Source organism: Cavia porcellus, unplaced genomic scaffold, assembly GCF_034190915.1.
Source record: "Cavia porcellus strain 051 isolate PalLab524CR breed Dunkin Hartley unplaced genomic scaffold, mCavPor4.1 scaffold_46, whole genome shotgun sequence".
NCBI classification, from domain to species: Eukaryota; Metazoa; Chordata; class Mammalia; order Rodentia; family Caviidae; genus Cavia; species Cavia porcellus.
In genome coordinates, this window is record NW_026947529.1 from 4,676,671 (window position 1) to 4,748,759 (window position 72,089).

The window sequence follows — 72,089 nt, forward strand, 5'->3', positions numbered from 1 at the left end:
AGGCTTGGTGTCTTGTCTAGGTTTACTTAGGAAGTCAGAAGGAGGATTTGGTTCTAAACCCAGAGCTTTCCCCTCAGAGCTGTGACCCTGCCAGCACTGCTGGTTTTTCTTAGCCTTGGGGAAGCCTTGCCTGCTACCATGGATCTGTCACTTGCGTGAAGCTGTTCTCTTCATTTTGAAGGACAATGGAGAGTCATTCCATGTTCTTCCACGGTATCCACAGCAGGAGTCTCTGGGGGGATACCACAGGATATGGGTTCACAGAGACATCATAAAAGGAGATGCTGAGTGCCTCTAACCCCCAATTTACTAGGCTGTGACCATGATGCAATGACCAGAGCAAATGTAGCCAGTGTTCTCTGGTGATTCCATGTTATCCAGGACACAAGTCCCTCTAAAGAACAGATCAGGTACTACCCACATTACCGTGAATGTGCCTAACTTCCTGGCCTCTGTATATGTGAACACATAATAGGGGAAGAGGTGTCCCCAGATGGCACACATAATGGAATGATGCATCACTGTATGAATTGAAGATGAAGGAATGGCAGGCAGAACACACTCCCTCTGACCACTCACTTCACAGATATTTACAGTGCACCAACCCTGTAGAGTAAGCACAAATAGATTAACACTGCAGACACCATTCTCTTTCTCACAGAGACAACACCACGAGGGTGGGAAAGGAAGATGGATTTCATGCTTTCCTAAAGAGTGGAGGACAGGTGGTCACAGCACTTTTAGAGACTGCTATCAGCAGGGGAAGGCTTCCTGGGCCAGCACTGTCCCATTCAAGGCAGTGAGAAGACTGGGCTGGGCTCTCTGCTACTAGAGCAGGAGGCTGGTGTCAAATTCCACAAGATGTCTCAGCTGAATTGGACCAACCTGAGCTCACAAAAACTAAGCACTGCCTTCAGAAGGTTTTGACTTTGGCCTGTGGACCTCTGGGTAGTGCATGGAACATTTGAAAAGGAGAAAGACTGCCAGCCTTGGGACCTCATGCAACCCTCAGGCATGCAGAAATGAGTTGATTGAAGATGAATGAGAAACTTTGCTGGGGTGGATTTGATCGAACATGAATGAGAAACTTTGCTGAGAAGTTCTGGGGCCTGCAAGGAGCAAGGACAGTTGGTGATTGTTCTCCTTCTGCTGATGCAGGGCTGGTACCTGACTAACCCCAAGTCCCAATTGCAGAGCTTTGGTCATCTGCACCTCCAGTGACTTCACCAGCTCTGGGATCAAAGTAAAAACTAAGGTCAGGCACCCTGTCATAAGGAATTCCATAACTGGCACTTTTACTGCACCATGACAGGTGTCTTGAACTCTACTTAGGGCCAAGTCCTGCAAAGAACCTGCTTTTACCTTCCCATCCCCTTGAAACCCCTCCCCTTGTATTTCTTTCAGTTTTGATTTTTATTTCTATGTCTATAATTATTCTCAACATCAAATTGTAAGGTAATTTTAATTAAAAGTTAAGATATCATGCATTTCAACATATTCAATTCAGTAGCACGTCATCCCATCACTAATTTGTACAATTTCCACATCCATTGAGTTCCAGCACTCTGCTCACTTTGGGACCCTTCCATATCCTTGTTCTCTCTTGCTACTCCCCACCCACTCTGACTTTTTCACCCTCTAATTTAGTACTGTGGGTCTTTAATATTCATGCATCAGATTATGTTGGCCAAATATTCCTAGAAGAGACTGGCTGCTTTGCTCTTGATAGAAGACAAAATCCCAGGTAGACCAAAGTGTACAGGTAAAATGTATTGAGTATTTACTCATCTTTCCGTGTTGGAAAAGCTTTCCCATGATTTCAGTGATACAAGGGAAAGAGAAAGACCTGATTCCTTACATTTGAAAAACAGAAACAAGAATAATGTAGAATCCACAATAAGAAATCTTTACTTACAAGCAGCAGACAGATAATTAATTTGTATTAGAGGTGACAAAGAGGTGTCATGAGTCCATCTGTGAGAGATGAATACTTCTTGTAATTCAAAAGAGAATCACAACATGTAAACAAATGTAGCAAACGCCGAGTGTCCCAAAGCTGATTCCTGCAGGCACACATCCCTGACATGTGCTGGGTCCCCATCTGATGGCGGGTTTTAAGGCAAGTGCTGAACATCACTGGGGAGAACATGGTGTGCAGAGAAGAGCCCTGTCCAGTAGCTCCCATCACAGCTCTACACAGGTGTCCCCGGACCTTGCAGTGCTCAGAACAGAGATTTATCCCACACAGAGATCCGCATAACTTTTCAAGCTTTCTGTTTAAGACTGTGGTTCATAGCACTGTTTGAAGCAGGAGGACACTGGGAGCCTTGCTACACTCCACATAGAGAGTTCAAGGCATCAGAGTGGGTCATGAGAACCAGGGAAAGCTGCAGGGATGCTGAGCTCAGTCTCTCTGGGACCACAAGGAAAGAGGAAAAGGAATCTGATCACGAAGTAATACACTGATGAGAGAAGGATGTGTGCATGGAGGATCATGGTTTTGAAAAGGAAACGCCTCTTACATCAATGTGTGTCCACAGACAGACATGTAAGTATGTATGCCCAAGAATGGGGTCTCAGCAGTGTACTTTCTTATGCAAAGCCTGATTCAAAATAAAAAAGAAATTTAAAAACAGAATTTACTGTAGTTCAGTGCAAGGCCCTGCATTCAATTCCCAGAATTGAGTTAAGGAAAAAAAATGGGAGCAAGCTGAAGGGCTGCAGAACACCATCACCTGGTCGTTCTGGAGAGCAGTGTGCCCCAAGCAGCTTTGAGTCTCCACATCTTTCTTGGGCACTTTGATTTTAAAGAATGATCAGTTCCATGAAGGATGGGGAAAGGAGGATTTTCATCCAAGAATACAAAGTCTCATTAACAATGGAGAAGAAATTTTCAATGATTACTAAACTGCATGGTGACCACAGTTAATAAGGATAGCTTTCAAATCTGGTAAACAATGGGATTTGCAGTTGCAGTCACTGTGAAAGTATTTGTAGGTTAGTAATGTGGTAGACACATGGTAGACACATTAACTTGATTGATTTTTTATACAAAGGAGCCATAGATCAAAAGCACATGTTACCTCACAAACATTCATAATTATTGTGAATTACTAAAGGAGGATATCCTATACCTGTATTCCCAGCAGTCTGGGAGGGGAAGGAAGGGGGACCACAAGTTTAAACCCAACTTGGAGAGCTGAGTAAATTATTTACATACTATCTCAAAATTAAAAAAAAAAAAGAAACCAACAAATTTTTAAAGTGCATGGGCATATAGCTCATACAGGAATCCCTGGGATCATTGAACACAGTGTATTAACCACTATTCTGTTACAAAAAAAAATTAATCCATTGATAAAAGTGTTTACATTCTTTATTAATATCTACCTGTGCTACATTAAAATTAAAAAGAGTAAAAATTGGTTGCTTGTTTTATTTTCCTTTGAGACAAGGTATTGCTATGTACTGCAGGCTGACCTTGACTCAACAAATATTTCAGGCTAGCCTTCAACTCCCTGTGATCCTTGTGTCTAACCCTCCTGTGTGCTGGGATTACAGGCATGCACCACCATGCCTTGCCAGAAAGTGTGTTTTTTTTAATTGTAAAGAGGATAAAACCAAATGAAATAAAACAGAATCAATACAAAAGGATGAACATGGTACATCAGTTAAAAATAAAATCCAACAGTAGGTTGTGTGGCCTCTCATCTGGTACAGAAAATGACTCAACACCTTGCTGAACTCCAAATTTCTCCAGATAATTGGGCAAATACCTAAATTTTGCAAGGTGTCTATTGTTAACATGCCTTGTCTACGGAGCAATTCATATCAAGTACCAGGGAAAGAACACAGAACTTTGATTTACTATTTTCAATGTCTGGAATTTATCCCAAGAAAAAAAGATATATGCTCAATGCAGTTTTTCTAAGAGGAACTAGACTTGTGTAGATGGTCAGTAACAGGATAACTAAGTAAAACTCTACCTATGCATATAATATAAATATTCAACACTACGCAAATACATAAATTATATGAGCAGAACTGGGGAGTATGGTTAGAGACAGCCGAATACGGACAAGATGGGTATTCTGCATCAAGTTCAACAATGTGTGTGAATTATTTTTTTTGTGGATTGAAATTTTTAAACTGCTGATCAACTTCCTCATCCCTCAAAGCCCCATGCCACATCCAGACTCCTCACAAAGCTTAAACACCCAAGAGGCACCAATATGAAAACAAGCAGAAAGCCCTTATCAATGGAATGGACTGGAGACAAAGCACATGCATGTAGAATAACAACTGTCTTAGTTTAACATCTAGGTCCTCTCTCAGTCTCTGCAGGGAGGAGCTCCAAGTGGAATAAAATCGTCCTATTGGGGTAAATGTCCGCGGCTCAGCTCAAGCTCACTGAGAGCACAGGCCATGTGAGACCCCCAGCTGCCCTGCCCACAGGTCCCACACCAGGGCTGGGCTTCCAACAGCACCTGGGGGAGGGGAGCAAGGATCTCGGGCCACGTGCCAGGCCTGGCCAAGGGGACCCCGACAGAGAGGAGGGAGGAAAGGAGGGCCCTGAAGACCTGAGGCTAGGTCACCCCAGGGCCGCACCAGCCGCCTCCCTGGACCCCTGACCAGAACACTTGTGCTGCTAAAGTCGAGGCCACCGGGCCGCACTGCCACTCAACACTGCCTGCCACCCACCTACCTGGCCCAGACCCCAGTCCCAGCCCAGCCACAGCCTAGATGGAGGAAGGAAGGAAGAGTGCTCAGGTCTCCAGAAGGGGTCGCTAGCTGCAAAATGGCCACTCCGTGCATCCCCTGTGAAGCGAGGCCGGGGGCGGGGTGGGACTGTGTGGGATGCAGAGGCCAGTGGCTAGGGACCATCCCTGGGCGCGGGCCTTCCAGGTTGGTCCAGGTGGAGTGTAATCTTCGCTGGCGGCCAGGGGGTGGGGCCAAGCGATGTGAGTGGCTGGTCCAGAAGCTGGGACCCAGGAGGTGCAGAGCCCTCCAGGAGGCAAGAATGAGACGGTGGGCGTGGCAGTGGGGGTTAGGGTTTCTATGATGCTGGGTGTGGCTGCAGGTTGAGCTTCTGGGAGACTGAGCCCCAGGCTTGCTGTGAGAAGAAGCAGAGGAGTGGACTGAGTCTGAGGCTTGGAATTTATAGATGTCTGGACTCAAATCTTCCCGGGCCTGACACCTTAGGTACACTGCCTGTGTTCTGGGAGCCTCAATTTCCACTGTTCTTATTCTTGTATTATTTTGCTTTGAAATATTATGTGGTTTTTTTCTATTAAAAAAAACAAACTGTGATGAAACAATACTCATCTCTTGGCACTGCTGTGAAGATCCAATGAAAACCCTGCAGAGCTCTTCCCATGGTTCTTACCATAAAGCAAGTGCTCAGATGCCATTGTTATTTGCACTGTTGCCCTTCTTTTATTACAGAGAAATGAGTGCTTTTGGTATCAATAGTATGATGTCTTCATAACTTAAAAATATGTTTACATGCTAATATAACACACTAACAAACATATGTAACACAGGTGTAAAGCCAGGGCTTCTCTGAGGTGCTTGACATATGTTAATTCTTACAAGAGTAGGGGTTATGAATTATTTTCATTTTCATAGCTGTGTGAGCCGAGACACCAACATTTAATACCTTTTCCAATGACAAACGTGTGGACAGAATTTTAACCCAGTGGGCCTCATACCAACACCTCCATTAACTAACCCATACTTGGCACAGCACTGCTACAGTTCTGCTTTGGATTTTTCACATGAGTGAGGCATGAAGTTGTTCATGGGAGGTTGCACAGGTAGCTAGAAGCAATTTGTGTCAGGGTTCACTAGAGAGTCAGCTTTAATTTGTGTGTGTGTGTGTGTGTGTGTGTGTGTACCTGTGTATGTGTCACACATAAAGGATTTACATAGTAAGATTAGAATGGCAATTTGCAGAGTCATGGGGAGAACACAAAAGGGCCATGTACACCTTGGAGATGCAGAACAATTGGCTGAAGGTTACATGGACTGTTCATGGGCACTGTGTGAACACTTGTTGGCCTGCTTTGGGAACTCAAGAAAGATTTTCTGGGGTGAGGTCCCAAGGTCAGAGAATGTACATGTTCAAGACAATAGCAAAAGTGGTAGTCAGTGTGGAACAGAGCAGAGAACCACTGTTTTTGTTGTATAATTCTTACAGTTTGTTATCTCATATTTACATTCTTGTATACTGCTTAAGCAGTCCATGGTGGTCAGGAAGCAGAATAGAGGGACAGCACCAGGGAGGAAGAAGCCAGGTACCAGATGGAGTACTTAGCGTTATTCCTCCATGACCCCTACAGATGAGCCCAGAAGTACACTTTACTAATCCCTTGGACAGCTCTCAAGCCAATCAAGTTGACAATGAAGTCAATCATAACATAGCAGAAGTTTGGCAATGTTAAAATTATAGGTGATTTACATATGTGCATATATATATATATATATATATATATATATATGTATTTTGGGTTTTTTCCACCTTTAAAATTCTATCCAAAGTAAAAAAATGCTGAATTTTATGTAACAGAAATAAACTTTCCTTAGGTACATTTTATAAAATGAACTGAAAAAGACTGAAAAATAAATGAACAAGAGTTTTAAAAAGAACAGTGTTTAAAAATACTCACAGGAAGAGCCAAAAATCTTTACTCTGCTTTGAAAAAGTACTTGAAAGACAGTTAAACAATTTCTAAGTTAAACATGCAAGACCTGAAATATTCAACTTCACACTGAGTATCTTCCCCTTGTAAATCAGTGCTACAGCTATACAAACACAAGAATGACTACAGCAACTTTATTTTTGAGATCAAAACTGGAAACACCACACAGGGCCTCAGCTGATGGACACATGAGGATCTGTGGTTCATCCACACCGTGGGATGTGATGGCTCAGCCACTGACAAGGAGCAGCACTTGGGAAACCTAACATGGTTATGAGGATTGAATAAACCCTAGCAGCTCTCTCCAAAACAAAAACAAAAACCTTCTTCATCCTGTGTGGTTACAGACCTGTCACCTCTAGAAAATACAAAGTGTTTCCCAGAGACAAAAAGCAGATACATTGCTTAGAATGGAAGGAAGCAATTATAAGGAGCCATAAGGAAAATGTGAAGGTGACGTATACATCACCGCTTTGGTGACGATTTTCAAGGGGCTCATGTATGACAAGACTCCTAGAGGATTTTTGTTTGTTTTTAGTTTTAGTTTTGTTTATTTTTGACACCATGAACAAAATTCAGGACCCTGTGCTTGCCAGGGAGCACTTTGCCACTGAGCTATATCCCTGGCCCATGTCAAGATTCATCCAATTTTGTATTTAAACCTGTAAGTTCATTGTATGTCAATTATAATGAAATAAAATTGCTTTTAAATCACTTCTCATCTCAGCTATCCACAAAAGTTTACTTACTTATAGATTTACTAACAAGCAATTTTATTTATAGATTTATTTCTAAGCAGTTTTGTTTATTTATAGATTATTTTATACAAAGTTTTGTTTATTTATAGATTTATTTATTTTTTGCTGTGCTGAAGATTGAATCCAGTGCCTTGGTCCTTTTATCATAATTTATTCCCAGACAGAGCCTTGCTAAGTTGCTAAGTTGTTTACATTGGGCTGGAATTTTATTACATTTATTAGCATTTTTGTATACTTAAGTAGAACAAAGTTAACTAAATTGAGTAGTCTCAAGTAAATCAATAAATACTGCTTAATAATCAATAGCTGGGTGTTATGGTACATGCGTGTAATCCTGGCACTTAGGAAGCTGAGGCAGGAGGATTGTTGCAAGCTCTAGGTCAACCTAATTTACATAGTGAATTGAAGGCCAGCCTGAACTACACAGTGAGAGTCTTAAAAAGGAATTAATAAAATAAAATAAGATAAACCCTGGACTAAGGCAAGGAATTATCTTCTAGTCCAAAGCATGGGCATCTTCAGAGGATTTACTTTCGATGGTGTTATGGTTTGTATCTGGGTGTCTCCACCAAAGCCTCATGAAGTCACAGAGGCAGCTAAACCTAGCATCTGTGATTGGTTCAATGTTTAGTGCTGTGATTGGTGATGAAAGTGTTTCACCTTCCCGGGGTTTGAATTATCAGAGTAAAAGAGGTCTCACCAGTCCATGTGAGAGAAGTGAGAAAGTCTTGTAATTCAAAAGGAAATCACCACTTGTGGCCAACAGGTGCAGAAAACATTCAGCCTCCAAAAGTAGATTCACCCAGGCACAAATCACTGAGAAGTGCTGTGTCGCCATCCAATGACACATTTTTAAGGCAGGAGCTGAGCAGCACTGAAGAGAACATTGGGGACAGAGCAGAGTCCTGTCCCATAGCTCCCATCACAGCTATATACAGAGCCATCCTTAGACCTCACATGACTAAGAAGAGAGGTATCTCCAACACAGAATGCTACACAAATTTTCAAGGTTTCTTTTCAAGAGTTTGATTCATAGTACTGTTTGAAGCAGGAAGGAACTGGGACCCTCCCTAGCCTTCACGTAGGGCATGCACAGGAGAGCTGTTTGGAGAAGGCCATGCATGATTGTTGGAGGGAACTCTGGGCAGGGCCATTGAGGTGCAGGTCTAGGCATGAAAAACTCATAGCACAGCAAGGTTTTTCATGTGTTAACCAGTGCACTGGGAGTCTACACTGCAAACCAGTTCTTCCCAACACCAGGGACAACACCGAGCAAGGGCATTTGGATGCCAGAGTGGCCAGTCAGGTGAGGGGCAGCTCTGACTGACACCCTGAGTAGAGTATCCCTCTGGAGCTGAACCCCCAGCAGGTCCACCTCACTTCCTTTTCAGGTCTGTCAGCAAGGACATCACACAGGAACACTGCAACACAATTGAAGTTTGCTCAAACTAAATCATTTAGCTTCCTTTTGAAGAAATGTTTGAAAATGAACAAGTCTGAGAAAAACAAGGCTGAGAACAGAATTCTGTATGTTGTGTAAGTAAACTGACCCTTTATAAATATGGAAATAATGCCTATGGGTGATTCTGCAATGGCAGAGGTGTGAAATCTAATGCACGAAGGTTTCAAAATTGCAAAAGAATAACTCCAAATAAATGCTACATGGACATGACTTCCCTTTGGCACTGCACTACAGCAATCTAAATTTACTGAGCCACCTCAGTAAACCCAAGGCAAAACCCACCTGATGATTTCATCACCCAAATGTGAGGGTTCAATGCTGTGCTCCCTGCTTGATGCTGCTGCTGGTTGACAATTTCAAGGTGTTTCTATCTGCACAAGCCATCTCCACCCCTCTCAGCTCATGATTGCCTGGGTGTGGATCAGACTATGTCTTTACATAAAATCCCATCATGATTTCAGGATGGGTAGCAGTCTCTTGTTTACTGGAAATTATTTTTGAAGTTTGGGTGTAAGAATCCTTAGTCCATGTGCTTAGCAACTTGAGGAGAAATGAGATTGTTTGAAGTAAATGTAGGAAACTCATTTGTCAGTGGCAGATTCAGTTGGTATTGAAGCCCATATGTTATGGGTAAAAAGGCATGAGTCAGGGATTACTGTACAAAATTCTGGAAGGCACAGCAGTGTCCCCAACTTCAGTTTCTGCTTTGCTTCCCTCATTCTACCAAGATGGAGAGTGGATTCTCAGAATCCACTTGAGCACATAGGGTTTGAACTACAGTAGAAATCGGTAAAACTTCTGTTAACTGGGAGTGAAAAGACAAGGAAATGTTTTTGACAAAATGCAGTTCTAAATATCTGCTTAAATAAACAAAGAAGCCAGAAAAAAATAACAACAAAAAGAAATGTAATGACAATATTGTGTTTTGTTCCAATGCCACTGCCTCAGTCTCAAAGATAGGCGCAAAACTTGCAGAGTAGAAGGGTCACTGAAGACAGTGGTCTTCGTGGTCTTCATCCCCAGAGGTGCAGAGTGGGTGCACTGCCCACTAAGCCAGATGAATTCAGGATAGCACCTGAATCCTGGTGGAGGCTGAGATCAGGACCCAGGAACTGAGACCTCTGGGGCTGAGGAATCAGAGTTTTTGCTGCATCCTGGCTGCTCTGCCTTTCCTTGCCTGCAGGGCTGCAGCATGGATGAGGTGGGGGAAAAGGGTGTAAGGCAGGCAGTGCTAGGCTCCTGTGCAAGCTGCACAGTACTTGTGCTGCCTGAAAGCAGGAGATACAGGACTTGCTTGCTGGAAAAATAGACATGAAGCAAATCTGTTGTTGTCCTATGGCAGTAGCAGGCACAGGTCAGCATGGTGGCTTTTATGGTAGGAAGGGCAGGGACACCCACCACAGCAGGATTCTCATGGCTTTATGTGTTGGAATTTTTAGAAGTTAGTCATGAGTGATGTGTTGGCTTGCTGAATACCAAGCCTCCTTATTTTATATTTACAGTGAAATTTAAAGTGTCTGTACTGTACATAACTTTCAGTATATAAAATGAAATTAAATCATCCATTTCCACTTACCTATTCAAGAAATTAGCCACTATTAAATATTAACTGATTTGAGTAAAAGGAATATTGAATAGAACACTAAAAATAATGCAATGGAATGGAAAAATGGAAAAAACACCAAAACGGCTTCCCCCCAGGTTCAGTGTTCTGCTCTCCAGGAGCTCATCTCTTCTGTCCTCTCCTGCTATTCAGGCCTGGGTCTCTTCATTCCTGGGTGGAGAGAGGGCCAGGCTATGAGCTCTTCTATCATCTCAGGTAGCATCCAGGACATGGCCTAGGACATGGCCTTCTTTCAGCATTTTCTGTGACTATAATTGTATAATTGACTCAGCAGCTGTGATGTGGTACATTCATGGATTCTAACTATCCATACTCATAACTGAATAAGAAGTGTTCACGGGTGTCTATCAATCTCATTTTTTATAATGAGGCCGTAGAAGTGGAATTTATAGGTTAAATGTATATAAATTGAATTTCCTGATCATAAAATTCACACTAAAACTCACCATAGAGTTGGAGCCTGAAAGGGGAAGCCTAAGGCTCCTCAGATCTCTGTGGAAATTCAAAGTAGGAGGAAGATGGACCATGCAGATGTGGAGGACACCACGGCATCTACTAGTGTACCATGGGTAAGAAAGTCTCAGGTCCAGGACTCTTGATCCATCAGTCAGTTTCTCAGCAAAAAGCATACACTGCATGCTGGATAAGAGAGGGCTGTTGTGGCCCTGCTGTCCAAGCTCCTCCCTGCAGTCCTGAGGCCCCATAGCTCACTAAGGAGAGCTCTTTACAAGACTATCAGCATGTTTCAGAGCCTACCTTGACGGAATGTCTTCCACCCAGGTGAGATCTCAACTGCCACATGTGAATTCACCACAGCTTTGGGGCAAGACATTTGTTTTTAGGCAGCAGGTCAGAAGGTGAGGAAACTTTAGGCAGGTAATGGTACAAAGCCTGAAATAAGAGACCTAGACCTAGCCTGCCCCAGTGTACTCCAGGAGTAACTGCACCCTGCAACAGTGTGCTTTTAAAAACTATATAACTTAACATATTACTCACAAAAATATATGCTGTAGGGGTAGTTTGAAGATACAAAAGTTAATTGCTACATACCTAAGTAAAATGTGACATGATTCTTAATCAGTGCATGATCTCCTATGTTGTCCCTGACCCACACCCTTAGAAGAAAACACACCATTTGACATAGCATTAACAAACACGGGCAATGAGTCAACAATCATAACTGCTTAATAATAACAACAAATTCCAGGATATGATAAATGCCCTGATGATTTGTATGAAGTGTATATTAGAGCATAAATACTGGATCTGGCCATGTTGGGACTTAGGCAGCTGAACAAGAAAACAATTCTCCTGCCTCCCTGGCCAGCACCCCTGGTGCAAGCCAGGAGGAGAACCAGTCAACATCTCCCATGAGCCTACAGGTGCATGATTGTGAGCCATACATCTCACTTGACCACCCTTGGTTAGCAAGGAGAGGCAGAATTCTGAGCATCTCTTGGGAAGATGACTGTGTGCAATATAGAAACTATGGGGGATTTTTTTCTATCTTGTGTTTGAAAACAAATGTCTTTAATTTTTTGCTGTGTTCTGATTAATTGTTTGCTCTATTCAGTATTATCTTTTGACCGGTGTTAAAATGTTCTGTGTTTGTTTGGATTTCACTATAACTAATTGAATGGAGACCAATTGTGAAGATAATGAGATATACTATGGTATCTATTACTGTTATCATGGGCCCTGCTGTGAAGTTCTGTACCAATTTCACTGCATTGTCTTGATTTTCTTTGTTGTGTTTGCTCTGTTGTATTTTACTATCTTCAAAATAAAATTTTGAAAAAGAATAAATGCTAATCATTTTTCACATCTTTCAAGGGAAGGGAACCACCACCAATTCCTTTTAGATGACAAAGTCACCCTGATAATGAAGCCAGACCATAATGCATTAAAAATTGGTAATGCTCTAATGGCTGATATTCTTAATGAACATACACAAAAATATTCAACTAAATGCTCATAAGCTAAATTCACCAGCACATGAAAATTTTAAATACCACAATGAACACTGGGTTCACCCTCAGTGGTGCTAGAATGGTTCCACTTGCACAAATCATTCAGTGTCACTTGCCACATTCACAGCATGAGGCACAGCTAACCCCTCAAGAGATTTGGAAAAATCACTTCGAGAAATGCAAAAGTTCACCATACGTTCATGATAAGAACCATTCACACACCATGTGCAGGAGGAATGAATCTCAGCACAGCAAAGCACAGACATGACAAGCCCACCACTGACATCATGCTCAGAGACTGACAAGCTGCAAAATTTGCTTCTCAGGTCAGGAACAAGACCAAGTTTTGGACTCTTTTCAACACACAACTTCAAGTCTTACTCCTAGAATTTAGTCAACAATAAGAACCCAAAATTTACCAAGTCAGAAAGGAAGAATAAGAGATGTTTCTGTTTCCTGAGGACACAACATTTCATATAAGAAACTTAAAACTCCACTGAAAAGCTTTTAGAACAAATGGACAAATAACGTCAGTTTCAATGTACAATATCCATATGTCATAATCAATTCATATCTATGTGCTTCAAACAAACTGCAGCCTCAAATACAAAGAGCACAATTCATTTCATAATTCATCCAAAAGAATTAATACTCATGTAAAATTTAAACCAAACTCACCTGTTCTTGGAAAATTGTAGAAATTGAAGCAATGAGTGAAGTTGCACTAAGAGAAGTAAAGACAGATTGTGATGGTGGATGGGAAGAATTCATGTTGTTATAATGTACATGCTACCCAGAACAACCAGGTGTTTAAAATGCCATTCCTGTCAAAATATAAGTTCCATTTTGGCACTGATACAAAAAACAAAATGAAAATGCACAGTGAAGGAGAAAGAGTCATCTTATAGCCTTTGAAAAAACATTAAAGTTAGAGGCAACAAAAAACATAGTTTTCTGGTATATAATAAAGTGACAACAGTCAAAAGGCTCCTATACTGCAAGAACGGGACCACAGATTAAAAAGGCCAGCCCAGTAGAGAAAAACTCATACAGTCACCAGGAATTTTGTTTTGTTCTTCCTTTTTCCTTCCCTTCCCTCCCCTCCCCCTCCCCCTCTGCTTCCCTTCATTTCCCTTTCCTTTAGTTTTCTTTCTTTTTCTTTTTCAGTTTTTGGTCAAGTTTTTCCTATGGCCTAAGCTGAACTCAGAGTGTGTTGCAGACTTGTCTGGAACTCCCAGGAATCCTGCTGACTCAGCCTCCTGAGTGCAGGCATTGCAGGCATTTTCAACATTCCATGCTCAGCCAATGAGTTTTTAACAACACTATGATGAAACCAGGTCTGGTGGTGTGCTTGTAATGCCAGCAGTCTGGAAGGCTGAGGCAGAAACATCACAAATTTAAGGACAGCTTCAGCAATGCAGCCATTTATCCAGAACCTGGATGAAAATAAAAAGAATTGTAAACGTGGAAGGCCATGGAGCTAAGGGCAAATCTCAGTATTCAATCCATAGAAACTGAATGCAAAACAAAAAAACGTGGGAAGTCCAACAGTAGAAAAAACAGTATTTTACACTGCCCTGCCTTTCTGGAGGGCAGTGTTCCCCAAGTGGCATTAGGTTTCACACTTTTCATGTAGTTTGACTTCAAAAAATCATCAAAATCCATGAGGGATAAAAAAAATAAACAGAAATTGCTTCAAGGACATCAAATCTCAGTCCCAGTGCTGAAGGCATTTGTAGTGATATTCTGAAGCACATGATGACCACAGTTACAAAACAGAGAATCTACAAATAGTGTTAATGGGATTTTCAATCTTACTTACTTTGAAAAAACTGCCATTTAGGAGGTTGATATATAGCTTAACTACACCCACTCTTTCTGCAAAGTGTCTAAAGATCAAAGCCAAATATTTCATTCTATGAATGCACAAAATTACTGCTGATTACCAACTCAAGATAATGTACATTTGCAATCCTAGCACTTTGGGAGAGGGAGCAAGATTGAATAAGGAAAGGTTTAAGCCTCACCTGGGAATCTCACAATCCTAGTGAGATCATGCCTTAAAATTTGTAAAAAGATTAACAAATTTTACAAATGTATGAAAATATAGATCATTAAGAAATCATTGTGCACAATACAGTAGCCAATGTTATTCTCTCATTGTTCTTCTGTATTTTATTCTTTTACAGACTTAACAATACCATCTTTTATGTGGTCCTTATTAATGTGTACTTGAGTTACATTAAAATAAGACAAGAAAGTCTTTCCAAAAAACAGTAAGCCTTTGCTCAAATCCTACTTCCATATATAAAGTTAGTGCTAAAATAAAAAGAACCATCAAATTCTCTTTATACTATGCTCTCCTAATCCTAAGAGTGTATATTCAGTAACATATCTACATTCATCTCAGTTAAAAGGTCAAAAAAATTGAAACAGTTCCACTTCTTGGCAGTAGATCAATGTCTACCTCATGGTAAACCTAATGCTCAGTGTGATGACTAAAGTACATATGTAAGAAAAATTCACCAAGCTTTAAGTTGTTGATTTATAGACAGTTTGTGTCTTTTTAAACCTTTTAAATGTATCTTTTATTTTGATTTATGTATTTATTTTTAAGACAGGATTTTGCTATGAAGTTTAGGCTTTCATTAAACTCACATTGTAGCCCAGGCTGACCTCAACTCACAGCAATCTTGCTGCCTCAGCCTTGTAACTTCTCGCATTAGAGATGGTTACTACCAAACCTGGCTCTCACTTACATTTTACATATTTTCCCAAATTAAATTACCCAGGATTATGCGGTATGTCATAGTTTATCAGGTGAATTATACAAAATGAAATCAGAAACCACTGAAAATGTAGTGAAGGAGACTCAAAATCCTCACCAACACAAAACATAGTGTAACATAACAAAACATAACATATTATAGCATAAAAACACAACAAAACAAAGGAAAACAAAATAAGAAAACAAGGTTGGAGATTTAGTTCAGTAGTATAAGTGCCCACTTGGCAAACCTGAGGTCATAAGTTCAATCCTCAGTACCAAAAAGAAAACAACCACCTAACTGTGATTTTAAAAACTGCTTGCAAGTGTACCTTAATAGTTTGTAAGCTAATCATACACAAGACATATCATCTGGCAATTTCACATCCAAGTACTTTTTCTTTGAAATAAAAGTCTATGTCCACTCAAGACCGTTTATAAGAATGGCTGTGGCAGCTGGCTTTCCAGGGCCAACCTGGAAACAGAACAAATGGAATCAGTAGATGGGTGACAGATGCATGAACAAGTTGCAGTTGGCGGGTTCAGCCCCATGAGAGTGTGTTGGCTCCACTACCAATAAGCTGCAGTATGTGGAGACAAATTCCCTAGGACGGATGCCCATGGGTCCTCATCAGCACAGGGTTATGATGTCCACGGCCTTGCAAAGCCTCCCCTTGCCCTCGCCACCTGCTTTCCCTCCTCAAAGTAGGTCAGAGTATGGAGCACTACAGGGTGTGGTTGAAGTAAACGTGAGTGAAACTTGCTATGAATCCTCCTTTCCTGGACACATGGGTGTTATAACATGAAACATTTCATATCCTTCAAGTAAAATTATTATGGGAATTATGGGAACATCTCCATGCTCCTTAGTGATAATGAAATGAAACTAACGTAAGTCCAGAAAAGACCGTCAAAAAAAAATTTGAGAAATCTCTAAACGAAGAAACTGTGCACCTCATCCTCACGAGAAAGGTTCTTTTGGAGGGAAAAGTCTAATAACACACACATTTTGCTAGTTTTTTAACTTGCTGTTTCTAAGGAGGACACAGATTAGCTCACAATAAAAACAACGGAGGCATCAGAGGAGGAGCTTCAACTGTGGACCCCAGCATATGACCTCACTTCCTTGGTGGTATGTCCAAACAGAACTCTGAATACTCTGGTCACCATGCACTGTGGTCTGGTGATAGTTGGCCTTCATAGATGGCTGGCTTGAAAGAGTGAACAAGGAACATGCTATGCTGCTTTCCCAGGGCTAGTGGCCCCAGCATCAGGACCCCGTGTCAGGGAACCACGTGGGAACATATGGAGAGGATGGTTCACTTGGTCCAGATGCTTCAGGAAGCTCAACTGGAAACAACCAGCTGTCAGCAGCTCAGGCCAAGACTCATTGGCACACAGAGGTGCCCAGAGGCGCCCAGAGACAAGAGGAAGCGCAGAACACATAACCCTAGAGTCAACCACCAGCCACTCAGAGACAATGAGTCCATGAATAGTTCAGATACAGGGAAGTTAAATTCTCACCTGAGCATCCCCATGAGACTTGGCCCCCTGTGTATTCAAGTCCTGGCCATGTGAAAGCACCTCAGTCTCGGTTTACAACACTGAACTGTGGGGTGCTGAATGGATCCAGAGTGCAGGGTCACTGAGGATGTAATGGGGACTCCATGGCAAGGCATTAGCTGTGGCCTTGGCCCCATGAAGACCTGCTAAGGAGGCTGTCCTGATTCCCAGTGATGACCTTCCACCCACCTCACTGACACACACACATGGGGAAAACTTTTCTGTTCTTTGGAAAGGAGATTAGAGAGGCATTCTAGGGGTTTCAAGGTATGCTCAGGGCAGGAATTCTTAGGAATGACAAAGTGTCCATGGCCCACAGGTATCACTGGAAAGTGGGTGGGTGTCATCAAGCCAAAATACACATGAAGACACCCTGTGTGAAGACACTTTTCTAAGTATTGTCCATGATCTTGTAAGCAGAACAGGTGCAACCACTGTGCTTTTGAGTTTTGATGTTCTTTGAAGGCCACAGCGTCAGAATTGGCAGCAGAACAGGTATTGTTCACATCAAGGAAGTCTTTCTGTGTCCAAGGCCAACCTTAGAAGTGGTTACAGACCAAGTAAGGAGGAGTTCTACAGAGACCAAGAAAACTGGGCAGATCTTTGCCTGACCTAGACACTGCAGAAAGTCGGGATAGACATTGATGACTCCTTACTTCTCAGATATTCATGGAGCACCAGCCCTGAGCCTTTGAGTGCAAAGACATGGCAGATATCAGTCTTTGCCTTTTTTGAGCTGACCTGCAGTGGGAAGGGCAGGGAGAAACTGTCATGTTTCCCTTAAGAAGGGAGTGGTGTCATACCCATAAGCAAGGACTGCCTCCAACGGAGCATTCTGTCAGCCTCTCAGGGATATCAAGGCCCGCACTGCCATACTGTAGTTGGGAGAGGGTGGGAGTAGACACTGAACTTGCTGGGCTAGAGGCCCATGTGCCTCTCCCTAAGGTAACCTGTATAGGTAGTGTTAGAAGAGAGGCCAGACCTCTTGCTTTGTTACCTCCCTGTTTGCTCCAGGTCCGCATCTCCTGTCCTTGAATACTCACTGGAGCTGAACTCCAAGGTGGCGTCCCAGGCCAAGCTTCTCATGGACCATCTTGAGCCTCCTAAGTCCCTGGTGCTTAAGTCACAGGGTAAGGAGCCCTGGAATGTGGGTTGTGGCTCTGAGAGGAGGAATGTGCTAGGGAACTCAGCAATGTGCCCAGATTATGGGAGACACAGGAACATGATCCCCTCAGGAGTCAGTGTGGGGATGCAGTCTGGGAGGCTTTCATTGGGCTGTATTCATGCACACAGCTGCCTCTGACAGGCAGTGGGAAGGTTTGGCCCTGAGAAGTCCCTGGAAAGTCAGTGATGTTTCCTTCCCCTGCAACTGCAGAGGCAATTCCAGTGCATGCTGAATTTGCACCCGCAGTGCTCGTGCCAGCTCCACCTACAGCTCCCTCACCAACTGTGGCCTCACAGAAAGAGCAGGCACATGTTTTTCTTTTTTCACCAGCTGCAGAGCTGGATCTCCTGGTGGCTCAACAGCAGGAGTCATCTCTTTACCTCTACCTTCAGGCAGCTCTTGACCCACACCTGCCATTCCCCTCTCTTCCGGATTTACATATCATTCTATTTATTATTATTCTATTCTGGGATGTGAGTGATAGAATTATTGTAAATGAAATTTAAGGGTTTATTCTTGTTTCAGTTGATGAGTTTGGTACGATTTAGTGCATTCTCCATATTGTGAAACCTTCACCAGTGTCCTCTTCCAGAACATTTTCATCAACTCACTACGCAAATATATATTCTTTTATTTTGCTTCCTACTATATCCTGGTCACCACTCATCTTATGTCCTTGTAATTTACCTTTCCTACCTTTTCCATATCACTGCAGTTGTGTTTCTACTCTGCCTTACCTTGCTGTAAGTAACTGTTTAATCTCACCTTGTCTGAGAAGGGAAAATCCAGACAGATTGCATTAATTTGTCATGCATGTATTCTTGGCAGGGCATACAAAAATAATTCAGGAATTTTTTGTAATTCTTATGATTCTTTGTTTTGTTAATTATGTTCCTGGCTTTATAGCCATAAACACATCAAAACTGCTCCATGTTTAATTACGTGTAGGTCATTTCCTATCCATTTCATATGAAAGAGACTAACACACTTTATTTTGTTACAGAGCAGCACCATGGGAGTGTCGCACCCATGTTTATTCTTTAGATATTTCCAATGATAAATTATTAATTTTAATTTATGAGTGCTTAACATGAAAACAATCACAAAAGTAAAGTATTGTAGTTGTAATACAACCATTAAAATGTGAGGCACTGTGTGTTCCAAGGAAAGTCTATAACCCAGTATAGAAAGTGCAGTGTCACAGGCAGCATGTCCATTGAATTCCCCTGTGGTTTATCTCCATGAAATGTCATGAATATGGCTGCCCACGTCCTCTTCTCTGGACAGAGTAAATTTACAGAAAGTCAGTCTCAGCATGTCACCACCTATAAGTTTTAGTTCTTACCCAGTAGTTCAAAGAACAAAACACATGAACACAGCCCAACTAAGAGTGGGCTGTGTTCATAAGGAAAGAAACATGATGGTCAGCGAGGCAAACAAGCTGGGGAAATGAGCACTGGGAAACAGCAGAGGCATCAAGCTCCAGGTAGTAAAAACCAGCACAGAACTCGAATCCACCAGGCTCCTGGCCAGGCTGGGGTAGATGGTGGGGACCCAAGAACTCTCCATGACTCCTCAGGGGCTGGGGTGCGGTCTTCAATCACAGATCTGCTGTGTCATGGTGTAAACCCCTGCAGCCTTCACAGAGGCCAGCTGATTGGTTGCTCCATGCTATAAATGCTCCAGGCTGAAGTTATTCACCCAAGTCCTGGCTACACTGTGCTGCCATTCGGGGCTGGGCAGCAGGAGAGTTTAGATAACTGATTCAGCAGCCACTAGGTTTCCCACAAAGAAATAGCTGAGCACGTGTGTGCCCCAGTATAAGCTAAGGTGTAGGTCCTGAATTCGATGGATGGTAGAAAGTTTTCCCATGGTCTTTGAACCAATTAGGCCTATAATGTGTCACAGGCTTGGGGAAAGGCATCATTGACAGTGAGTGGTGAGTTCTAAGTCCAGGCCTTGCCCTGCCCAAAGGACTACATGTGACAATGACAACGTGAGGTAACCCAAAGATGATGGCCTTAGGAGGGATGGTATCAAATTACAGGCATGTGTAGATGGGGACAGTGCCCAGGTGAAGAGAACCCCACGTGACACTCTAGTGCCTCACCCCGAAGCATGCTAGAATCTCCAAAGTAAAGGACTATGTGTGTTATTTCATTCCCAATGGACATTTCACAACCAGTGCCCAGAGAGGGACAATGCCAGGCCCAAGGCACAGGACATGGGCAGAGTAAAGAGGATGGGGGAGAAGTCCAAAAGAGAAAACCTCTTAGCACAGGACCCATCCCACTCCCATAGGCATTAGAAAAGCAGCCCCCAAGCTCCTGGGACCTGAGCCTAAACATATAGGATTGATTTCAAGCAGCATCCCAAGGGATATACACACACATGCACACACACACACACACACACACACACACACACACACACACACGAACACACAGTGATGCCATGGGCACCCACTGGGTAGCTCAAAGGAAAAGTGATATGATTCATTCAATCTACATGCCTCAAATTCTCACCTTATTCCTGGGCTGAACTAGGCTGGCACCAACACAGAACAGGACAATATGTCACTAGCCACCCAGAAGCTGGAAGGTTGGAGGAGAGGCACAAATCACTGCAGAATGTAGTGGAAGAGAAGACCCAGAGCTATATCCCAATAAAGCAAGGGCAAACAGAGGTAAAGGTCACTACCTGGGGGCATCTGAACAGCCTCACTGAGATGGAACTGATGCGTAAACCAGAGACATGCAGGCCCTAATGCTGTACAGAGTTGAGTCTGTGTGGCAGAATAGAGGACCAACCATTTAGAGATTCAAAGTCAATTTTTTTAGTCAAGAAAGAGATGAGAAGGGAGAACAGAAGGCCTGGTGAGAATAAGGGAGGGGAGGAGTGGGTGAGGGACAGGGGTGGGGGAAAAACCTCACATCTGCTGTAGCGCACCAGTGACCACTGATGATTGCATGGCTGCAAATTTAGGTACAACATGTAAACTTCAGTTCTCTCAGGTTCTATGGGTCAGGAATTCAGGAGGTGCTGCTGCAGGATCCACCATAGTTTCTCCTGACCAGGCTGCAGGCTCAGTGGAAACACTGCTGTAGAACAATCTGTTCTCAGGCTCTCTCTCTCTTGCTGACAGGCAGGAATTCAGTTAGGTTGGAGGACTGATGTCTCCTCTGTCTGTTAACCTTTTTCTCTGCAAAGAGTCAGCCTCTCCTCAGGGAAAATGCAGAGATAGTCAGAGATTTAGAGAGGAAGACAGAATGAAACAGAGAGGAAGGAAGGAAGAACAGAGAAGGGAGAGAGCAGGAGGTTGGTCACAGTCATTTTATGAGTGAACCTTGATAGTCACATCCAAATTACATCTGCCATGTTGTGTTATTAAGAACAAGTAAGGAATTGGGGAGAGAGCTCAAGACAGAGCACTTGCCTACCATGCCTGAGGACCTGGGCTCAATTTCAGCCTGGCTAACACAAACCAGAAGAAACCACGCTCAAGGAATGAGCTACTCAGGAGGTGGCCATCAGAAGGTTAGCTGTCAGCAGTTGAGCACCCTTGCCATGGGTGTGCTGACTCACAAATGTAGCCACAGTGCTGGTAGGTTTTGAGGGTGCATCTGCATCCATAGTGCTTTCTTAGCCTGTGTGAAGTCCTGACTTGAGGCCACAACACCAGTACATAGAAGAAATTGAGATGCTTAGGGAACATAATGATGGCTGATCTAATGAACTTCTGCCCCTCATGATGCCACCAGGGAATCATGTCCAGGAGGTGAGTGTAATCTCCACCACCATACAGCAGGAACCAGGCCTGTGTGCACTGTGTTCACCTCTCTTCCACCCCTTCATGGAAGTGAACTCTAATTCTGTATACTGTGTACACATGACACCAGACCACAAGGTTTAAAAGTGTCATCTCTCACCTCTGATGATGTCCCTAGGAAGCAGGTGCCATAGTTCCGGGGGACACACTGGAAAGGAACTGAGAGGCATGGTGTCTTGTCTAAGTTGACAAGGGAAGTAGGAAGGAGGAGTGGGTCTAAAACTAGGTCTGCTCAGACCGGGGACCTTGGATTCATTGTGGTTTTTCCTTTGCCATGGGAAAGCTTTGCCTTTTGCCAAGGATCCATCACTTGGGTGGAGCAGTTGTCTTCACTCTGAAGGACAGTGGGCAGTCATTCCATGTGCTACCATGGTATCCAGAGCAAGAATCTCTGGGTGATGCCAGATGACCCAGTTCCACACAGACGTCATGGAGGGAGCTGGTGGGTGCCTTAAATCATCAATGTATCAGGCATTGACCATGATGCAATGACCAGAGCAGATGCAAAAGCTGGTCTCTTGTGCTTCCATATTGTGAAGGCCACACAGTCACCCTGGAGAACTGACCAGGTACCACCCACCTTACTGTGAATGTCCCTAATTCTTGGCCTCTGTACACATGGACATAAAATATGGGAAGGAGAGACCCGTGAAGGCACACAGAATGGGGTGATGCATCCATATATCAACTGAAGGTGGAGGAAAGGCAGGCAGGGAGCACTCCCACTGTCCACTCACTTTTCAGATAGTTATAGAGCAGCACCCTGTTGAGCCCCCATGATTAAAGTAACACTGCAGACTGCACTCTCTTTCTCACAGAGGCAATATGCCACAAGGGGGATAAAGGGAGTTGCATTTCAGGCTTCCTGAAGAGTGGAGGCCAGGTGGTCACAGCACTATCCAGGGAACTCTGTCATCAAGTGAGGGCTGATTATGGTTAGTGCACAGGATACCCTGGGAGGGCACTTTGGGAGGGAGGCCAGACCTGTAATGTTGCTTTCAACTGTCCTCCTCAGGATCAGAGTTCCCCTCTTGGCTCCTGGCAAGATGGCAGATGCTGCTGAGGAAGGTGGGACAACCAGCCCAACCAAATCTGATTGAGTTGGGCCAAGCCCCCTGTGTATTCAAGTCCTGGCCATGTGCAAGCACCTCAGTCTCGGTTTACAACACTGAACTGTGGGGTGCTGAATGGATCCAGAGTGCAGGGTCACTGAGGATGTAATGGGGACTCCATGGAAAGGGATTAGCTGTGGCCTTGGCCCCATGAAGACCTGCTACATAGGGTTTCTCTCCAGTGTGAATTCTTTCATGAACCTTACAATGTGCACGTGTGTTAAAAGCTTTCCCACATTGCTTACATGCATATAGTTTCTCTCCAGTGTGAATTCTTTCATGTTCCTTACAATGATCAGGTCTGGTAAAAGCTTTCCCACATTGCTTACATACATAGGGTTTCTCTCCAGTGTGAATTCTTTCATGTTCCTTACAACGATCAGGTCTGGTAAAAGCTTTCCCACATTGCTTACATACATAGGGTTTCTCTACAGTGTGAATTCTTTCATGAACCTTACAATTTGCACGTGTGTTAAAAGCTTTCCCACATTGCTTACATACGTAGGGTTTCTCTCCAGTGTGAATTCTTTCATGTTGCTTACAGTATCCCCATGTGTTAAAAGCTTTCCCACATTGCTTACATACATATGGTTTCTCTCCAGTGTGAATTCTTTCATGTTCCTTACAAAATCCAGGTCTGGTAAAAGCTTTCCCACATTGCTTACATACATAGGGTTTCTCTCCAGTGTGAATTCTTTCATGTTTCTTGCAACATCCAGGTCTGGTAAAAGCTTTCCCACATTCCTTACATACATATGGTTTCTCTCCAGTGTGAATTCTTTCATGATTCTTACAATCTCCCTGTGTTTTAAAAGCTTTCCCACATTGCTTACATACATATGGTTTCTCTGCAGTGTGAATTCTTTCATGAACCTTATAACTTGCACGTATGCTAAAAGCTTTCCCACATTGCTTACATACATATGGTTTATCTCCAGTGTGAATTCTTTCATGTTGCTTACAACATTCAGGTCTCGTAAAAGCTTTCCCACATTGCTTACATACATATGGTTTCTCTCCAGTGTGAATTCTTTCATGTGCCTTACAACGTCCAGGTCTGGTAAAAGCTTTCCCACATTGCTTACATACATAGGGTTTCTCTCCACTGCAATATTTTTCATGGATCTGAACATCGTGGTGTGTTTCTGTTTCTTTCACATTCACATTACCTTCTGCATTACAAAGAAATACTTCTTTACACTGCTTCCAAGATGTATGTCCATAAAATTTCCCTAGCTTGTCATTTCTGAAAAGAAAAAATCACATATAGGATTTATAACCATATTACTAAGCTTTTTTCGAGAGTTGAACAAAACTGTTTGCAGTCTCATTGTTTGAATCCCACTTGATATGTTTCACTTTTGTATTTCATGACTATTTCTATGATCAGCATTCGTAATCATCATCTTGCTATTTGTTACTGTTTTTTTCACTTTGAATGCAGTATTATTTCTACTTATTTTGTCTTATTTAATCTTTCCTTATATTAAATTTAAAAAAAGAAAAATTCACTGTGAAATTGGTCTCTGTTAATGACTGCATTAATATCAAGTTCTGTTTTTAATGCCTGCTAAGAAATTCTGACCAAGAAGCAACAGAATGGCCTTGTAAGATATGTTGAAAACAACCATTCCCAAAAGAGTGGTACACATTTGGAAATCTTAAAAGTTGGTACTTTGAAATGCATAATCTTTACCTTCACTTTGGGAATGGGTACATATATGTATCACATGCAGATTATTCTCATATGTTTCCCCATCACAATCTTCCTTCTGTCCTTAACTTGTAGTTCCCTTTTCCATCTGGTCAGTCTTACTTTTCTCTAACAACTCTGTTTCATTTCTTTCCACATTTTGTACTTTGGTTTCTCCTCTAAAAGAAATCCAGTGACCTTTTAGGTTTTATAGCTGAGTTATTTCACTGAATTGATGGGTGAAAGACCCATCTAATTCTTATGGAAAATGACATTATATTATTTATTTTTTGACATTATATAACACATTTTTTCCATTCTGGGCTGGGAATGAGCAACAGATATTAGCATAAATCTATAGCTTTTTAAAAATCTATTTTAACAGATTTTCATAGATCATTAAGCTGTGAAGTTTGAACTTGAAATTGCCATTCTGCAAACAGATTTGCAAACCCTAGTGTGCTGGGTTTACAAGAATGTAAAATCACAGAGAGTCTATTAAAATTTTCCTTCTCCACAAATCCAGTGATACATAGATAAGCTTCAAGGCCTGATCTGTCATAACTTGATCTGCTTTGTATATGACTAAGCATGTATCAGTATTTTATGCAGATTTTGAGATTTTAAAAATATCCAGGACAAGTATGAGGGGATCAATTTCTAGAGACAATTGCATACTGATATTCAAAATGCATGCACTAACATTCCACCAGCCTACTAAGAATATTAGTCAGAATCGCCGATTGTCTAGAGCATGGCTTGAAAACATGAGCACTCAGTTTTATTTCACATTCTATTGCAATCTTAGCAATTGTTAGATAATGAATGTGTTGTATTCACATGTATATATGGGTAGAAAAACTGAAGGCAGAATGTCATAACTCAAAGTGCATGCCTTTCGTACAGATCTATATGCAATGTCATACATTTTCATGATTTAATTCCCTCATATATACACTAGCTTATACATCTTTGGAGAATATTACTGACATTAAATTGAATGGTGCCTCATTTCTTTGGTGGTCAATTTTCTGCTGACTCACTAATTACTCAAGAACATTCCTCTCCTTGTGAGTGTGAATTACCTTAAGTATCTCCAGTAAATTTTGCATTCTTTTTCAGCTTCCTGGATATCCCCAAGTCCTCCTGAATTGTAGACATAGAAATACCAGGACTCAGTTGAGTAATACATACAAATTAATAGATTTTGTTTAGATTTATGATATAATGTATCCAGGTCTGAGCTATTTTTAAAAATATTTTCATATTCTTTTTAACAAAACAGCAGTAATGAGCAACAAACAATATTCTGACAGCATGAGTGCCAAAAAAGATTTCATCCTTACCTATTGCAGCCATGTTCCTAAAGATTTCACCCATCACATCTCTGTAGAGGTTCTTTTGGGATGGACTCAGCAAACTCCACTCCTCATTGCTGAAGTTCACAACCACATCCTCAAAGGTCACTGCCTCCTAAAGGATCATACATATATTTCTCAAAGGAAGCTTGAGACCCCAGGTTTGTGATATCTTAAATTCTCTCCTACAAATCTGAATCAAAAGCAAAGTGTGGTGGTGCATATCTATAATCCCAGCACTCAAAAGGCGAGACAGGAAGGCATCAGTGAGGTCAGGCCAATTCTAGGCTCTATAGGGTGTTCAAATCCAGCTGATATACATACAGAAAGCTTGTCTCAATAAAACAACACTAAACTCAACAAATAAAGCCAAACAAAACAGCTGAATGAAGACTGATTTGTTCAAATTTAAATCTATGTCTTGGTCGTTAATTTTGTGTCTATATACATTTTTGAAGACAGCAAATTTGATACTAGATTGCAACTCACTGCTAATATAACAGCCAAATAGGAGCACTGATTCTTGTGCTGAGTCATGGCAAGATTCCCTGTGCTCTTTCTCTAAAGCAGAGCTCACAGTGAGAAGCCTGCAGGACCAGCAACCACAAAGCACAGAGGCAGATAAATGTCTCATCAATTGCCTTGGAAGCCAAGCAAGCACCTCCCCTCCCTAGTCAGTGGTGGCAGTCTGGAAAACTGCAGCCCTTCCAGGGGGATAACCAGCAGCAGCTCCTAAGATCCGTTCTATGTTGGAACTTAGGGCGCTGTGAAACCAAACAACCAGCCTGTCTCCCTAGTAAGCAACACTGAACCTACTGATGCACCACCTAGAATCAAACATCCCACTTCCCTACCCCTCTTCTCCTGTCACCCCACATTAGCAAATGGGAACCAGAAATCTGAGCATCTCCTGGAAAGTAGACCATAGCAAATAAGGGGGACTTCCTTCTACTATCTCCTTGAAGGAAAACGTTTTTATTATTGTTTCACTCTATTCTGATTAATGGTACTGCTCAATTCAATATTCTGTTTTGATAAGTTCTATAATGTTCTGCATTTCATCTCATTTTGATATATGTGATTAAAGAACAACTATGATAAAGATAACAAAATATACTTTGATACATATTACTGTTATCCCAGTAACGTGTTGTGAAGTTGTGTACCAATTTCACTGTGTGATCTTAGTTGACCTTAAGCTGCCTTGTTCTGTTCTATTTTACCAATTTCAAATTAAATAAAAAATCTCAGTAATCACTTTGATAGACTACAGATGAGGTCTGTTCAAATCTCATTTAGGCCAATGAGTACTTTGTTCTTAATATACTTAAGCAGCATTTTGAAACATGAATTTGGTTTCATAGAACAAAACATAAATAACATCAAATATGGTATAGAAATAATAACTCAAGTGTTAGTGGAAAACAGCTGTATTTTAAAAATATGTATATAAAATGAAACCAGGCCCAAGCTATAAATTAAACATCACTGTCACCAATTGATCACTTTCAATTCAAATATAAGAAATATATCTTGGGAGGCTGGTGAAGGATTTCTTCCTTGAATTTGGGGCTTTCCTAACTTACAGAGCTGTCTAAAATAGAAAACCCTGATTGAGACACCAAACAAACAAAGTGAAACTTAAAAACAGTACTGCATAACACACCTTTGGTTAGTTTTAAAAAAATTATAGCCACACAATACAGAAAAATTCCAACAATATTCAACACTTTCTCAGAAACAATGTGGATATCGACCATACTACACAGAAAATATTTTCATAGTTGCGCATTTAGCTCAGTGTCATGAACACCTGCCTGGAAAGCATAGGTCATGCGTTTGATCCTTGGTACAAAAAAATTGAAAATTTCAGCTTCATGACAATGGGGCATAATTAGAGATAATCAAATTAGATCTCAAGTATGGAACACAAAAATTATGGGTTGACAGGGATGTAGAATACTGATTGTTGCCAGAGCTGGTGTTGATCACCTCAATGAAGCAATCAGAACCAAATTTACTTCACTCTTACTCTAAGAACTACCTGACTTTCAGTGAAGACGCTCTCTGTTGTATGTCCTGCTATTTGCTGCCTGCATCCTGTCAGCCACTTCCACATCTTTTCCACACTCCTCTGATCCATCCTAAGCAGAAAACCCTTCATGCCTTAACTACTGATATCCCTGCACAATTTCAATTTAGGGCATCTCTTTACACGAATTAGTAAAGTCCATTACAGAGCATTTCCATATTTAAACAATGTATATGATCAACCACGCTATTAAATCACCTCTTCATTCAGAGATGACACCCATATTCCTTTCCATTCAGAAGGAAATCACGTGTATATGTTCATGCAAATGACTAAATTTAGGCATTTTTCAAAGAGAATTTAACACGCAGCCCTTTCTGGAATTTATCCTTAGCAAGCACACTTTACCCTGGCCTTGATGACATTTTTATATCTGCTTCATTTTTCTCAAAATTCAAACCTCTATGGCTGTTCTCACAAACATAGTCTATGAGCACTTGTGTCACATAAAGAATGCTCAGAAATTCTTTGCACTGTTATTTATCATACACAGGAGTTCACCAGGTGTTTGGAAAGCCTTCCTCCACTGAAGTATATCACTACACATCTCTGAATTCTCATAATCTTTGCCAACACCTGTCATGGGGTTGAAAATGTGAGAACATAGTATAAATTTAGGTGATCACAAAATACATAAATGCATAACTTTAAGGAGAGCAGTTGTGGCTACGAGGTCCTGCAGCAGAGACAATTATAAACTTCTGGCTTTCAGATCTGTTGCTGACAGGAATGAGAGCAGAGACCTGGCTTATTACAGCTGCACCCAGCTTGAAAACACATCGGAATCAGGCTCTCCTCATGCCCCGTCCTGGGCCCAGACTTGGAGGAGCAAGGGCAGCAGGGGATTTCAAAAATGGCCTTGTGGCCTGGTTGTATCACAGTGGTGACAGCGTTCTAGGGACCCAGAACTGTCCTGGCCCCAGTGAGAGGTAAAAGGGACAGAGGATGACTCACTGCTAGCACTAGACGAACTCAGGGTCTGAGGCTAAGCACACAGGCTCTAGACAGCACAGCTGCTTCTCACCACTTTTTTTTTCTTTTCTTTTTCTGTCTTTCTTTCTTTTTTTTTTTCTTGGTCTTTTTCCTTTTTATTGGTACCGGGGATCGAACTTACGACTGCCTGCTTTTATGGCAGGCACTCATGCAGCTGAGCTAAACCCCAGCCCCTTCAAACCACTTCTAACTGGTCTCAAGTGGATTCCAACCCATTTAACTGCTCCCATCCCATAACATTACCATTGCATAGTTTGGAGGACTCCCAGGTTCTTTCTAAGCAGTCCACAGTGAATAGAAGCAAAAAATAGTGGTCTAGCAAACATCTAGCGCTCCCTTTTTTGCCCTGGCTTTGCAATTGATGCCATGACACCGGAAGAGACTGCCTACCTTGGCCCGCCTGATTGGACAGTTCTTACAGCCAGCCTCTTCATCACTGATTGGCTCCTGCTATCCTGCCTGCCTTCCCCACCAAGAATAATTACAGAAAAAAAACCCACCCTGGAATTGTGGATCCCCAGTGAAAGATGGTGGAGGCTTCTGGAGCCGGCTGTCTTCTGGAATGTTGACCTCAGCTCGTCTGATGGGTATTTGCACTGAAAGTCTTTACCTCAGTCCTTGTTTTTTCTCCCAAACGCATTTTATTTGAAATTTAAAAAGTAAAAAAAGGGTCCAGGGATTTAGCTTAATCGCCTGCCTGGCAAGCTAGAGGTCCTGCATTCCATCCAAGATCTGGCTACCACAAACTGTGCTGCTATAAACGTGGGTGCACTTATATCATTGTGGTATGATGATTTTTATTCTTTTGGGTAGATACCCAGAAGGAGAATAGCTGAGTTGAGTGGGACCTGTAGACCTAGTTTGTGTGGAATCTCCACACTGATTTCCACAGTGGTTGCCTTACCACCAACAATGGAGAAGGATTCCTTTTTCCCCCACAACCTCTCCAGCATTCGTTATTGCTTGATTTCTTGACAGTAGGCATTTTTTTTCCTGGGGCAAGGTGACATATCAGTGTTATTTAGTTTGCAATTGTTAAATGTCAAGTGATGCAGAATATTTTATCACATATTTATTTGCTGTTTCTATTTTTTCATCTGAGAACTGTGTATTTCACCTCAGATGCACATTTTTGGATTGGGTCTTTAAATCTGGGAAGACTGAAATTTTTTAGTTTTCCGTGCTCTCAATAGTAATACTTTGTCTGAGGAAGAGTTGGCAAATATTTTCTCCCACATTGTGGGTTGTCTTTTCACTCTGTTATTGATTTCTCTTGCTGTTAAAAAGTTTTTCAGTAGGGTGAGATTCTCACTTAATTGTCTTTGATTTTTGCTGTTCAATCCAAGTTTTCTTCATAAAGTCTTTTCGTACATCAATGTCTGCAAGAGTTTTACTTACTCTATCTTGCAGCAGATTTAATGTTTCTGTTTTAATATAAGATCTGTGATCTATTCTGATCTTAGCATAATACACGTTGAAAGATAATATTCATAACGTATAGAGCCAGGTTTTCCAGCACCATTTATTAAAGAGGCTGCTTTTCTTCCAATGACTTTGTTTGGCACCTTTGTCAAAGATAAGATGGTTTAGTGGTCTGGGGTTGTTTTTCCATCTTCTAATTTGTTCCTTTGATCTTTGGGTCTGGTTTTGTTTGTTTTGTTTTTTGTCAGTACCACATCTTATTTTTTTAATCACGATACCTTTATAGTATAATTTCAAGTCAGGGATTTTGATGAACCCTATCTTTCCTTTGTTTCAAAGCATCACCTTTGCTACTCTAGGTCTCTTCTGGTTCCAGATGAATTTTTGGAATTATTTTGTGTTATTCTTTGAGATATGCTACAGGGTTTTGATTGGGATTGCACTGAATCTGTACAATAGCTTTGGAAGTATGTTCATTTTCACTATATTGAATTTCCCTACCCAAGACTATGGGATAGCTCTTCATTTTAGAATGTCGTCTTCAATCTCCTTTTTGAGAGTACTGTGGTTTACAGTATAGAGATCCTTTACATCCTTTGTTAGATTGATTCCTAAGTATTTCATTTTGTTGGATGCTATTGTAAAAGTTATTGTTTGCTTGATTTCTCTTTCCATGAGTTTTTTATTCTTGTTTATGAAATCTAGTGATTGTTGAGTGTTGTCTTTTTAACAAGCTATATTACTGAATTTTCTTCTTTAACTAGAATTCTTTTGGTGGAATTTTTATGGTCTTCTAAGTAGAGTATCATGTCTTCTGCAAATAATGATAGTTTAACATTTTCATTTCTATCTTTATTCCTTTTATTTCTTTCTCTTGTCTAATTGCTCCAGCTAGTTTCCAGGACTATATTGAATAAGAGCGGAGGCAGTAGACATCCTTGTTTTGTTCCTCATTTTAGAGTGAAAGAATTCAGTTTTTGTCCACTTAGTATGAGGTTGAATGTTGGTTTGTAATAAAAGGCTTTTATCAGATTGAGATAAAGATCATCTCTCCTGATTTTTGTAGGTTTTTTATTATGAATAGGTGATGGACTTTGTCAAAATCATTTTCTGCATCTATTGAAATGATCAAATGATTTTTGCTTTTGGATTTGTCAATACGGTGTATTATATGTATGGATTTATGTATGTTGAACCACTCTTGCGTCCCAGGGAATAATTCCACTTGACCATGTTGTACAATCTTCTCGATGATATTCTGCAGTCTGTTTGCCAGTATGTTATTGAGGATATTGCTTCAATTTTCACTAGGCAGAATGGTCTGTAATTCTCTTTCTTATTTGGATTGTTCTCTAGTTTTGGTATCAGGGTAATGCTTGCTTCCAGGAATGAATTGGGAAGAACAATTTCCCATTCGATTTCATTGAATTTTGAGAAGTGGTGGTGTTAGGTCTTCTCTAAATTTCTTATTTATCCCTGCCATTTCATGGCTACCCCTGCTTTCTTTCAAGGATCAGTGGACTCTTTCCATAATGGGCTGCAAATATTTTCAGGATTAAGGTTCAATCCTCCAGGAATAAAAAATCCACTGATGTCAAAAAATATTCTGAGAACAGGCCAGAACAGGACACAACAGAACAGAGAGTCGGAAGTCTGTGTTAGAGGCAGCAGACTTCATCTTAATGATTTTCACTCGTTTCTATTAATTTTCCACCTAGAAACCCAGTATGTGAAAACAAAAGGAGCATAGTTACCGTGTAAAGTGAAGACATTACATTTAAATGATAGTAATGGTCTGCAACAGAGTAAGGATGAAATAAAAGCTAGCATCAGTTCGCCAAGACAAGCTTGCTACTCATTCAGACTCATATAATTTCTGAATTCTGAAAGTGATCATATTGCCAAGCATGGGGGTGACAATTATTGCTGAAATGGAACCAAATTCCTAATCAAATTAAACATTTCCTTCTGGTGAGGCAGGGACACCCAAGGACTTCACACTCTAAGTTCCCCTTGCCACATAGTTCCCTTGTCACTAATTGGCACTCAGCTCTTTGTTGTACTCTACTCAAATAAAATAGGGCCCCATGATGAAAAAACGGGGCAAGACGCCAAGATGACAATGGCGCAAAACGTCTTTTTTAAAAGAAGTGCTTTTATTTTAGCTGGCCCAGCGACACAGTTCAGATGGAATTTGCAAACTGTGCAACTGAGTTAGAGTTTTGACTGATTTTTATAGTTCATTTATGATTAGCTCATTGATCATTAAGTACATAGTGATGAGAAACAGAAATAAGATGGGCCTTTGTTCCCCTTTGCAGAGGTAAGAGACATTTCACAGTGGGTGGTTAGACAATTCATAGCCCTTGGTCTGCCAATTCCAGGAACATTTGTCTCTCATAAAGGGAATAATGGTTGACACAAGATCATTTGTCTCTTACAAGGGGAACAAAAGTTGACATAGCACACAGGTCACTAAGGTGGGGGGATGACGCATTACAGCACAGCAGAACCACGTGGTCAGTTAATTTATAAGTATGTGGTTGGTGTTTGGTTACTAGGGTATTGAGCTCAGTATAGAATGACAATATTACTAATAACTACATGTTTAAGTAAATATTTTTGTTAATTATCTTTTAATCAATTATTTTAATTTTTAGCATCTTAGTATAATATTACTAATCTGTTTATATGCAAGGTCCAATTGTTAAACAAGTAAGTAAGATTAACAGAGGTCTGGAGGCTTCTATGATTAACGTTGTCAACCAGGGAGATAGAGAAAACCATCCCTCAAGCCAATTCTGTTCCGTTTGTCTGGCTTGTTCTTGATCCTGTAGCTGCCCTTTAAGGCTGGCCATACTTTGTCTGATAACCCCAGAATGATTGGCATACAAACAACAATATTTTCCTAATGTCAGACAAAAGCCTCCTTCCTTTAGGAACAGGAGATCTAGACCCCGCCAGTTTTGTAAAACCATCTCAGTCAGTGAACTTATAGAATCCTCTAATTTGGAGACAGAATCACTAAGGGCTGCTAAATCTTGGTCAATGAGTACACATAAGTGTCTATAATTTTGGTCTTTTGACTATTAGGCTGGACACTCTTAAACCTATTGACCTTGTTATCTCAATTTTTAGTAATACAGGTAATAATGCAGGATATTTTTGCTCTTACTGGACTCTTAAAGTCAAAGCTAGGGAACAAGTGACTCTTACCATTATCTCTAGGGTACCAATACACTTGGGGAAAGATATGGACTAATATGTAAAGCTCAGGGCACTGGGTAAACAGGTGATGCATGGAACAAGGAGTTATATTAGAACTACAGGCAAACCAGGCTCCATTGGGAGCAACAAGGTGTTGATTAGCAGGATAGGAAAAAGTATAAATCAAAGCTGAAGAGGTAGGATTACAGAGTGCAGCATTAGGGGAAGTGTGCAAGGAGTAGGAGGCAGAGTAAACACAGATTCCTCGAGCACCCTGTACATTGTCCAGTGTGAGCCAGGGCTTAGCATCCCACCAACAAAGGTGTCATCTGTACAGGAATTGAAAGTTGATTTGCCATAAGCAATGTCCAGAGGCAAGAAGGGGCTAGAGATGTCACAGAAATCGCAGAGGGCAAAAAGGTCTCAGGAGCAGGAAGTCTAGTGGAGAACAGAAGATTGGGTCTCAAAAGTGAGGAAAAAGTTAAAGACCCCATTTATTTCCCTGTCAAGGAGATACAAATTTACAACCCCAATGTCTACAAAATATTTTGTCTCTATGGATTGTGAACACCTATAATCAGAGGCTGGCTGTTGCTTTTGGGGACAAAGATACCAGTAAGTGGACGGTAATTGTTTTTGAATACATAGGTCCCTGTAAGTCTTGATTAGCAACCAATCAGGCAGCATGACATGCACACCCAACAACAATTTTTTTGTCTAATTTTTGCTAGGATGTTATCTAATAGGAAACATAAATTTATCTTAATTATCTTATAGACAGTAGCATTGGCTTCCAATAATTTACCAGTGAAATAGTCAGTAATTGTAAGTTTTAAACAGTGGGTTACAAGGTATCTCCTTGGGGTCTCCATAAGGAAAAACACCTAAGAACAAGATTATCAGATACATTTGGCAATCTTAAGCTTTAAAGAATCCTTGGAGGGAACAACAGTCCACTTACCTGTAGGTTGATTGCTGTCAGAGGCCAGAACTGGCTTGAGGTAGCAATGATGAATTGAGGCAGGCTTTTTTGTGACTTTGAAGGCAGTCAGAGTGCTGAGGACCACTGTGTAAGGGTCTTCTCACCATGGTTTGAGGGACTCTCGGTGATGTCTCTTGATGAGTAGTGTCCTAGGTTTCACGGCAGGACGTTTGTCTTCAGGATGGGCTGTAGGCAGAGGTTGTTGTTCTCAGAATAACTGATGGATGGAAGTCAGAGCAAGTTAAAGGGCCTGGAGGAACTTAGCAAGATCTTGATTAGCCAGCTCAGCTAATTTTTTTTTCAGAAATCTTAGGAATAAGAGGAGGAGGTCTCCCACATAGAACATTAAAGGGGAAACAACTGTAACATAGGGGGTACATTGTGCACGCAAGAGGGAAAAAGGAAGGAGACTCACCCAGTTCTCGTCAGTTTTGAATGTCATCTTAGTTACTACCATTTTTAAAGTCTGGTTTATACTTTTTATTTGTCCTCAACTTTAAGGCCAGTAAGCACAATGGAGTTTTTAATCAATCTGCAAAGCTTGGGTTAGTTTTTCAGTTATCTGGGCTATAAAACCCGGACCATTGTCAGACCCCATGGATAAAGGGAGGCCAAATTGGGAAAACTGCTATCAGGGCTGACTCAAGACTTATTAGGAAAAGCTATCTACCAGTACTCATTCCCTTGAAGTCCAGGTTTTTTTTTTTTTTGTAAAATCTAATTCTCAAGGTTTTTCAGGCACAGTCCCATGATACCAAGTGGTTTTCATTTGTTGTGGTTGCTTAAGTTTTACCAAGTGGCACTGAGGGCCTCTAAGGCTCACAGACTGAGTAAGCTTTGATAACTGAGGGATAAAGAAATGATCTCAAAAAGGGCAGCGAGTTTTGATCCTCCCATGTGAGTGGACTGATGAGCTTGTTGGATGAGTTTTTATCTCAAGGCCTTGCAGAGGAGTACTTGAGTATGAAGCAGTTGGTACCAGCCCCCAGGGATATCAGACTTTGCTTGGAGTTGAGCTGCCAAATGTAAGTCTTTTTGAGTGCAAAAGTGCTCTGGCAGAGTGGGTGGAATCAGTAGCAATGCCGGGATTGTCTCAATCCCCACTGATTTTGTGGCTGCTTTTTAGGGAGCTGCATCTGTTAGATTATTTAATAGCCATATTCCTTGGCATCCAAATGGCAGCTAACAAATCCAAAACTTGGGGAGCATTTTTATCTTTTGGCCCCCTTAAGTCAGTGAACCTCATTCCTGATAAATGGCCCCATGAACATGGGCAGTAGCAAATGCATATCTGCTATCTGTCTGAAAACTTGAGGGCCTCAGTGAGGGCAATGAGTTCAGCCTATTGGGCTGATGTTTTTGGCTCTAAGATTTGTTCCCATAGAATCTGAGAGTCTGTGACAGTGGCTCCCACGACCTGCTTACCTTGATATATGTGGCTGCTTTCATCAGAGAAATATGATGGAATTCCGGACAGTGGCTCATCTGTCAAGTCTGGTCAAAGCCCCATGAAATGATCAGAGGGGCAATTAGAGGTCATCATCAGGCAGCTGAGTATCTGGGTTTAAAGACACTGTCCCCTTGAAACTGATGGTATTCAGATCTAGAAGTAATGCCTGATAGGCAGCCATCTGTCCGGTGAAGCTTTGATGAGAGTCTCCAGTGAATGAGAGGAGATAATTAAAAGTTGTTGCCCAAATGTCACCTTTTGGGCCATTTTCACCAGGAGGGCCACCGAGGCAATCATCTGCAGGCAAGGCAGACATTGGGCTGCCACGTTATCAAGTCTCTTGGAAAGATAGGCAATAGGCTTTTGCCATGGTCCTAAACTCTGGGTCAGTACTCCTTTTGCTATCCCTTGTTTTTTTATCAACATAGAGAGAAAGAGGTTTTTGCAACTTTGACACAGCCAGAACTGGAGCTTCTGTTAAGGCTGATTTCAATTGCTGAAAAGCCTGGTCTCGTGAGTCTGTAATCTAAAGCAGGCAATATCCTATGGCTCCTAGAAATTTTTATATTTGTTTTTTAGTCACAGGAACTGGAATCTGTTGAATGGCTTGCACCAGCTGGAGGAAAGAGTCAGTTTTAAGAAAACTCTAATAACTAACTGCGAGACATTTTTTAAAGTCTCTTAATTCTTTGCAACTTTTGCTTAATATCAGGTGCTGACAGTTACAAAGGTATTATTAATGGCCCTTGCCTTTTTAGGTGCTACCAGATCTACAAGTGTATAAATGTAATAGGCCTCTAGCAATCTCTCTAGAAACCCTGACGAAGACTCATCATCTAATTGTCTCACCTCTGTTACCTTGGACAAATTGGTGGGTTTTCTAGCAGCCCTTAAAGACTTCTGAGAACAACAGGCAATACTGAACGAGAGCCTTATTACCTCTGGTTGTCCTATTGGGGCAGGACAAAGGGAAAACATGGTTCTGGCATTTGGGGTCAGAGGACTGGTTTTTATTTGGAATGCACACTGCTTTTTATCCCACAACATGAAGGTTTTTTTTCTCTCTCTCTTTTACTGTAAACAAAACCTTTAAAATCTGCTGGCAGTCATCCCAAGTGGGGTGATGAATGGAGAAGACAAATTTCAAAAGTGAAATAAGGCTCCGAGGGTCCTTAGAAAAAGGGGGGTGAGGAAGAGGAGTACAGGAATTCTGAACGCTGATGGCTTCTATTCCGGATGGGACTGAGAATTACAGTCCTTTTTAATTTTTATTTTCATAGGCAAATATATTTTATATATGGTCAACACTGACTTTTTATCATTATATAAACTTGGGATGACAAAGGGCTCTAGTTTGTCCTCCCCTTTTTAGAATACAATCTCATTTTAATGGAAACATTTGCAGTAAAGGTTTACTGATCCAATACTGTCAAATTCTGAACACATTTGTTTTTCTGTTTCTGTTTATTACTAATTACCTTTTTTCTAGCTTTTTAGACAACATTAAAAATTTTAACAAAATCCTTGAAGTGACTTTCTTAGTAGTCTAAAATATATTAAATCATTTTATGTCTTTTTACCATCTTAAAATGTTACACTTTAAAAACTGTAACTTTTTAAACTGGCCCAATAACAGTATGACCTGGCTTTATTTGGTAATGGCAATATGATTTTAAAAGCCATATATATATATATATATATATATATATATATATATATATCTGTGTGTGTGTGTAAATATATATGTATTGTTATATATTTACATTTTAACCAGAAAAACACTTTTAAAGACATGCCAAGGTTGTACATAATGAGAACTAAAACATTAAACAAGGCGCCACAAAAGACAAGACCAACATTAAAGACAAAAACAAAGGATTTTCTGTCCATGGTTCGGTGACCTAAAGGGAAATAAATTTTCATTATGACCCTTAAGTCCAATAAGCCGCATGGAACCTGCAACAGTAGTTTAAGAGAAAAAAGAAATCTAAATGTTTGTACTGAGGTAACAGATTCAAATGAACAAATGGCTCCACCGTAAAAATATGCCAAGCACAAAACCAAACGGATAAAAAAAATCCCAAATCACAAATGGCCTAGAAGCCCTGTCCCAGAGGGCATCCCGCTCGGGTGCAGAAGGAACCAGCCAAGCTCTCTGCAACTTCAAAGGTGCGCACTCAAATTACAAAGAATAAAAGATCCAAATACTTACAGATGTTTCAAGCCGATCGATTGGTGAAAAAATGTGGGGAGGGGTCCCCATGTAATCCCGGAGTGCCCCCAAATGTTGTACTCTACTCAATAAACAGGGCCCCATGATGAAAAACGGGCAAGACCCCAAGATGACAAATGGCACAAGATGTCTTTTTTAAAAGAATCGCTTTTATTTTAGCTGGCCCAGCGACACAGTGCAGATGGAATTTGCAAAGCTTTGCAACTGAGTTAGAGTTTTGACTGATTTTTATAGTTCATTTGTGATTAGCTCATTGATCATTAAGTACATAGTGATGAGAAACAGAAATAAGGTGGGCCTTTGTTCCCCTTTGAAGAGGTAAGAGGCATTTCACAGTGGGTGGTTAGACAATTCATAGCCCTTGGGCTGCCAATTCTGGGAACATTTGTCTCTCATAAAGGGAATAATGGTTGACACAAGATCATTTGTCTCTTACAAGGGGAACAAATGTTGACATATCACACAGGTCACTAAGGTGGGGGGAGGGGTGACGCATTACAGAGCAGCAGAACTATGCAGTCAGTTAATTTATAACTATGTGGTTGGTGCTTGGTTACTAGGGTAATGAGTTTAGTACATCATGACAATATTACTAATAACTATATTTTTAAGTAACTATTTTGTTAATTATCTTTTAATCAATTATTTTAATTTTTAGCATCTTAGTATACCAGCTCCTGTGTAGTTACAGACCTGTCAACTCTAGAAAATACAAAGTGTTTCCCAGAGACAAAAAGTAGACACATTGCTTAGGATGGAAGGAAGCAATTATAAGGAACCATAAGGAAAATGTGAAGGTGACGTATACATCACCACTTCAGTGATGATTTTCAAGGGGCTCATGTATGACAAGATTCCTAGAGGTTTGTTTGTTTTTAATTTCAGATTTGTTTATTTTTGGTACCAGGAACCATATTCTGTACCCTGTGATTGCCAGGGAGCACTTTGCCAATGAGCTACATATCTGACCCATGTCAAGTTTCATCCAATTTTGTATTTAACCCTGTTAGTTCATTGTATGTCAATTATAATGAAATAAAATTGCTTTTAAAACACTTCTGATCTGAGCTATCCACAAAAGCTTTATTTACTTACAGATTTACTGACAAGCAATTTTGTTTCTTATAGATTTATTTCTAAGCAGTATTGTTTATTTATAGATTATTTTATACAAAGTCTGTTATTTATAGATTTATTTAATTTTGCTGTGCTGAAGATTGAATCCAGTGCCTTGGTCCTTTTATCATAATTTATTCCCAGGCAGGGCCTTGCTAAGTTGCTAAGTTGTTTACATTGGGCTGGAATTTTATTACATTTATTAGCATTTTTGTATACTTAAGTATAACAAATATAATTGAATTGAGTAATCTCAAGTAAATCAATAAATACAGCTTAACAAACAATAGCTGGGTGTGATTGTACATGCGTGTAATCCTGGCACGTAGGAAGCTGAGGGAGGAGGATTATTCCAAGGTCTAGGTCAGCCTAATTTATATAGTGAATTGAAGGCCAGCCTGAACTGCACAGTGAGAGATTTAAAAAATAAATTAATAAAATAAAATAAGATAAACCCTGGACTAAGGCAAGGAATTATCTTCTAGTCCAAAGCATGGGCATCTTCAGAGGATTTACTTTCAAAGGTGTTATTGTTTGTATCTGGGTGTCCCCACCAAAGCCTCATGAAGTCAAAGAGGCAGCTAAACCTAGCATCTGTGATTGGTTCATTGTTTAGTGCTGTGATTGGTGATGAAAGTGCTTCACCTTCCCAGGGTTTGAATTATCGGAGTAAAAGAGGTCTCACCAGTTCATTTTGTGAGAGAAGTGAGAAAGTCTTGTAAGTCAAAAGGAAATCACCACCTGTGGCCAACAGGTGCAGAAAACATTCAGCCTCCCTAAGTTGATAAGCACAGGCACAAATCACTGAGATGTGCTGTCTCCCCATCCAATGGCACATTTTAAGGCAGGAGCTGAACAGCGATGAAGAGAACATGGGGGACAGAGTCCTGTACCATTGCTCCCATCACAGCTATATACAGAGCCGTCACTAGACCTCATAGGACTAAGAAGAGAGGTTTCTCCAACAGAGAATGCTACACAAATTTTCAAGATTTCTTTTCAAGAGATTGATTCACAGTACTGTTTGAATCAGGAAGGAACTGGGAACCTCCCTAGCCTTCACGTAGGGCATGCACAGGAGAGCTGTTTGGAGAAGCCATGCATGATTGTTGGAGGGAACTCTGGGCAGGGGCTTTGAGGTGCAGGTCTAGCGGTGAAAAACTCAGCACAGCAAGGATTTTCATGGGCTAACCAGTGCGCTGGGAGTCTACACTGCAAACCAGTTCTTCCAAACACCAAGGACAACACTGAGCAAGGGCATTTGGATGCCAGAGTGGCCAGTCAGCTGAGACAGCCCTGACTGATACCCTGAGCAGAGTATCCCTCTGGAGCTGAACCCCCAGCAGGTCCACCTCACTTCCTCTTCAGGTCTGTCAACAAGGACATCACACAGGAGCACGGCAACACAATTGAAGTTTGCTCAAACTAAATCGTTTAGCTTCCTTTTGAAGAAATGATTGAAAATGCACAAGTGTGAGAAAAACAAGGCTGAGAACAGCATTCTGCATGTTGTGTAAATAAACTGATCCTTTACAAGTCATGGAAATAATGCCTGTGGATGATTCTTCAGTGGCAGAGGTGTGAAACCTCATGCATGCAGGTTTCACAATTGCAAAAGAATAACTCCAAATAAATGCTACATGGACATGACTTCCCTTTGGCACTGCACTACAGCAACCTAGATTTACTGAGCCACCTCAGTAAACCCAAGGCAAAACCCACCAAATGATTCCATCACCCAAATGTGAGGGTTTGGCAGCTCTACTCCCTCCTTGATGCTGCTGCTGATTGACAATTTCAAAGCGTTTCTATCTGCACAAGCCATCTCTGCCCCCTTAGCTCATGATTGCCTCGATGTGGATCAGACTGTCTTTACATACAACCCCACCATGATTTCAGGATGGGTAGCAGTCTCTTGTTTACTGGAAATTATTTTTGAAGTTTGGGTGTAAGAATCCTTAGACCATGTGCTTACCAAGTTGAGGGGAAATGAGATTGTTTGAAGTAAATGTAGGAAACTCATTTGTCAGTGGCAGATTCACTTGGTATTGAAGCCCATATGTTATGGGTAAAAAGGCATGATTCAGTGTTTGCTGTACAAAATGCTGGAAGGCACAGCAGTGTCGCCAATTTCAGTTTCTGCTTTGCTTCCCTCATTCTACCAAGCTTGAGAGTGGATTCTCAGCATTCAGGCACATAGGGTTTGAACTACAGTAGAAATCTGTAAAAACTTCAGTTATCTGGGAAGTGAAAAGACAAAGAACTGGTTTTTTTTTTTGGCAAAATGCAGTTCTAAATATATGCTTTAAAAAACAAAGAAGCAAAAAAAAATAACAACAAAGAGAAATGTAATGAAAATATTGTGTTTTGTTCCAATGCCACTGCCTCAGTTGCAAAGATAGAAGCAAAATTTGCAGAGTAGAAGGGTCATTGAAGACAGTGGCCTTCGTGGTCTTGATCCCCAGAGGTGCAGATTGGGTGCCCTGCCCACTAAGCCAGACGAATTCAGGATAGCACCAGAATCCTGAGATTCAGGAGGCTGAGACCAGGACCCAGGAACTGAGGCCCCTGGGGCTGAGGAATCAGAGGTTTTGCTGCATCCTGGCTGCTCTGCCTTCCCTTGCCTGCAGGGCTGCAGCATGGATGAGGTGGGGGAAAAGGTTGTAAGGCAGGCAGTGCTGGGCTCCTGGACAAGCTGCACATTCCCTGTGCTGCCTGAAAGCAGGAAGATTCAGGACTTCCTTGCTGGAAAAAGACACTGAAGAAAAACTCTTGCTGTCCTCTGGCAGTAGTAGGCATAGGTCAGCTCAGTGGCTTTTATGGTAGGAAGGGCAAGGACACCCACCACAGCAGGATCCTCATGGCTTTCTGTGTTAGAATTTTTAGAAGTTAGTTATGAGCGATGTGTTGGCTTGCTGAATACCAAGCCTCCTTATTTTATATTTATAGTGATATTTGAAGTGTCTGTATTGTGCATAACTTTCAGTATATATAATGAAATTAAATCATCCATGTTTACATACCTATTCAAGAAGTTAGCCACAATTAAATATTAACTTATTTGAATAAAAGGAATATTGAATAGAACACCATAAATAATGCAATGGAATGGAAAAAACACTAAAAAGGCTTCCCCCCAGGTTCAGTGCTCTGCTCTCCAGGAGCTCCTCTCTTCTGTCCTCACCTGCTATTCAGGCCTGGGTCTTTTCATTGCTGGGTGGAGAGAGGGCCAGGCTATGAGCTCTTCTATCATCTCAGGTAGCATCCAGGACATGGCCTAGGACATGGCCTTCTTTCAGCATTTTCTGTGACTATAATTGTATAATTGACTGAGCAGCTCTGCTGTGGTACATTCATGGTTTACCACTGTCCACACTCCTAACTGAATAAGAAGAGATCACGGGTATCTCTCAATCTCATTTTTTATAATGAGGCCATAGAAGTGGAATGTCCAGGTTAAATGTATACAAATTGAATTTCCTGATCATAAAATTCACACTAAAACTTACCATAGATTTGGAGCCTTGAAGGGGAAGCCCAGGGCTCCTCAGATCTCTGTGGAATTTCGAAGTAGGAGGAAGATGGACCATGCAGATGTGGAGGACACCACGGCATCTAGTAGTGTACCATGGGCAAGAAAGTCTCAGGTCAGGACTCCTCATCCATCAGTCAGCTTCTCAACAAACAGCATACTCTGCATGCTGGAAAAGAGAGGGCTATTGTGGCCCTGCTGTCCAAGTTCGTCCCTGCAGTCCTGAGTCCCCATGTCTTACTCACAGGAACTCTGTACAAGAAGATCAGCATGTTTCAGAGCCTACCTTGACTGAATGTCTTCCACCCAGGTGAGATCTCAACTGCCACATGTGAATTCACCACAGCTGTGGAGCAAGACATTTGTTTTTAGGGAGGAGGTCAGGAGGTGGGAACACTGCAGGCAGGTAATGGTACAAAGCCTGAAATAAGAGACCTGGCCCTAGCCTGCCCCAGTGTCCTCCAGGAGTAACTGCACCTGCAACAATGTGCTTTAAAAGACTAAATAACTTAACAGATTACTCACAAAAATATATACTGTAGGGGAAGTTTGAAGATACAAAAGTAAATGGCTACATCGCTAAGTAAAATGTGATGTGATCCTTAATCGGTACATGATCTCCCATGTTGTCCCTGACCCACACCCTCAGAAAAAAACACACCATTTGACCTAGCATTAACAAACACGGGCAATGAATCAACAATCATAACTGCTTAATAACAACAACAAATGCCAGAATATGATAAATGTCCTGCTGACTTGTATGAAGTGTATAGTACAGAATAAATACTGGATCTGGCCATGTTGGGATTTACGCAGCTGAACAAGAAAACAATTCTCCTGCCTTCCTTGGAAAGCACCCCTGATGCAAGCCAGGAAGAGAACCAGGCAGCATCTCCAGTGAGCCTACTGGTGCATGGACTGAGAGCCATACATCTCACTTGCCCACCTTTGGTTAGCAAGGAGAGCATCTCTTGGGAAGATGACTGTGTGCAATATAGAAAATATGGGGGATTTCTTTCTATCTTGTGTTTGAAAAGAAATGTTGTCTTTAATTTTTTGCTGTGTTCTGATTAATTGCTTTTCTCTAGTCAATATTATCTTTTGACTGGTTTTAAAATGTTCTGTGTTTGATTGGATTTCACTATAACTAACTGAATGGAAACCAATTGTGAAGATAATGAGATGTACTATGGTACATATTACTGTTATTATGGACCCTGCTGTGAAGTTTTGTATCAATTTCACTGCATTGTCTTCATGTGCTTTGTTCTGTTTGCTCTGTTGTATTTTACTATATCAAAATAAAATTTTGAAAAAGAATAAATACTAATTATTTTCATGTCTTTCAAGGGAAGGGAACCACCACCGATTCCTTTCAAGTGACGAAGTCACCCTGAAAATGAAGCCAGACCATAATGCTCAAAAAAAATGGTAATGTTCTAATGGGAAATATTCTTAATGAACATACACAAAAATATTCAACTAAATGCTCATCAGCTAAATTCACCAGTACATGCAAAATTTAAACACCACAATAAACACTGGATTCACACTCAGTGGTGCTAGAATGGTTCCACTTGCACAAATCATTCAGTGTCACTTGCCACATTCACAGTATGAGGCACAGCTAAACCCTCAAGAGATTTGGAAAAATCACTTTGAGAAATTCAAAAGTTCACCATCCTTTCATGATAAGAACCATTCACACACCATGTGCAGGAGGAATGAATCTCAGCATAGCAAAGAACAGACATGACAAGCCCATCGCTGACATCATGCTCAGAGGCTGACAAGCTGCAAGATTTTCTTCTCAGGCCAGGAACACGACCAGGCTTTGGACTCTTTTCAACACACTACTTGAAGTCCTAGTCCTAGAATTGAGTCAACAATAAGAACCAAAAGTTTACCAAATCAGAAAGGAAGAATTAAGAGGTGTCTCAGTTTCCTGAGGACACAACATTTCACATAAGAAACTTAAAACTACACTGAAAAACTTTTAGAACAAATGGAAAAATAAATTCAGTTTCAAGGTACAATATCCATATGTCATAATCAATTCATATCTATGTGCTTAAAAACAAACTGCAGACTCAAATACAAGGAGCACAATTCATTTCATAATTCATCCAAAAGAATTAATACTTATGTAAAATTTAAACCAAACTCACCTGTTCTTGGAAAATTGTAGAAATTGAAGCAATGAGTGAAGTGGCACTAAGAGAAGAAAAGACAGATTGTGATGGTGGATGGGAAGAATTCATGTTGTTGTAATGTAAATGCTACCCAGAGCAACCAGGTGTTTAAATGCCATTCCTGTCAAAATACCAGTTCCATTTTGGCACTGATAGAAAAAACAAAATGAAAATGCACAGGGAAGGACAAAGAGTCATCCTATAGCCATGGAAAAAACATTAAAGTAGAGGCAACAAAATACATAGTTTCCTGGTATATAATAATGTGACAACATTCAAAAGGGTCCTATATTGCAAGAACTGGACCACAGATTAAAAAGGCCTGCCGAGTAGAGAAAAACTCATACAGTCACCAAGAATTTTGTTTTGTTTCTCCTTTTCCTTCCCTTCCCTGCCCTCCCCCTACCCCCTCCGCTTTCCTTCATTTCCCTTTCCTTTAGTTTTTTTTCTTTTTCTTTTCAGTTTTTGGTCAAGTTCTTCCTGTGTAGCTCTCGCCTAAGCTGAACTCAGAGTGTGTTGCAGGCTTTTCTGGAACTCCCAGGAATCCTGCTGCCTCAGCCTCCAGGGTGCAGGACTTGCAGGCATTTTCAACATTCCATGCTCAGCCAATGAGTTTTTAACAACACTGTGATGAAACCAGGTCTGGTGGTGTGTTTGTAATTTCAGCAGTCTGGAAGGCTGAGGCAGAAACATCACCAACTTAAGGAGAGCCTCAGCAATATAGCCACTTATCCGGAACCTGGATGAAAATAAAAAGAAATTTAAATGTGAAAGGCCATGGAGCTAAGTGCAAATCTCAGTATTCAATCCATAGAAACTGAATGCAAAACAAAACAACTTGGAAAGTCCAACGGTAGAAAAAATAATATTTTACACTGTCCTGGCCTTCTGGAGGGCAGTGTGCCCAAGTGCATTAGGTTTCACACTTTTCTTGTGGTTTGCCTTCAAACAATCATCAAAATCCATTAGGGGAAAAAAAAAGAGAGAATGTGCTTCAAGGACACCAAGCCTCAGTCCCAGTGTAGAAGGCATTTGCAGTGATATTCTGAAGAACATGATGACCACAGTTACAAAATAGAGAATCTACAAAGATTGTTAATTGGATATTCAATCCTACTTACTTTGAAAAAACTGCCTGTTAGGAAGTTGGGAGATGGCTTAACTAGATCCACTCTTTCTGCAAAGTGTCTAAAGATCAAAGCCAAATATTTCTTTGTATCAATGCACAAAATTATTGCTGATTACCAACTCAAGATAATACCTGCAATTCTAGCACTCTGGGAGAGGGAGGGAGATTGAATAAGAAAAGGTTTAAGCATGGCCTGGGAAACTCACAATCGTAGTGAGATCATGCTTTAAAATTTGTAAAGAGAATAACAAATTTTACAAATGTATGAAAATATAGATCATTAAGAAATCATTGTGCACAATACAGTAGCCAATGTTATTCTCTCATTATTATTCTGTATTTTATCTTTTTATAGACTTAACAATAGCATCTTTTATGTGGACCTTATTAATATGCACTTGAGTTACACTAAAATAAGACAAGAAAGTCTTTTCAAAAAACAGTAATCCTTTGCTCAAATCCTACTTCCATATATAAAGTTAGTACAAAAATAAAAAGAACCATCAAATTCTCTTTATACTAAGCTCTCCAAATCCTAAGAGTATATATTCAGTAGCATATCTACATTCATCTCAGTTCAAAGGTCAAAAAAGTTGAAACAGTTCAACTTCTTGGCAGTAGATCAATGTCTACCTCATGGTAAACCTAATGCTCAGTGTGCTGACTAAAGTACATATGTAAGAAAAATTCACCAAGATTTGATTTGTTGATTTATAGATGGTTTTTTGTCTTTTTAAACCTTTTTAAATGTATCTTTTGTTTTGATTTATTTATTTATTTTTGAGAAATGATTTTGCTAAGAAGTTTAGACTTTCATTGAACTCACATTGTAGCCCAGGCTGACCTCAACTCACAGCAATCTTGCTGCCTCAGCCTTGTAACTTCTCACATTAGAGATGTTTACTACCAAGGATGGCTTTCATTTACTTTCTAAATTTTTTCCAAAATAAAATTACCCAAGGATTATGTGATGTGTCATAGTTTATCCAGTGAGTTTTACAAAATGAAATCAGAAAGCACTGAAAATGCACTGAAGGAGACTCAAAATCCTCACCAAGACTAAACATACTGTAACATAACATAACATAACAACCACCTAACTCTGATTTTAAATAATCCTTCCAAGGGTACCTTAACAGTTTGTAAGTTAACCATACACAAGACATATAATCTGGAAATTTCACATCTAAGTACTTTTTCTTTTAAATAAAAGTCTATGTCCACTCAAGACTGTGTATAAGAATGGCTGTGGCAGCTGGCTTTCCAGGGCCAACCCAGAAACAGAACAAATGGGATCAGTAGATGAGTGACAGATGCATGAACAAGTTGCAGTTGGCAGGTTCAGCCCCATGAGAGTGTGTGGTGGCTCCACCACCAATAATTAGCAGTACGTGGAGAGCCCAGCACAGAGATGCTACTTGAAGGAGACCAACCAAGAGCATCCAGACTGAACAGGCTCAGTGCCATCACCTCTAGGAAAGGCAAACTACCCAGCAGGGACACAAAGCCCATGGTCTGTTTAGGATGAGAGAACAGGAAGTGAAAACAGTGACTAGGAGACAAATTCCCCAGGAGGGGTGCCCATGTGTCCTCATCAGCACAGGGTGATGATGTCCATGGCCTTGCAAAGCCTCCCCTTGCCCTCACCACCTGCTGTCCCACACAAAGGAGGTCAGAGTACGGAGCACTACAGTGTGTGGCTGAGGTAAACATCTCAGGATGAAATGATCATTCATAGGCATGTGAGAGTAAAACTCGCTATGAATCCTCCTTTCCTGCACAGATGGGTGTTATAACATGAAACATTTCATATCCTTCAAGGAAAATTATTATGGGCCTTCTGGGAACATCTCCATGCTCCTTGGTGATAATGAAATGAAACTAACATAAGTCCAGAAAAGACAGTCAAAATAAAATTTGAGGAATCTCTAAATGAAGAAACTGTGCACCTCATCCTCAAGGGAAAAGGTCATTTGGATGGAAAAGTCTAAAAACACACACATTTTGCTAGTTTTTTAACTTGCTGTTTCTAAGGAGGACACAGATTAGCTCACAATAAAAACAAAGGAGGCATCAGAAGGGGAGCCTCAACTGTGGACTCCAGCACATGACCTCACTTCCTTAGTGACAAGTCCAAACAGAACTCTGAAGGCTCTGGTCACCAGGCACTGTGGTCTGGTGATAGTTGGCTTTCATAGATGGCTGGTTTGAGAGAGTGAACAAGGAACATGCTACGCTGCTTTCCCAGGGCTAGTGGCCCAGCATCAGGACCCTGTGTCAGGGAACCACGAGGAAACATATGGAGAGGATGGTTCACTTGGTCCAGATGCTTCAGGAAGCCCAACTGGAAACACCCAGCTGCCAGCAACTCAGGTCAGTACTCATTGGCACACAGAGGTTCCCAGAGGCACCCAGAGACAAGAGGAAGCCCAGAACACATATCCTTAGGCTCAACCACCAGTCACTCATAAACACTGAGTCCAGGACTAGTTCAGATACAGGGAAGTTAAGTTCTCATCTGAGCAACCCTGCAGAATGTGGCCACCTGTGTATTCAAGTCCTGGCCATGTGCAAGCACCTCAGTCTCAGTTTACAACACTGAACTGTGGGGTGCTGAGTGGATCCAGAGTGCAGGCTCACTGAGGATGAAATAGGGGTTCCATGGCAAGGGATTAGCTGTGGCCTTGGCCCCATGAAGACTTGCTACAGAGGCTGTCCTGATTCCCAGGGATGACCTTCCACCCCCCTCACTGACACACACACATGGGGAAAACTGTTCTATTCATTGGAAAGGAGATTGGAGAGTCACTCAAGGTGATTCAGGGTATGCTCAGGGCAGGAATTCTTAGGGATGGCAAAGTGTCCATGGCCTACATGTATCATTGCAAAGTGGGTGGGTGTCATCAAGCCAAAATACACATGAAGACACGCTGTGTGAAGACACTTTTCTGAGTATTGTCCATGATCTTCTAAGCAGAACAGGTGCAACCACTGTGCTTTTGAGTTTTGATGTTCTTTGGAGGCCACAGAGTCAGAATTGGCAGAAGAACAGATATTATTCACCTCAAGGAAGTCTTTCTGTGCCCAAGGCCAACCTTATAAGTGGTTATAGACCATGTAGGAGGAGTTCTACAGAGACCAAGAGAACTGGGCAGAAGATCTTTGCCTGACCTAGACACTGCAGAAAGGCAGGATAGAGATCGATGACTCCTCACTTCTCAGGTATTCATGGAGCACCAGCACTGAGGCCTTGAGTGGAAAGACATGGCAGATATCAGCCTTTGCCTTTGTTGAGCTGACCTGCAAGGGTAAGAGTATGGAGAAACTGTCACGCTTCCCTAAAGAAGGGAGTGGTGTCATACCAGTAAGCAAGGATTGCCTCCCATGGAGCATTCTTTCAGCCTCTCGGGGATCCAAAGGCCCACACTGCCACACTGTAGTTGGTAGAGGGTGAGAGTGGACAATGAACTTGCTGGGCTAGAGACCCATGTGCCTCTTGCTAAGGTAACCTGTGTAAGTAGTGTTAGAAGAGAGGCCAGACCTCTTGCTTTGCTATCTCCCTTTTAGTTCCAGATCTGCATCTCTCATGCTTGACTCCTCACTGGAGCTGAACTCCCAGGTGGATCCCCAGGCCAAGCTTCTCATGGGCCATCTGGAGCCTCCTAAGTCCCTAGTGTCTAAGTCACAAGGTAAGGAGCCCTGGGATGTGGGTTGTAGCCTTGAGAGGATGGAATGTGCTATTGAACTCAGCAATGTGCCCAGATGATGGGAGACACAGGAACATGATCCCCTCAGCAGTCAGTGTGGGGATGCAACCTGGAAGGCTTTACTGGGGCTGTGTTCATGCACACAGCTGCTTTGACAGGCAGTGGGAAGTTCTGGCCCTGAGAAGTCCCTGGAAAGTCAGTGATGTTTCCTTCTCCTGCACCTGCAGAGGCAATTCCAGTGCATGCTGAATTTGCACCCGCAGAGCTCGTGCCAGGTCCACCTGCAGCTCCCTCACCAGCTCTGGCACCACAGCAAGAGCAGGCACATGTTTTCCTTTCTCAACCAGCTGCAGATCTGGATCTCCTGTTGGCTCCCCAGCAGGAGGCATCTCTTGACCTCTACCTGCAGGCAGCTCTTGACCCACACCTGCCATTCCCCTCTCTTCCAGATTTACTTATTATTCTATTTATTATTATTCTATTCTGGGCTGGCAGTGACAGAATCAGTGTAAATGAAATTTAAGGGTTTATTCTTGTTTCAGTTGATGAGTTTGGTACAATTTAGTGCATTCTCCATATTGTGAAACCTTCACCAGTATCCTCTTCCAGAATATTTTCGTCAACTAGCTATGCAAATATATTTTCTTTTCTTTTCCTTCATACTAGATCCTGGCCACCACTCATTCTAGGTCCTTGTAATTTACCTGTCCTACCTTTTCCACATCACTGCAGTTGTGTTTCTCCTCTGCCTTACCCTGCTGTAAGTAACTGTTTAATCTCGCATTGTTTGAGAAGGGAAAATCCAGACAGACTGCATCAATCTCTCATTCACATATTCATGAACTCTTGGCAGGGCATAGAAAAAGAATTCAGGAATTTTTTGTAATTCTTAGGATTCTTTGTTTTCTTAATTACGTTCCTGGCTTTATAAACAAATACACATCAAAATTTCTCCACATTTAATTACGTGCAGGTCATTTCATATGTATTTCATATGAAGAAGACTAACACACTTTCTTTCATTACAGAGCAGCACCATGTGAGTGTCACACCCATATTTATACTTTAGATATTTCCAATGATAAATTATTAATTTTAATTTGAGTGCTTAACATGAAAACAATCACAAAAGTAAAGTATTGTAGTTGTAATATAACCACTAAAATGTGAGGCACTGTGTGTTCCAAGGAAAGTCTGTAACCCAGTATGGAAAGTGCAGTGTCGCAGGCAGCATGTCCATTGAATTCCCCTGTGGTTTATTTCCATGCAATGTCATGAATATGGCTGCCTATGTCCTCTTCTCTGGACAGAGTAAATTTGCATAAAGTCTGGCTCAGCATGTCACCACCTATAAGTTTTAGTTCTTACCCAGTAGTTCAGTCAAAGAACAAGACACATGAACACAGCCCAATTAAGAATGGGCTGTGTTCATAAGAAAAGAAACATAATGGTCAACAAGGCAAACAAGCTGGAGAAATGAGCACTGGGAAACAGCAGTGTCATTAGGTCCCAGGCAGTAAAAACCAGCCCAGAACTCAAATCCACCAGGCTCCTGGCCATGCTGGGGTAGATGGTGGTGACCCAAGAGCTCTACATGACTCCTCAGGAGCTGGGGTGCTGTCTTCAGTCACAGATCTGGTGTGTCATGGTGTAAACCCCTGCAGCCTTCATAGAGGCCAGCCAATTGGTTGCTCCATGCTATAAATGCTCCAGGCTGAAGTTATTCCCCCAAGTCCTGGCTGCACTGTGCTACCACTGGGGCCTGGGCAGCAGGAGAGGTTAGGTCACTGATTCAGCAGCCACTGGGTTTCCCACAAAGAAATAGCTGTGCATGTGGGTGCCCCAGTGTGAGCTAAGGTGTAGCTCCTGAATTCAATGGATGATAGAAAGTTTCCCATGGTCTTTGAACCAAGTGGGCCTGTAAAGTGTCACAGGCTTGGGGCAAGGCATCATTGACAGTGAGTGGTGAGTTCTAAGTCCAGGCTTTATCCTGCCCAATTGACTGCATGTGACAATGACAATGTGAGGTAACATGAAGATGATGGCCTTAGTAGGGATGGTATCAAATTACAGGCAGGTGTGGATGGGGACAGTGCCCAGGTGAAGAGAACCCCATGTGACCCTCTAGTGCCTCAGCCCAGAGCATGCTAGAAACTCCACAGTAAAGGAATATGTGTGTTATTCCATTCCCGATGGACATTTCAGAACCAGTGCCCAGTGAGGGACAATGCCAGGTCCAAGGCACAGGACACGAGCAGAGTGAAGAGGATGGGGTAGAATCCTAAAGGAGAAAAACCTCCTAGCACAGGAGCCAGCTGACTCCCAAAGGCATTATAATAGCAGCCCCCAAGCTCCTGGGACCTGAGCCTAAACATGTGGAACTGATTTCAAGCAGCATCCCAAGGGATACACACACATGTGCACACACACACACACACACACACACACACACATACACACACACATGAACACACAGTGATGCCATGGGCAAGCACTGGGTTGCTCAGAGGAAAAGTGATCTGATTTATTCAATCTACATGCCTCAAATTCTCACCTTATTCCTGGGCTGAACTAAGCTGGCACCAACACAGAACAGGACAATATGTCACTGGCCACCCAGAAGCTGGAAGGCTGGAGGAGAGGGACAAACCACTGCAGAATGTAGTGGAAGAGAAGACCCAGCGCTATATCCCAATAAAGTAAGGGCACACAGAGGTCAAAGTCACTATATGGGGGCATCTGAACAGCCTCACTGAGATGGAACTGATGCCTGAACCTGAGACATGTGGGCTCTAATGCTGTACAGAGTTGAGTCTGTGTGGCAGAAGACAAAAAACCAACAATTTAGAGATTCAAAGTCAATCTTTTTTTAGTCAAGAAAGAGATGAGAAGTGAGAACAGAAGGCCTGGCGAGCATAAGGGAGGGGAGGCATGGGCGAGGGACAGGGGTGGAGGCAGAACCTCACATCTGCTATAGTGCATCACTGACCACTGATGAATGCGTGGCTGCAAACTTAGGTACAAACAGGTAAACTTCAGTTCTCTCAGGTTCTGTGGGTCAGGAATTTAGGAGGTGCTGCTGCAGGATCCACCATAGTTTCTCCTGACCAGTTTCCACATACTTTCTCCTGCACACTCAGCAGAAATACTCCTGTGGCAGAATCTATTCTCAGGCTCTCTCTCTCTTGCTAACAGGCAGGAACAGAGTTAGTATGGTGGTCTGATGTCTCCTCTGTCTGTTACCCTTTTTCTCTGCAAACAGTCAGCCTCTCCTCAGGGAAAATGCAGAGATAGTCAGAGATTTAGAGAGGAAGACAGAATGAAACAGAGAGGAAGGAAGGAAGAAGAGAGGAGGGAGAGAGCAGGAGGTTGGTCACAGTCATTTTATGTGTGAACCTTGAAAGTCACATCCCATTACATCTGCCATGTTGTGTTATTAAGAACAAGTAAGGAATTGGGGAGAGAGCTCAAGATAGATCACTTGCCTACCATGCGTGAGGACCTGGGCTCAATTTCATCCCAGCTATTAGAAACCAGAACAAAATTCACTACGTGTGACCCATGCTCAAGGAATGGGCTACTCAGGAGGTGGCCATCAGATGGTGAGCTGTCAGCAGTTGAGCACCCTTGCCATGGGTGTGGTGACTCACACAGGTGTGAATGTAGGCACAGTGCTGGTAGATTTGAGGGTACATCTGCATCCATAGTGCTTGCTTAGCCTGTGTGAGGTCCTGACTTGAGGCCACAACACCAATCCATAGAAGAAATTCAGATGCTTAGGGAACATAATGATGGCTGATCTGATGAACTTCTGCTCCCTCATGATGCCACCAGGGAAACATGTCCAAGAGGTGAGTGTAATCTCCACCACCATACAGCAGGAACCAGGCTTGTGTGCACTGTGTTCACCTCCCTTCCACCCCTTCATGGAAGTCAACTCTAATTCTGTATACTGTGTACACATGACACTAGCCCACAAGGTTTGAAAGTGTCATCTCTCACTACTGATGATGTCCCTAGGAAGCAGATGCCATAGTTCAGGGGGACACATTGGAAATGAACTGAGAGGCATTGTGTCTTGTCTAACTAGACAAGGGAAGTAGGAAGCAGGAGTTGGGTCTAAAACTAGGTCTGCTCAGACCGGGGACCTTGGATTCATTGTTGTTTTTCCTTTCCCATGGGAAAGCTTTGCCTCTTGCCAAGGATCCATCACTTGGGTGGAGCTGTTGTCTTCACTCTGAAGGACACTGGGCAGTCATTCCATGTGCTTCCATGGTATCCAGAGCAAGAATCTCTGGAAGATGCCAGGTGACCCAGCTCCACACAGCCATCATGCAGGGAGCTGATGGGCACCTTAAATTATCAATGTACCAGGCATTGACCATGATGCAATGACCAGAGCAGATGCAAACACTGGTGTCTTGTGCTTCCATATTATGAAGGCCACACAGTCACCCCGGAGCGCTGACCAGGTACTACCCACATTACGGTGAGTGTCCCTAATTGTTGGCCTCTGTACACATGGACATTAAATAGGGGAAGCAGAGTCCCGCGAAGGCACACAGAATGGGGTGATGCATCCGTAAATGAACTGAAGGTGGAGAAAAGGCAGGCAGGATGCACTCCCACCATCCACTCACTTTTCAGATAGTTATAGAGCAGCACCCTGTTGAGCCCCCATGATTAAAGTAACACTGCAGACTCCACTCTCTTTCTCACAGAGGCAACAGGCCACAAGGGTGAAAAAGGGAGTTGCATTTGAGGCTTCCTGAAGAGTGGAGGACAGGTGGTCACAGCACTGTCTAGAGACCTCTGTGAGCAAGGGCTGATTATGGTTAGCACACAGGATACCCTGGGAGGGCCATTTGGGAGGGAGACCAGACCTGGAGTGCTACTTACACATGTCCTCCTCAGGATCAGAGTTTCTCTTCTTGGGTCCTGGCAGGTGCTGCTAAGCAAGGTGGTACAATCAGCCCAACCTAATCTGATTGAGTTGGGCCAAGCCTAGCTCACTGAAAATGAGAACTTCAGTGAGAAGGAATTGGCCAGGGTCTGTTCGTTTCTGAGGAGGACACGGGGCACTTTAGAGGGAGAATGACTCTCAGACTTGGGGCCTCCTGCAAAACAGAGGCATGCAGAATTGAGTGGGGTCAGGGAGAATGGGAAGTTTTCCTGGGGTGCATTTGTGCACAGAGCTGTCCCTGACAGGCCTTGGGAGGCTTTGGGGCTTGCAAGGAGCAAGGACAGTTGGGGATTTTTCTAAAGCAGGGCTGGTACCGGACTTAGCTCAAGGTCTACTTACAGATCTTGTGCCAGCCTCACCTCCAATGATCTCACCAGCTCTGGGATCAATCTGAAAATCAAGGTCAGATACCCGGTCTGGTGGAATTCCAAGGCACGTCTCTCACTGGCTCCATGACAGGTGTCCTGAGCTCCACTTAGGGCTCAAGTCCTGCAAAGCACCTACCCTTCGCTTCCCCTTCCCTTTATCTTTTCTATTTCTCAGTTTTTATTTCTACTCTTAAATCTATAGTTCTTTGGAACATTAAATTCTAAGATAATTTTAAGTTAAGATTTCATTAGTTTCCACATGTTCAGTTGAGTCAAAGGTAAGCACATCATCAATTGGTACAATCTTCACATATGTTGAGTTCCAGCTTTCAGCTCAGTGTTGGACCCATCCATGCCCCTGTTCTCTCCTGCTAGTCCCCACCCTGTGCTGACTTTTCTCTCACTGTGATTTACTACCCTTGGTCTTTCATATCAGTGCATCAGATTCTGTTTGGCCAAACATTCCTGGAGGAGACTGGCTCCTACTGCTCTTTGAAAGAAGAGAAAATCCTAAGAAAAAAGTCTACAGGGAAAATGTAGACACCATTGTGTATGTACTGATCTTTTCATTTCTGAAAATGTTTTCTGGTATTTCAGTGATACAAAGGGAGCTACAAAGGGCTGATTCATTGCATTTGAAAAACAACAATAATGCAAAAACCAAAATAGGAAACCTTTCTTTACAACCAATAGTCAGATAGATGGTTTTTATTACAAGTGTGAAAGAGGTTTCATGAGTCCATTTAGTGAGGGAAATGGCAAATTCTTCTAACTCAAAGTGAATCACCAGACATGGCCAACAAGCACACAAAACACTGAGCCTCCTAAACAGGTTTCATGCAGGCACACATCCCTGAAATGTGTTGTTTCCCCATCCAATGACACATTTTAAGGCAGGTGCTGAACAACAATGGGAAGGACGGGGGGGGGCAGAGCACAGCCCTATCTCGCAGCTCCCATCAGAGCTCTAAACAGCCTTCCCCAAAACTCCTAGGACTAAGAATCGAGTTTTCTCCCACACAGAATGCTGCACAAATTTTCAAGAGTTTGATTCACAGTACTCTTTGAAACAGGAATGAACTGGGACCCTTGTTAGCCTCCACATAGAGTACGCACAGGAGAGCTGTCTGGATGATGCTGTTCAATGCAGCTGGGGGGAACCTTGCCCTGGCCCCAGGGCCACAGATGTGCAGGGCTAAGGATGACAAACTCATGGCATGACAAGTTTTCCCCAGGGCTAGCCAGTACACTGGGAAACTTCACTGCAATCCAGCACCTCCCAGAGCCAGAGACAGCACTGGGAAACGGTGGCCTTCAGGTGATGGAGAGCTCTGCCTGACACAGCTGTGCAAAATGTGTCCCTCTTGAGCTAAATCTCGAGCAGATCCCACTCATTACCTTCCTCATGTCTGGCAGTGAGGATGTCACACAGAAGCAGAGCAACATACTTGAAGTTTACTCAAACTAAATCATTTAGCTTCCCTTCAAGAATGACTGATGGATTCCCTTCAAGAAATTCCCTTCAAGAAATGACTTCGACCTTCAAGAAATGCACCAGTCTGGAAAATCAAGGCTGAGAACATCACTCTGCATTTTGTATAAATAAACTGACCCTTTACAAGATATGGTGGTAATGCACGTGGGTGGGTCTGCTATGGCAGAGATGTGGACTCTCATGCATACAGGTTTCATAACTGCAATAGAAATTTTCAAATAAATGATGCATGTTCATGACTTTCTGTTTGTATTGCACTGCAGGAAGGGGGATCCAGGCATCAACCTAGATTTACTGAGCTGCCTCAGAAAACCTAGTACAAAACCCACCACACAATTCCATTACCCAACAGTGAAAGCTCAGCAACGTGGTTCCTGCTTGTTGTGGCTGGTAGTTGACAATTCTGAGGTGTTTCTATCTGTGCCAGCCATCTCTGACTCTCTTAGCTTCTGTCTGCCAGAGTGTGGATCAGACTATAGGTTTACAAGAAAGTTCTGTTATGATTTCAGGACCAGTGGCAGCCTTTCATGTACTAGATATAATTTTTCAAGTTTGGTCATAAGAAACCTATACCATGTGCTTCACAAGTTGAGGGGAAATGAGATTGTTTGAAATACATACAGAAAACTCATTTTGTCTGTGGCAGACTCACTTGCTGCTGAAGTCCATATTTTCGAGGTAAAAAGCCATGAGTCAGGGGTTGTTCTATGATATGCTAAAATGCACAGAATCTTCCCCAAGTGCAGCTTCTGCTTTATTTCCCTCATTCTACCAAGCCACAGAATGGATTCTGAGCATTCAAACACATAGAATTAGAACTGCAGTAGAAATCTGTAAAAACTTCAGTTAACTGGAAAGTGAAAAGACAAAGAAAGGTTTTTGGCAAAATGCACCTCTAAATATATGCTTAAAGCATCAAAGAAATCAAGAAGACTAAGAAGTCCAAGACAAGGACCAAGACAAAGATGAAGAGAAGAAGAGGAAGAGGAAGAGGAAGAGGAAGAAGAAGAAGAAGGAGGAGGAGGAGGAGGAGGAGGAGGAGGAGGAGGAGGAGGAGGAGGAGAATGAGAAGGAGAAAGAGAAGGAGAAAGAGAAGGAGAAAAGCAGGAAAAAGAAAGAAAAACAAAAAGTAATGCTAATGTGTGGGGTTTTGTCTCCAATGCTGCAGCCTCATTTAGAAAGGAAAGGATCAAAATTTGCAGAATGGAAGGCTCACTATGGAAAACGGACTTAGTCCCAAGGCACTGATGGTGTGTCTGGCCCACTATGTAAGTCCATCCCAGCGCAGAGCCTGGAGCCTGGTGGAGGCTGAGGCCCGGACCCAGGAGTTGATGCCCCTGTGGCTGAGGTGGCAGAGTCTTTCCTGCACCCTGGTGGCTCTGCCTTATTGGGCCTGCAGCGCTGCAGCATGGATGCAGTGGTGGAAATGGGTGTAAGGCAGGAGGTGCTGGCTCCTCTGCATGCTGCACACTCCCTGCTTGGCCTGAACACAGAAAGATTCAAGACATCCTTGCTGGAAAAAGAACTCTGAAGAAGATTCTGGGTGTCCTCTGCCAGAAACAGATGAGCACAGTGAATTCTCAGGTAGGGAGCGCAGGACACCCACCCCAGCGGGATCCACATGGCTTTATGTGGTGGGGGTTTAAAAGTTAGTCATGAACGATGTGTTGCCTTTCTGAATAAAAAGACTCCTTATTTTATATATCTATAAAGTGACGCTTGAATGTTCTTCTATATGCTTATCCTACATTACAGATAAAAGAAAATTAAGTCATCCATTTCCACTCACCTATTCAAGAAAATACCAGCTATTTATTCTTAAGTGAACTGAACAGGAGAGAAGTAATATTGAGTGGAGCACTATAAATAATGCAATGGAAAAACCCCAAAGGCATCCCTCCCAGGATGAGAGGTCTGCCATTGACCAGCTCCTCTCTCCTGTCCTCACCTGCTGTGCAGGCCTGTGTCTCTTCACTGCTGTTGTAGAGTGGCCAGGACACAAGCTCTCTTCCATCTCAGGAAAGATCAGGGACATGGCCTTCTTTCAGCATTTTGAGTGGATGTCATTTAAAATTAACTCAGCAGCTGTGCTGTGGAACATTCATGGTTTCTAACTGTCCACACCTTAACTGACTAAGAAGAGAATATGGTGTCTATCAATCTCATTTTTTATAATGACCCTTAGAAGTGGAATTTTCAGGTTAAATATATATAAGATGAATTTTAGGGACACAGATATTTCACTGAAGCTTCAGCATAGAGTTAGAGCCTGGTAGAGGAAGACTGAGACTTCTCATATCTCTGTGGATATCTGAAGTCAGAGAGATGGTCCAGGCAAAGGTGCAGGACACCATGGCACCTAGCAGGAACCATGGCTAAAAAGGGCCCAGTCCAGGCTGCCTCATCGATTAGTGAGTTCTAAGGATAGTGTCATACACTCCACACTGGACAGGAGAGAGCTGGAATGGTTCCAGAGCTCCTCTCTACATGCCTGAGGCCCCCTATCTCACTCAGGGGAGCTCTGTATGAGAAGGTCAGTCCATTACAGAGCTCAAATTCACTGAATGTTTTCCACCTGATTGCAGATCTGAACTGCCACATGTCGACTCCCCATAGCTGTGGAACAGGACAGGTGTTTACAGGGTGCAGGCCAGGAGATGGAGGCACTACAGGCATGTCAGGGTACAAAGCCTTAAATAAGAGACCAGGCCCTCACCAGCCCCAGTTTCCTCCAGCATTAACCAAACCCTGCAAGAGTGTGCATTAAAAACTAAGTAAGTGAAAGGAGTTACTCACAATATTATATATTTTGGAGATAGTTTGAAGATACAAAAGAAAATGGTAGCATCTGTAAATAAAATGAGACGTGACCCTTAAAGGATATGTGGTGTCCATTGATGTCCCCAAAGCACACGCATCAGAAGGAAACAGTCTGATGAACAGAGCAATAAGGAGGACAGGCAATGGGTAAACATCACAGCTGCTTAATAACAACAACAAAGCCAGGATACAACACGTGCACTGGTGAATTTTATACAGTATGTGATAAAGAATGAATACTGATTGTTTTTCAATTCTTCCATCAAGTTGAAGAAAAAACCACCACCAACTTCTTTTAAGTGACAAGTCATCCTGAGAATGAAGCCAGACAATAATGTGTTAAAAATAAAATAAATGAAAACACTCTGTTAGCTAATATTCCTAATGAACATATACAAAAGTATTCAGCTAAATGTTTGCCACATTAACTCACCAGCATGTTCAAAATTAACCAACACGATCAACACTGGGCTCAATCTCAGTGGTGCAAGAATGTCCCCTCTCGCACAAACTATTAAATGTCGCTTACCACATTCACAGCATAAGGCACAGCTAACCCCTGAAGAGATTTGGAAAAACAGCTTTGAGAACCTGAAAAGGCCACCATTTTTTCATGATAAAAATCATTCATAAACTGTAAGTAGGAGGAATGGACCTCAGCACAGCATGACAAGCTCCATCCTTGACATGATGCTCAGGGGCTGACAAGCTGCAAGCTTAGCTTCTAGGGTCAGGAAGGAGACAAGGCTTGCAACTCTTTTCAACATACAGTACTCGAAGTCCTGGCCATAGAATTTAATCCAGAAAGAGAAAGCAAAGCCTTCCAAATCAGAAAGGAAGAATTAATTGTTGTTGCAGTTCTCCTGAGGGTGCAGCATTGTATATAAGAAATTTAAACTCCATTGACAACCTTATAGAACAAATTCACAAATCACTTAAATTGCAGGATACATGAGCAAGATGCCCTAATCAATTCATTACTATGTACTACAAACAAATTGTAGCCTCAAATACAAAGAACACAATTCATTTCACAAATAATCAAAAATAACTAATGATTACGTTAAATTGAAGCAAACTCACATCTTCTTGGAATACAATAAGTAGAAGAGCACTAACAGAAGAAAAGCCATACTGTGATGAGGGATGGGAAGAATTCATGTTATAATGTACATGCTACCCAGAGCAACCAGGTGTTTCAGTGCCATTCCTGTCAAAGTATCAGTGCCATTTTCCTAGAAACATAAAAAAAAATATGAAAATTCACAAGGAAGTACAAAGAGTCATCCTATAGCCATAGAAAGAACATTAAAAGTAGAGGCATCAAAATACTAGTTTCCAGGTACTATAAAGTAACAGTAGTCAAAAGGGTTTTACACTGTAAGAAAAGGACCACAGACTAAAAAAGCTTGCCCAGATGCACACCAAGTGACAAAATCACTAGGAATTTTATTTATTTCTTCTTTCCTTTCTTTTCCTTTCCTTTTCTTCCCTATTTTTTCATTTTCTTTTTATAGTCAGGGTCTCCCTGTGTCATTGTAGCCTGAGCTGAACTCAGAATATGTTGCAGGCTTGTCTGGAACTCCCAGAAACACTGCTGCCTCAGCCACTTGAGTACAGGCATTACAGGCATTTTCACCATTCCTTGCTCAGCCAATAAGTTTTTAACAACACTATGATGAGACCGGGTCTGGTGGTGTGGCTTGTAATCCTAGCAGTCTGGAAGGCTGAGTCAGGAGCATCACAAATTCAAGGTGAGCCTCAGCAATTTAGCTATTTATTAAGGACCTGGCTCAAAACAAGAAAAGTGTTAAAAATTGAAGACAAAGAAGCCAATGCAAAGCTCTGTATTCAAGTCCTAGAAATTGAACAGCAACAAAAACAAAAACAAAAACAAAAAAACTTGCAACTGACACTAGGAGGGAAAATAAATTTTTACAATGGGCTGGCCTTCTGGAGGGGAGTGTGCCCCAAGTAGCTTTAACCTTCCCACCTTTCTTGTGATTTGACTTCAAACAATCATCAAATTCCATGAGGAATCAAAAAAAAAAAAAAAGAAAGAGAATGTGCTTCAAAGACACCAAGCCTCAATCCTAGTGCAGAAGGCATTTGGAGTAATCTTCTGAAGTGCCTGCTGACCACAGTTAGAAAAGCAGAGAATCTACTAACAGTGTTAATGGGATTTTCAGTCCTATTCACTGTGAAAGAAGCTGCAGACCTGGAAAGTGGTGGACAGCTTAACTAGAGTGACTCCATCTACAAAGTGTCTGAAGACGAATGCCAAATATTTTATTGCATGAATACACAACACTACCAATTGCCAACTCAGGATAATATACACCTGTAATCCCAGCACTCTGGGAGAGGGAGGAATGATGAGAGGAAAGGTTTAAGCCTAGCCTGGGACATTTAGAAAATTAGTGAGACCATGTCTTAAAATTTGTACCAAACCTAAGCTTTTACAAATGTATGAAAATATTGATCTTTAAGAAATCTCAGAAATCACTGAACAAGGTACATTAATCACTATTAATCTATACATATTTTATCATTTTATAGGCTTAAAAAGTGTATCTTTGTATGATTCTTATTATTATTTCAAAATAAAAATAGTAATCCCTTGCTCAAATTCTGGTACTAAATATAAATTTAGGACAGAAAAAAAAAATAAACCAGAATGATCAAAATCTCTTCATACTGAACTACCCAAATCCTAAGAGGATATATTCAGCAGCATATCTACAGTCATCTAAGTAAAACGCCTTTAAAAAATTGAAAGAGTACAAACACCTGGAAGCACATCAATGTCTCCATGATGGTAAACCTTATGCTAGGTGTGCTGACTAAAGTACACATGCAAGAGAACCTCACGAAGATTTCTCACTAGAAAGTCTATTTTTGACTTTTCATTTTTATCTTTTTTTGCTCTCTTTCTTCTTTCCTTTTTTCTTCAGACATGGTTTTGCTATGCAGTTCAGTCTGACCTTGATCTTCCCTTGTAGCCTAGGATGACCTAAAACTCACCACAAACTTTCTGCCTCAGAGGTCTGGAATGACAGGTGTACAACAACATCCCTGATTGTGTTTTCCTCTTTAAATTTTCTCCAAAACAAAACTCCTCAAAGTTTTTGATATTCTCAAAGTTCATCAGGTTGGTTATACAAAACCAAATCAGAAAGTACTGAAAACACCCTGAAGGACTTTCAAAATCCTCACCAACATATAACATAATATAACATAACAGAGCATAATATAGTATAGCAAAATAACACAAAACAAAATAAAAAAGGAACCACATAACTCTGCTTTAAACATCTGCTTCCAAAGATACAGCAAGAATTTCTAAGTTATCCATACACCAGCAATATGATGCATTTTCTTTGAAATAAATGTCAGTATCCACTCAAATGCTTGTGTAAGAATGAGTGTGGCAGCTTCCTTTTGAAGTCTGACCCAGAAACATAAAAAATGGCCATCACAAGATGGGTGACAGGTGCATGTGCTTGGTTCAGCCACATAATAGTGGGTGGTGGCAGCACAAAGAGAGCCCAGTATGGAAACACTGCTTAAAGGAGACCAACCAAAGAGTATTACAACTGAAAAGGCTCAGCACCATCCCCTCTAGGAAAGGGAAACTACCCATCAGGGACACAAAGCCCATGGTCTGATTGGGATGGGAGGAAAGGAAGTGACAGCAGCAGCTAGGACACAAGTTCCCCAGGAGTGATGCACATGCGTCCTTCTTCAGTATGGGGTGATGATGTCACCTCCCCTTCTACTCATCACCTGCTGTCCCCCATCCCTGGAGGTCAGAGTTTGGAGCACTACAGTGTATAGCTGTGTTGAACATCTAAGGATGAATAAATAATCATTCCTAAGCACGTGAGAGTAAAACTGGCTATGAATCCTCCTCCCCTGGATATATGGGGTTTATAACATGAGACCTTCACATTGTTTGGTAAAATTATTATGGGTATTTTGCTTCCTAATAGAACTGAAATGAAACTAATATAAGCCCAAGAAAGGAAGTCATCCTAACATTTGACGAATCTTTAACAGAAGACAATGTGTCTTTCATCCTCTGAGACAATGGATCCTTTGGATGGACATTTGTGTTTGGCACCCAGCCTGACACATCTGAAGCATCTACATGTTTGCTGCATTAAAATGTTCAAAGTGCAGCAAAGTCTAAATGTATACACAGTTTTCTAGCATTTTAACTTGTTGTTTCTAAGGAGGACATAGATTTGTTCCACAACAAAAATAAAGGTGATATCATAGAGGAAGGCCAAATTGTGGACCCCAGTGCATGACCTCACTTCCTTGGTGACAGGTCCAAACAGAACTCTGAAGGCTCAGGTCACCAGGCACCTTGGTCTGGTGACAGTTGGTCTTTACAGACAGTTGGCTCAAGACAGTGAACAGGGAGCAGGTTACGCTGCTTTCCCAGGACACGGGACCCCAGCCTCAGGATCCCGCATAGGTAGACCATGTGGGAATGGCTGAAAAAATGGTTCACTCATCCCAGAGCCTTCAGGATGATTGCGGGCAAATGCCAAATGACAAGGGCATTAAAGGACAGGGCTCACTGTCCGCAGCCTTCTGGCACCCAGAGGCAGGAGAGAGACCAGGACAGGTGTCACAAGACTCATCCACAAGCCACTCAGACTCACTGAGTCCAGCAGAGTAACATTAAGGCCTGACTACCACTGTGAATCCCCCTACACAATTCCTGCCCTAAGTCAAGTGTGACTGGGTCTGACAAGCCCTGAGGGCAGATCCTTGTGGGCTGGTGCAGGTCCTGGGAGGATGCAAGCCTGGGCCACTGTCAGGTTCCCACCCAAGACCGGGCTGGCAGAGCAGAAGGGCAGCACCCCTGTCTAATCCACAGTCTTCAGATTCATCTTCTGTCTTCCTGGGTAGAAATATGGGACAGAGCTGTCTGTCTTACAGAAACATAAGATTATCTGTGTTCACAAAGAAAAACCAGTGTTGTCTCAGAGCCTCAGAGTCTCTGGCTTCCTGCCAGAAGCTGTACTCTGCCTCATCAGAGTGGCATAGAGGAGAACAGTCTAGAGGCGGTCCCAAATCTATGTGTTCCATGGCTTTGCAGCAGACTCTGGGACCCACAACAGGTGCTGGCCCAGGCACAAAGTGTGTGTACAGAAAGGACTATAGAGACTCTCAGATGACAGAAAGTTATCTTTGGGTCAGTGCTACACTGTACTTAACTGTCAGCATTTGCATGAAACTCTAGCCAGGGTTATTGACTCTCTGATTATCCGTGGAAATTTTAAAAATGTTTTCTAAGGAAAGTAGAAGAGGAAACAGTTATGTACAGCTATGTTGCACTGCAGTACACTGACAGCTCTGAACCCAGCAGACAGTGTCATGGGGCTGGGGATATGCACATCCACCTCAATAATGCCAAAGTTTCTACAAATGCTGGAGGTAAAATATGGAAATACTTTAACAACATAAACAGTTGAAATAAAATATCCTGAATATGCACTTAATATAGCAAATATAAACTAGGTGTGGTGGCTCTTGGGTGGAGCCCAGTACTTGAGACACTAAGAAAGGAGAATTGTTTGAGACCACTCTGGGTTATAATGTGACCTAAAAGCCAGCCTGAACTTCATAACAACATGCTTCCTCAAAAAGATAAAACATCAAATCTAATGAACGTAATAGTGTACTAGTGATGGCCTTGTGACATTAGCATGACTATCATATTTGCACTGACCTGTAGTCTACTGGAAAACCTAAGTCACAGCTGACTTCACAATAAAATTTCACATCATATATCAAATGGAGTACACTATTGAGTATTTGTTGTTCGTAATTGGTATTTGGTGGTGATGGAGCAGTGCTTGCTGCTGCTCTCCACAGAAAAGTGACTATTGCTGCAGTAACAGGAATCTGCATGAATCACTGCAATATATCCTTAACTCTTTGGGGAGGAGACCCACTAAAGGAAGCACTGCACTAATGAGAATTACTAATTTTAGTCTTTTGAATACTTTAAAGCTGAATTCAGTAGTAGTTGAACTACTTACCTACATTTCCATCAAAAAGATTAAATAATTCCTTTTCTCCTGTAGTCTCCTGAATGTTCTTTAGATCTTATGGTGAGGGGTTCTCTCTGCAATGAAATGATGTCCCTATTTGCATTTCTCTATTGTGCAAAAATGCTCAATAGTTCTTCAAGTATTTCTTCGCACTTTGTACATATTCTGAAAAATGTGCATTCCTTTCATGTTCCTATTGGTTTTACATGTCAGCTGTCAGGGAGTAATAGGCAAAATTTCTCTCATTCTGTAGTTTATTTCTTCATCCTTTTGGTTTGACTTTTTTGTGGCTTGTATGCTTATGCAAGAGGATTAAAATCTTACAAGGTCCTTTTTGCTTCTTTTGTCACCCTATCTTATTTTCTACACAAAACAGCAGGAATAGTATTTTAAAAATGTATTTTAATAGCTCTATATTCAAAACATGGAATGTCTGGCTCTTTCATGTTTCACTATGTTTTACTCCAATAGAGGCATATTTGAGACTGCTGCACAAATTACCAAAAAAGTACACTTCCCGAGTAAAAGAAAAATCACAATTTGCAGTAGTGATTATTTTACCCTATCGTACATTTATATTCTTGACCTCAACGTACTTGTTTCTTAAACTTCAAATGCAGGCATAAAAAGAACTGTTTCACACTCTGCTAAACTATATAGCAATTGCCTCCCAAAGTCAGCTTCAAAGCCATTATCATCCCATCTCATTCTCTCCTGATGCTTGAACTAAAGAAATCATCTTTAGCCTAATCTTTATAGGTAACTCCTTACCAATGCAATTATTTAAATACAAAATGACCAAAAAGTGCATACTTTTTGTTAGTTCTTATAAAATAACAAGGAATATAAAAGTTACAATTCTACTGTATTCAATACAAGAATGAATGTGTTAAACTGACAACTGCCCAAATGATGCTCAGGATGGTCACTGCGAAAACAAATGTGTTTCACAAGTGATTCTCCGGAATAACTGCATATGGCCAACTGATAAAAAGACAACTACTGATGTGCAATTGTGAGTACTAAAAAACGTTAATGCTGGGGAAGAAAGGGAGGAGATTTAAAGCATTAAGCAACCTCTGCAGAACTTGAAGATATATTTGAGACAAGGTCACTCTAATTGTGTAGGTTAGACTCAACTTCCTCTTCCACTAATTTAAGCCTGCTGAGGTGCTAGCATTACAAGCATGCATCAATAGGGCCAGCAAGATTTACTGTCATGGTAAAATGAGAAAGTGCATGGACTCGGGATATATTCTTATAGATTCAGTATTCTATTATTATCTGTAATACAAACTCCAAATATTCCCATTGATGGTAAGCAGAAATATGCTGCAGGGGATCTGGCCACATGCTGTAGTGCATGGAGGCTAACAATGTACTTCACAGTGTCTTTTACTTTGTGAAATATATCAGGTTCTTCAGGTACAAAATAGATATAGTTTTAGTGGTGATTACATAAGAGGTGAGTAATTTATTTTCCCGAGAATAATTGAGACTTGGGCAAGCTATCTTCACTGGATTAGGGGTATTTATGCAATGTTCACTTGTGTTTTCATGACACCACAGTTTTAACAATATAATTCCTAAGCAGATTTTGTATTCAACAACACTGCATTAAACACATTACGAATTACATGAATATTAAAACGGAAGTGAAAACCACAGGCCACAGGAAACCAACTGGGACTCATGGCCCAGTGTATGTGTTTAAAGATAATCAGTACACACCACAAACGTCATACACTGGTCCTTATAAACAAAGTGATATGCCATTGTATAAATTCACAATTCAGTAAAACAGAACACAATCTGAATCTTAATTTAGCAAATTTACTTTTTACTGTGGTGACAGCTCAAAATTTAGGTTTCCCTTCATGCCATTACTTCAGTATTTTAGGAAAAAACAGTAATAATTACAAAATATACAATGCATTCACAGCATCAAGGACTAAAATAAAGGCATTTGCATGATACATCCAATAGCAACGTTTTCTGCCAAAACAACTCCATATTTAAGAAAAATTGATTTCAAAGTATGGTTACTCATAAATCATGCCAAATTTTATAATTTCTGGAGATATTGATATATATATTGTGATGTGCTATTGGAGACAAGTTACAATTCTGTCAGTATGGCACAATCAGAAACTCACAGTGGTATGGTTTACATTTGGTAAATGTGGGGAAACCTTACTAGCAAATAAAGATGTAATATAAACATAACAAGTAAAATTCTGATGGTTAGAAAACAAAGGTTTACTTAAATGACAAATATTGGCTCCACTGAGAAACAAAATCAGGCAACATAATTTACATGGTATGATATCCAGTGATGCTAGGAAATCAGCAGATGTCTTGTCACAACTTGGAAAACATAACATTCATTAATGTACAAGTTATGTGAAAAGAACACAACTTTTTCAAAAACACATGCTCCAAGCTTCTACAAATGTATATCTTAATGCCAAATATGGCATCAACTTCAGAAACATCATTTATGAAAGAGAAAATGAAGCATGTGCATCAAAAGATTAAAACAAAGCCATGTTAAAATTACAATTCCCCCCCAAAAAATAAGAGACTAGACTAATATCACTCTGAACAGTGAATAATAGTATTGCTCAATTTTATATCATAATGCTACAGAATTAGCATTGGGTTTCTTAGTGTCACTTCTTCTTCAGAGTATCTGTCCATTACATTATGCATTATATTATTTGTTCCAATAAATAGGTTATAAATTCTTCCCATGTGTGAATCTCTATGTGTATATCTATCCTTTCTGTATTATGGGGGAAAACAGATCAAAATAAGACAACAAAACAAATTCCTAGAAAATCATGATATGAAAGAGACATATAAGACCACAATATTAGGTGATATACAGTACTTACTATGCTTTCTCTTGTTATTTTCAATAGAATTCTCCACATCATCAGGGACTATATAATTAATCATAGCATTATATAGCTATTTTTATAAAAACACAACTTTGAAGACGTTGTAGGATGTGACAGCAGTTAATAATCAAACCTGATGTAGAACCCGTGGTTTCTGCCAGGACCAGCAAGTCAGGCCAAGGCACAGAATATCATCCAAGTCTGGAGGAACTCCCTTCCTCACCTGGGGACCAGATGGTTGCCAACTGTGACCAGTGAGTTCGGACCAGCGAGTCAGAACCAGGGAGTCGGGCCAAGGCACAGAATCCTTTTTCAGTCTGGGGAAACTCTCTTCCTCACCTGGGGATGAGCCCGCAGATTCCTGCCGGGACCAACGAGTGGGGCCGAGGAACAGATTCCAATTCCAGTCTGGGGGAACTCCCTACCTTGCCAACAAGTTCAGCCGAGGCATGGAATCCCATCCAAATCTGGGTGAACTCGCTCCCTCATTTGGAACAAAATTTGAAGCTTGAAAATACAGCAAAATGACAAAATGAAAGACCAAAATGCAATTTCAAACATCCATCCCATCCCAAAAAAGCCTAGAAGCCATGTGCATAGAAGAAAACACATTCCACATAACTGAAATACCTGAAATAATAGTAACTGAAATAAAGAAGCAACTTTGGGAAGCATTAAAGAAATTCAAACTAGAAATAATCTCGTAGGTAAAAAAACAAATGTTAAAAGAAATGAAGGAGATTCTGAACACATCTAAAGAAGACACAGTTAAAAAATTGGAGGAACTAAACAAAAAGATAGAATCCCTGGATGAACTCTATAAGAAACAAACAGAATACATAAAGCAGATGCAAAGTGATATACAGGAAATCAAAAACTCCACTCAAAGTTGTAAAAACTGCCTCAATGAATATGAAGATAGAATATCAGACCTTGAAGACAAGATTGTAGCCAGTGAACAAGAAAGGAAAGATCTTTTAAAAATGACAAGAAACCAGGAAATAACTATTGAACACCTGCAAAATGATGCAAAGTGGGACAACATAAGGTTGATAGGGATAAATGAAAAAGAAGGGGACAACGTAAAGGATGTCAAGAGGATATTTAGAGAAGTAATAGTTGAAAATTTCCCAAACACGAGATTGGAAACTGATATCAAGATCAATGAAGCATATAGAAATCCAAATAGCCATAACCAGAATAAATCTACACCCAGACATATAATAATGACCATCCCAGAAATTGAGCAAATGAATAGAATATTAAAAGCTGTCAGAGAGAACAGACAGATCACCTATAAAGAAAAACGTATCAGAAGCACAGCAGACTTCTCATCACAAACAATGAAGTCAAGAAGAGCATGCAACAAAGTATTTCAGATCCTAACGGAAAATGATTTCCAACCTAGACTGATGTACCCTGAAAAACTATCCTTCAAAATCGATGGAGAAATAAGATACTTATATGACAAAGAAAAGCTGAAAAACTTCATGATCACCAAGCCAACTCTGCAAAGAATACTGAAAGACAGCCTAGGTACATTTAGGGAAAAAGCACTAAACAAAACAGTGAGTTAAAAAGAGCAGAAAGATAAAGATGCAACAGCAGAAAGATAACATGTCAACAATAAACCAATATATAACAGTTCTAACCATTAATGTAAATGGTTTCAATGGACCATTAGAGGAAACCAACTGGAAGAATGGATTAAGAAACAACATCCAACCATATGCTGTCTACAAGAAACCCATCTAAACCCAAAAGGATATTCACAGACTGAAAGTCAAAGGATAGAAAACAATACTTCATGCAACAGGAACCAAAAAAAAAGGGAGGGGGTAGCTATTCTGTTTGCAGACAATGTGAACTTCAAGCCAATAGTGATCAGAAGGGATAAAGAAGGTCACTACATACTGGTTAGGGGAAAACTCCAAGAGGAAGAGAAAATTATCTTAAATTTATATGCACCAAACTCCAGAGCACCCAGTTATATAAAACAAGTACTAACAAAAATGAAAAAAATCAAATTAGCATTAACACAATTCTAACAGGAGATCTTAACACACCATTGACACCAATGGACAGATCAACCAGACAGAAAATGACAAAGAAATAAAAGAACTGAATCACACCTGTGAACAAATGGACTTAACACATATACAGAGTATTCCACCCAACAACAGCAGCATACACATTCTTCTCAGTATTACATGTGTCATTCTCTAAAATAGACAATATATTAATTCACAGAGCATATTTAAATAAATGCAAAAGGGTTGAAATTATCCCTTGCATGCTATCAGACCATACCCACTATGGAATTAGAAATTAATAAGATACTGCAAAAATCCTACAAACACATGGAAACTGAATAACACTCTAAGTAATCAGTGAGTCACAGAGGAAATTAAAGAAGAAATTAAACAATACCTACAAACAAATGAAAACACAAATACAATGTACAAGAATCTGTGTGACGCAATGAAAGCTGTCCTCTGAGGAAAATTTATTGCACGAGTTCCCACATTAGGAAAACAGAATGAATACAAATAAATAACCTGATGTTATACCTCAAACATCTAGAAAAAGAAGAGCAAGTCAAGCCCAAAGCCAAAAGAAGAGAAGAAATTATAAAAATCTGAGCAGAAATCAATGCAATACAGACTAAAAAAAAAAAATCCAAAAGATCAATGAATCAAAGACCTGGTTCTTTGAAAGAATAAATAAAATTGAAAAGCCCCTAGCCAACCTTATTTAAAGAATGGAAGAAAAGTTCAAACCCATGCAATAAGGAATAACAGATGTGAAATTACTACAGACCCTATTGAAATACAGAAGATCATCAACACCTATTTCGAAAACCTCTACTATCAAAGGTTTTATAACACAGAAGAAATAGACAGATTCCTAAAGCATATGAAGTACCAAAGCTAGGTCACAAAGATGTAAAACTACTGAATAACCCAAATTCTATTAATGAAATTGAAAACATAATAAAATTGTTACCTACAAAGAAGAGCCTAGGCCCAGACGGATTCACTTAAGAATTCTACAAGAAATACAAAGAAGACCTAATGCCAACTCTCCTCAAATTCTTCATTGAAATGGAAAGGCAAGCAATCCTTCATAAATTGTTCCTAGAAGCAAATATTACTCTAGTACCAAAACCAGAGGAGGAACCAACTGAAAAACAGAACTACAGACCAATCTCCCTAATGAACAAAGATGCAAAAATCCTCAATAAAATATTGGCAAATAGGATGCACCAAATCAACAAGAAGATCATATACCATGACCAAGGGGGATTCATCCCAGGCATGCAGAGATTGTTTAATATATGTAAATCAGTAAATGTAATATACCATATCAATAGAGCCAAAAGTTATAATCACATGATCATTACTATAGA